The sequence below is a fragment of the Cucumis melo genome, chromosome 7 (assembly GCF_025177605.1).
Source record: "Cucumis melo cultivar AY chromosome 7, USDA_Cmelo_AY_1.0, whole genome shotgun sequence".
Taxonomy (NCBI): Eukaryota; Viridiplantae; Streptophyta; class Magnoliopsida; order Cucurbitales; family Cucurbitaceae; genus Cucumis; species Cucumis melo.
In genome coordinates, this window is record NC_066863.1 from 24,008,834 (window position 1) to 24,065,389 (window position 56,556).

The following is a 56,556-nucleotide window of genomic DNA, read 5'->3' on the forward strand; positions in this document are numbered from 1 at the left end:
TACTCTTAGAAGCTGTTTAGGGTTCTAAGTTGAGATAGTATGTTTGAGTTCATATTTGGAGTGCAAACTTGTTTTCTTTGAGTTTGTATATTTGTGTTTGATGTGTGGGGTTGAGAGATCATATTTTAGGGGTATATGGTGCAATTTTAAAAATTTTAAATAATAGGTTTCTTTTACCTATTTTTGTTTTTTCTTTTTAATATTTCTACCTATATCTTTGCTAGCTTGAATAAAATATGGGAAATTGCACCACATGACAAAATATTTAGAAAAAAATCAGTCAATGACTTTGCAAATATGACAAATATAACAAGTAATTAGATATATGGGTTATTAGAAGCCATCAGCTTTTAAATTTGCAAATTTTGTAATTTAGAAAATATAGTGACATGGACCTATTATCATAAATTGTTTTGCTATTTTTGCAAATGCCCCTAAAATATGAATTACAGTTTTCATTTGTTTTTATAAGTTTTTTTTAGCAATGAACAACAATTAATCCACTGTATTTTCTCTTTGCTCTAAACATGAATATATTAAAATACAAAACAAAAGAGAAACCAAAACTTTTTGATTCCTAATCTATCAATTTCGTCATTTTGTTTTGATTTTTATTTTTCTTCCTATTTGTCGCTTTGTATTCTTCCTGTCTAATGATTTCTTTTATTTGAATCTCCTAGCCATCTTACCAAGTAAATGAAATGCTATCACATTTTCTTCAACAATTCTACATTCAATTTCTCCAAACTTAAAGAATCATCAAATAATATATCTTAAATTTCGCAAAATTTTGCTAGAAAATGTTCTCTAAAGAAACAAATATAAGCTCTCCATTTTGTGAGTATTTTCTTTATTATTTGTTACTTTTATTTTTGTTATTTTTTGTTCCATCATTCAATACATACTTTTCCAAATTCTTATTCACGATGTTCTACCATGTCTTCGATTTGTTGCCTGACTGCCATTGCAACTAAAAAGTAGGTAGATAAATTTCTTCCAATTACATGACCCTGATACTTTTTCTCTTTAATTTCAATGCTATTGTTCTTTGTTTTTATTGTTGGACTGAAAACATCCCTTACAGAGCTACCGCATAGTGCATCCCAATGGTTTGTTTTGTTATTGAACTCCGTTGCTCTATTTGTGGCCAACTGTTAGCTTGAAGGTTCATCTTTCTTACCATTATTTATTTGGATGGATTTTGTTAAATCTAACATAAAAGCTTCTCTCTGTTTGTTGTAAATTTATTATTATTATTTTTTTGGTTAGGAGATTCGAACCTCTTATCTTTTTATCGAAGATATGCCTTAACTAGTCGAGTGAAGCTTGTATTTTTCTTGTATATTGTGTATATTTCAAATCATTTGTTTATATACTTATTGCTTAGTTCAAAATGCAAAGTACATAAAGATCCTACATTTTGTTTCTATTTCAAAGACATATTCTATTATCAAATTTCTTAGACTTATAAGTTAAAGTTTTTAGTTTCAATACCATTCTCATTTTTTGTTTGTAGATCTCAATGAATTGAGGATAGCAATCGGTGAGACTTTAAGTTTGGAGTTATCTAAGAGCGTTGTGGTGCTTGGAGGAGGGTGATGTCTTTGTTTCTTATTATTACATATACTTTGTGTTTTAAGGTTAAGAACGATGCATGATCATAACTCATTTTGTAATATGAATAAGAACAATGTTTCTATGTTGTAAGCACGTAATATGACCAACTATATGTATGTCAATGATATATATGCAATTTGCTAGTCTTTTAATTGAAAGTTTGGGTTGATTCAAAAAACTTAAATAGTTCAATTGATCATGTTGTATAACATTGTTGGACCTCAAAATAGGTGCAATATAATTATATGGGTATTTTAAATTGTACAACTTTTCATTGAAAATAGAAAAATAAAGAAAAAAGCCTTAACAAGCAAAACGTGTCAAGAATTAAATATTATTATTCTTGACACTAGATTACTTGATAGGTAATAAGTATCAAGATTAAATATTCTTGACGAATAATACATGTCAAGAATAAATAAATTCTTGGCACATAAAAAATGTCAACTGATCTAATATACTTGACGTTTATAAAGTGTGAAATATATTTCATCTTTACGCTTAAAAACTATCAAAGAAAAAGTTCTTATTCTTGACACTGAATTACTTGATGGATTAAAAAGCGTCAAATAAACAAATACTTGACAAGTAAAAAGCATCAAGTAAGGCTATTTTTGTAGTAGTGTTAACACTCATTTGATATGTGAATTATATATGTATATATACAATCAACATAAAATCAATTTCATGCATACAAAAAATATTGTTCTTTAAAATAGTTAATTAGTCCTACCAAAGTAAGTACAAATAATATACATCTTCATTGACTATAGTGAGGTTGTTAAGAAGTAATCGATCTTCTGAATGCTTATGATCACAAGTAGTTCTATAAGAATTCCTAAACATCCTTAGACAATTTCTCAATCTCAAATTAATGTAAAGATGACTATTAAGCATTATAAACTAGTAATTTCAATTTTTTACTTAAAAGCACTTTTGCCAACCAAGTTTATTTTTCTAGTACTTAAAAGGACTTGTCATTGTAGTTGATTATTAAAAGTGACTTTTTGTTGAAGTTTATCGTAGACATGTAGTTGTTGGAGTCCGAAGTTGAAGGTGGTTGTCAAAGTTAATTATCAAATGTGATTTTTGCAAAAGTTGGTAGTCGTATGTGGTTGTCAAGGACAGAAGCAATTGATTGTACAAAATTGATCTTGAAAATGATCACTAGAGTTTGTTGTCGGAGCTTGAAATTCATCACCTGAAAGTGGTCATGAAGTTGATTTTCATCGGAGTTTGTTATTAGAGCCCAAAATTGGTTGTCGAAGTTGGTTTACCCAAAGGTGGTGTTTTAGAGGTGGTTGCCGGAGCTAGAAATCGATCGTTAGAGGTGGTTATCAGAGCCGAAAATCGATCGTTGGAGTTGGATGTGTGAAAATGGTAATTGGCAATGATAGTTGATGGATAAACCCATTGGAAACATTGGGAAGAAGGGAGAGTTGAGGTGAGTTGGTATAATATACCAACTCAACTCGACCAACATGTGTAAAGTTGGTGAGCCAAAAAATGAGTCAATATATTATACAAACTCAACTGATCTCATCTCATGTCTGGTATGACAAACACCTCCTTATTGGTTACCAACAAAAACTTAATCAACATATAAGTATATGAGTAACCATGAAGTTATAGTTCAAATCCCCTAAACAAAATTGTCGTACTAAATAAAAAAAAAAACTCTTAAACAAGATTGTTGTATTAAAAAAAAATATTCTTAATTTACTTCTAAAAATAAATGCAATATATATCGAGACTTTTCGTAATTATTAGTTGTCATATACATATAATTCTCTCTCAATTGTTAATAATGCGATATATATAATTTCTTTTACAAATTAAAGATTATCAACCATTTTTGTTTTGACCTAATTTGCTACATAAAACATTGATAGTCCATAATTCAACTATATCTCCAACCTAGAAAAGTTATAACTTGTAATTTATTTTTTGTCAATTCATAATTTGAACAATTGATTAGTTGTTTTTGAAAGAAATTAAAATGAGATGTTATCTCCACAATAGTTTAGTTTGTAGGTAAATAGAAAACAATTATTGGTACTACTTAATTTGAAATTGATTGGTTATGTGCATGTTTTGGACTAATTGGTTTTGGTTTGGTGTAATTAATGGGTTTTAGATAAGGACATGAATCATTGATAGAAATTTGGTTGTTTGGTAGGTGAGAAAATATATAGAGAAATTATATGGAATAATAATTGACAAATTTGATGCTTAAATATTAAAACAGACACAAAATCAGTTGCCCCTAGCTAACTCTTCCTTTTTCTTTTTTTCTTTTCTAAAAAAACAAATTAATTTTATTTTATATCTTCTAAAATTTTAATTTATCGTGCTTGTCAACAATTTTATTTGATATTAAACTTTACAATATACACATATAAAATTTAGGAGGAATAGAACGATGTATCTCTTTCAACGATCATCTCGAATTTGATCTTCGGTCAAAAAAATAAAATTGGTTTCATCAATCGCTTCTTCGACTTCAATAATTCGAATCGCAAGTTAGTTTTTATAGTTATTATCAAAGATTTTATTTAAGTAAAAAACTTTGATCAGGTGCCAATTAAATTAATATAGTTAAAATCTTTCTCAAATCCCTCACATGATCTACTTTATCAATCTTTCTTTTCTGTGTGGTTAAATATTGCATTCAACAAATGCTCTTAATGTATACTTTAAAGTCTCCAAAAGTCCAAAATATCAAATAAATAAATAAATAAATAAATAAATAAATAATGCAAGAATAAAACATAAAAGAGAGAGAGAGAGAGAGAGAAAAAAAAGGTTCATAAAAGCAGAAATCTTCTTCCTAGTAACTTTAACAAGACAAGTATATTGATGAAATCTTGTATTTTACTCCTCTTCTATACTTTTCTAGAAATTATATGTATGTTTGATCATATAGCTGTACTTGTATTTAGTACTTAAAGTTTCACAATTTGAATTATTGGAAATGTAAATCATTTTATAGTGTTTTTTTTCTTTAATTTAAGTAAACTATATATCAAACAAAGTCTAAATAATTTGTAGCAAATCATGTATTTTTCAATTTACTATTGCTACTAGCATTAACATGCTATAATTAAGCTATTAAATAGAATAAAACGATAAAGGTGGTTTGATAATAGTAGATTAACGTTAAAGAACATTTGAATTTGACGAAAGGAATGAAAAAAAGTGAATTGTTTAGTGTTTGTAATAATACTTAGAAGATTTTATTAAGAGATTACTCAATATATTCAATACTTTTACTTTTACTATAGGTAACATTATTTAAAAAGAATTATAAAAGATGATTTAAACAACGTATCCCTCGATAATTGACGTATATTCGTTAGAACTTTAATTTTAAGCAAACGAGAAATTAATTATATTCTTCAAAATCAAGTTAGGAAAATTACGTAAAAACCAACTTCATCCAAGAAATTAAATTCGACTATAAATTATAAAATAAATAAACCAACAAATTAAATATTAAATTTAAAGTAACGAAATTAATTAGTTGAACTACATATTCAACTTTTTGACATTCTATTCGAAGATATATAAACTCTAATATGCGGAACTACCAATAAAAATAAACTCACAAACAAAGGAAAAACCATTTGAAAGAAAAATCGTGAAAAAATGAAAAAATAATTTGAAAATGATTATATAAAGTATGTTTGGAGAAAATTAATAGTGTAAGTTAGTATTAATGAGGGAAAAATAAATATGGAATGGAAGTAGAAGTAGAAGTAGAAGTAGAAGTAGAAGTAGAAGTAGAAGTAGAAGTAGAAGTAGAAGTAGAGAGTTATATGTTATTTAAGATTTAAGAAATGAATTATTAAACCTCACACAATAACAATAATAACAATAACAGTAATAATTTCTTTAACTAAAAAGAATTGAAATTATGACAACGTAAAAAAAAGATAATAATAATAATAAAAAAAGGGCTTGAAATTACGATTTGACCCTCGTAAGGCAACGTAGTCTCCGTTGTTACTGAAGCGGAGCGGAGCGGAGCGGAGCGGAGGAGAGAAGACCGACAGCTTAGAGTTTGACAGCGAGGACAGTCATTGACATCTCATCTACTCTGCTCCTTCAACTTCAAACCCTCTTACTCAAGCTTCTTCATTTTCTCCCTATTTCCCCTTCTCCAATCTTTCTTCTTCATTTGGTTCAGCAAGGTGAGCTGTTTCATTCCCTTCATCCCTAATACTAACCCTCATTTCCTCAATTCACCCTTAAACCCTCTTCAAATCCACTTCCCATTTTCGTTTCCCCTGTTTTTCCCCTGCTTCCGCCGCCATGCCTGGTTTGGTCTCCGTCAAAACCCCCCCGGACGCCCCGCCTCTCCGGATCTCTGTCCCCGAGACACCCCCCGCCACTAATCACCGACCCCCATCTCCTCTATCCAAGAAACAACCCTCTCCTTCTCCTTCCCGATCCAAGCCTTCGCCTAACGGGAAGAAGAAGCTTCAACCGGAGAGTCCCACGTCGGCCCAATTTCCCCCGGATTCTTCTCTTGACAACCCCGATCTTGGGCCTTTTCTTCTGAAGCTTGCTCGTGACACTATTGCCTCCGGTGATGGCCCGAATAAAGCTCTAGATTACGCTATCCGAGCATCGAAGTCGTTTGAGCGATGCGCTGTGGATGGTGAACCGAGCTTGGATTTGGCTATGAGTCTTCATGTTCTGGCTGCTATTTATTGTAGCTTGGGCCGGTTTGAGGAGGCGGTGCCGGTTCTTGAACAGGCGATTCAAGTTCCTGAGATTGGAAGAGGGCCGGATCATGCTCTTGCTGCTTTTTCTGGACATATGCAACTGGGTGATACGTATTCGATGCTGGGTCAGATCGAGCGGTCGATTGGTTGTTATGAAGAGGGCTTGAAGATTCAGATCGAGGCCTTGGGAGAGACGGATCCCAGAGTTGGGGAGACTTGCAGGTTTGGTTTTTACTGTTTTTTGTATTAGATGAAGCTCAATCTTTGAGAAATGTAGGAATTTGTGGCAGTTTTGTTGGATTTTTGTGGGTTGGAGGTAGATTTTGAGATTGTGCTTTATCTGCAGATGTTGGGACTACTTCATTATTAAAGAATCAACTTTTTGCTGCAATTTTTTCCTCTTGGATTTCTGTGTCAAGTGGTTCTAGTTTAGTGTTAAATATGTGTATTTTTTGTTGACAGCTTAGTGTTTCTGTTTGCTTGATTTGTTCTCTGTTGTCTGGGAGAAATGGATCTCTTTTTTGTGCTTGTATTGTCTTGTAGTTGAGTTGTTAGACTTTTTGTATTTGCATTTTGATTGCTAGAGGTTCTGTCAGTTGAGTGAAATTTGTTGTGAAAGACTTTAATATTTGTTTGAAGGAAATGGTTAGTTTATGGATGGAGTTAGTGTGCGTGAGTATTATTAGTTGATAATCAACGAAGCTGCCCTGTTAAGTGAGTCTGTTATTCATTTTGGATAGTATCACATTATATGCAGGTATTTATCTGAGGCGCACGTTCAAGCAATGCAGTTTGATAGAGCAGAACAATTGTGCAAGAAAACTCTTGAGATTCACCATGCACATAGTGAGCCTGCGTCACTCGAAGAAGCAGCTGACCGTCGTCTGATGGCGCTCATTTGCGAAGCTAAAGGTGACTATGAATCGGCACTTGAGCACCTTGTGCTGGCTAGTATGGCGATGATCGCTAATGGGCAAGATAGTGAGGTTGCTGCTATTGATGTGAGTATTGGAAATATTTACATGTCTCTATGTCGTTTCGACGAGGCAGTTTTCTCGTACCAAAAGGCTCTCACTGTATTCAAAGCATCTAAGGGTGACAACCATCCTTTGGTTGCTTCTGTCTTCATACGACTTGCCGACTTGTATCACCGGACTGGAAAGCTCCGGGAGTCCAAATCTTATTGCGAAAATGCAATGAGGATATTCTCAAAGCCTGTGCCTGGAACTTCGCCTGAAGAAATAGCTGGTGGGTTGACAGAAATATCAGCAATTTACGAGTCTGTTGACGAGCCCGAGGAGGCGTTGAAGCTCTTGCAGAAGGCAATGAAGATGTTAGAAGATAAACCTGGACAGCAAAGCACGATTGCTGGGATAGAAGCACGGATGGGAGTGATGTTTTACATGGTTGGAAGGTACGAAGACGCAAGAAATGCTTTCGAGAGTGCGATATCGAAACTCAGAGCCACCGGGGAGAGAAAATCAGCGTTCTTTGGTGTTGTGTTGAATCAAATGGGATTGGCCTGTGTGCAGTTGTTCAAGATAGATGAAGCTGCAGAGTTGTTTGAAGAAGCAAGAGGAATTTTAGAGCAAGAGTGTGGCAACTGTCATCAAGATACCATTGGAGTATATAGCAACCTCGCCGCAACCTATGATGCTATGGGAAGGTATTTCACATTACTTAATCTGTTTCCTTACAATCATATCATCCATATTTTGTTGCATCTGCATATCTTGCTTGGGAACTCGACCACATTACTCTCTCATGGATTCCTCAGTTACTTTAACTGAAAGGCAATTATGGCTTTGCCCAAGTCAAAGGTCAAGTTAAAAATTGGAATATCTTTGAAAGTCATAGGTTAAGTCTAGCAATTTTCATGGTAACTATGGTGTCAAAACGTTATTTTTGTCCATAATTTCTATCAAATTCAATGGAGAAATGTGGGTAATGTAGCTCAGCTGATAGAATGCCTTTATCTATGAAAACTATTGCAGAGTCGATGATGCTATCGAAATATTGGAATCTGTTCTTAAGTTGAGAGAAGAGAAGCTTGGAATTGCGAATCCAGATTTTGAGGACGAAAAGAGGAGACTGGCTGAACTGCTGAAGGAAGCAGGCCGAACCCGAAACCGGAAAGCAAAGTCTCTGGAAAATCTCATTGATCCGAACTCTAGGAAAACAAAGAAAGAGACGACGAAGAAGTGGTCGGGCTTGGGATTTAGAATTTGAATGGAAAAATCTCCTTGAATATTGAATCTGCTTTACTGATCCAACATTGCACATTCTGTAACATATAAGATCATGTATAGAGTTGATTTAATTTTTTTCTTTTCCAATTGGAGCAAGCCCATCTTCTTTTTCTTTATGAACTGAACTCATTTATTGTTCTTCCTCTCTTTGTGCTGTTAATTGTTTCATTGAATGTCTGTGCCTGTAAGGCTGTTAATGGAGAAAGAAAACATTTGATCTTTGATTGAATAAGATTATGAAAGAATGTTTTCTCATTTTCATCATTTTTGTAAACACTTATAAGGTTAACTCAAATAGACTCGTAATTTACATTTGGTAATCTAATTGGTTTATGAGTTTATGATCTTGTGAGTGAGATAATTTAATTAAGTTTCATGTTGTGTATGGGATTGAAAAAATTCCTTATCTACCTGATTTGATCTCTCATCTCGTCGAAATGAAAAGCAAACCTACAAGAAATATAAAAGAAAAAGTACTTTTTTAGGCTAAGCAAAATATAAAATGTTCATACTTGCAAGGGAAAAAAAGTAGATTCTTTTCTTCTTTTCTTCTTTTTTCTTTTCCAAGTCACGGTGAATGAAAGAAAGCCACAGGTTGATTTGGATATCAATGTCATCTATCTTTCCAAAGTAAGATAATTAAACTTCCAAGAGTTGAAGAGTTAAATGAATAGAGATCAAAATAGAATAAACAATAACTTGAATGAAAAAAATAATTTGAATGTTTAAAATGTTCATATCTCACTTATAGTAATTATAAGTTAAAATTTATTATTTCTACTTTTAATGTATGAGTTGTGGATATAAATCGTGGATGCACGAGTATGACATAAGCGAGAACAATATAATTTGCAGAAGCATAAACCAAGCTTAATGAAAAACGATAAAAATAGTGACATGCAAAAAAAAAATTATACATCAAACATCACCAATAAAGAGACTCTTGAAATGAATAAATTAAAGTAACAATGACAAATTATTTTATATGACAAATGGTTTATTACGAGATATATTACAAATGTAGTAAAATAAACTAAAATATTTATAAACGGTAGTAAAATTTCAAATTCCATCACTGATGGATATTAGTCTTAATATCAATGTTTATTGATGCATTGATAGAATCTAAAACTTTTGATATATTTTATAAATATTTTTAATACTTTTATCATTTACAATAATCTACCTTATATTATTAATCATTAATAAAATAAAAAATGCTAAAGTAGGGTAATTGATAAATGGTTTTTGTGTTTCTTGTTATTGGGTAGTTGGCCTAAAAAAGTAATTTTAAAATCATTTCAAATTAATCACCAGATATTTATTTCAAAAATAAAAGTGAATAGGTAGTAAAAGAAATGAGATTTAAAAGCGTGAATATTGAAACCTAACGACTAAATTAAAACAAAAATCAATCCTAAGATCATTAGGGTAAAATTTTAAAATAAAAAAATTAAATGAAAACTAATCCAAAATATAAAGAACAAGAAGCTATTTTCTCAATACTTAAAAGCTAAAATTACACTACAAAAAATTCATTTATATGTCAATATTATTGTTCAACAATTCAGTGAAGACATGTGGGTTTCAAGGTTAATTTGTAACCTAAAGAGTCTGTTGAGCAATAAATTTTTGCCAATTAAATTCTGCCACGCCATCAAACATTGTGATAATTATAATTCATAATTAAGTTTTCTCATACCCAATCTAATTAAGCACTAAATATAAATTAGGCCAAGAAATAATGGACCGAGCCCGTCAAACAAGTGGGCCCGAGCTCGAACCCACCAAGCAAATAGGCCCAAGCCCAAGCCACCATGAAATGGGCACAAGCCCAAGCCCAACAAGCAAAGGGGCCAAGCCCAAGTCCAACAGACAGATGGGCCCAAGCCTAAGCCCAATAAGAAAATAGGCCCAAGCCCACCTAAAACCCATAAAATTTCTCTATAAATAGAGACATCTACCATTCATTTTAAGAATCTTTGGTTGAAGGAAGAATCGAAGCTATGAAGAATTGAAGACAAAAACTTCTGAAGGCTCTCAAGACGTGCAAGTTATTATCGACCTCGAGATTGTCCTTCTGAAAGATTCTCCGACTTTTCCCTCTATATGGAGGCCTTGAATTCCAGAAGATTGAAGGTTGAATTGACTTGCAACTAAAACTTCTTGGAGATCGAAAACCACGAAGTTCTGAATTTTATTTTTGTATTCGAGAGAAAGAATCAAAGGAGTAAATATTATAGATTGTATCCACAACACCATATCCATCAATATACAAAGTTCAATTCCACAAATTAAATTTGTCCTAAAATCTTGTGTGAACAAAGACGAAGACGAAAAAAGACGCTCAACGTTGAAAGAGAGGCAAGAAAAAGTTTACCCTTTTCCAGACTCTGACTTACCTGACATTGTAGACCAACTATTGGAAAAGCAACTCATTCAACTTCCCGAATGTAAACAACCTGCAGAAATAGGGAGAGTAAATGATCCAAATTACTGCAAATATAATCGAATCGTCAGCCATCTCGTTGAAAAATGTTTTGTGTTGAAGGATTTGATTCTAAAGTTAGCTCTGGACAAAAAGATTGAGCTAGATCTTGATGATGTGGCACAAACAAATCATGCCACAGTAATCATACAGCCAGATAGTCGATTTCCTGCTATAGGAAGTCTAAATGATGAACCAATGACCCCAACTAAGTCAAGGGCACCAGAGACTGAAAAGATAGCAATCTTACAAAAGGAAGTCTCAAATCCCCTTATTTTACGTTATATTCCTTTGTCCCAACATAAGAAGGGAGAATCACCATTTGCAGAATGTTCGAAAAACCTGACGGTCGGAAGCACCTAGATATTAAAGGAAAATTTCACCGTGCCGCTTACCAATATAGAAAAAGGAGAAGCAAAAAAAAATTGAGAAAAGGGGCTTAGAGGCATACCTTCCAGAAAGACGAACAGTGAAGGGATTCAATCCAAGGCATATAACTTGATGGCAAAGGCGGGTTACGTAAGCGTGAAAATATTTGACGAAAGGCCTGGGCTGTCCCCTACTTAAAAGAAGCTTCAGAAACAAAAAATATTCTATACCTAATTCCAGAGCTGGAGTTGGATATCAGTCTTCTAAACGAGTTCAAATAGCTGGTAAAGGAAAAGTAAAAGCTGCTAATACATGTCACATTACAATTGAAGAAAGCAAAGATTCTAAAGAGGGCGAAAAAGATAGAAGTCAAAGAAGTTCAGTTTTTTATCGCATTACTTTTTCTGCTACACGTCCTTCAGTCTTCCAGAGGGTGAGTACATCGACAACGGAAGACAAAAATCAAGCTTCAACCTACGGGTCCACTCGACTTTCTACCTTTCAAAGGCTAAACACAACTGCAAGGAAGGTACAATCTATAAGCCCAACTCCGACCACAAGAAAATATGCCTTCAAAAGATTAAGCGTGTCGGTAACAAGAGGCCAAAAGAAAGCCTTCATATTCGTCTCAAGAAAATCTGGCCTAGTGACAAGGGACGAGGAAATTCGCAGTGTAGTTCCATGAAGAATGAAAAAAAAGATGTTCATCTTAGTGAATACAGAGGGTTCATTGAAAGTAAAGCGACATGATGTTGTTTTTACTTGACTTGAAGATAATGAATCAGAAGATGAAGTAGATGTGGCAGGTTGTTGCCATGTTATAATAGAAGAGACATTTGATCATGATATATTTGAAGAGGATGTTGAAGCTGCTCCATTATCACTTGAGGATGGGTGTTAATCAACGATTGATGAGTTAAAAGAAGTCAATCTTGGTATGAAAGAAGAACCTCGTCCAACCTTCATAAGTGTCTAACTTTCTAACGATGATGAAAATGAGTATGTGAACTTACTCAAAGCATATAAAGATGTCTTTGCATGGTCATATAAGGAAATGCTCGGACTCGATCCAAAGGTGGTCGTTCATCGCTTAACGATCAAACCAGAGCATCGGCCAGTTAAGCAAGCCCAACGACGATTTCAACCAGAACTTATTTCTTAAATCGCGGAAGAGGTAAATAAGCTCATTGAGGCTGGATTTATTTGTGTAGTCAAGTACCCAACATGGATAGCTAATATTGTTCCAGTAAGGAAGAAGAATGGCCAACTACGTGTTTGTGTCGATTTTCACGACCTAAATAACGCATGTCCAAAAGATAATTTTTCTTTGTCGATCACGGAAATCATGATAGATGCAACTGCAGGGCATGAAGCTTCATCTTTCATGGATGAGTCGTTAGGATATAACCAGATTAGAATGGCTCTAGATGACGAGGAGAAAGAATATTTTGAACTCTAAAAGGTATATACTGTTATAAGGTAATGCCTTTCGGATTGAAAAATGCAGGTGCTACATACCAGTGCGCTATGCAAAGGATCTTTGATGATGTGCTACATAAACACGTTGAATGTTATGTTGACAATCTCATAGTCAAGTCCAAAAAGAAATGTGATCACTTGAAAGACCTGAAGCTTGTACTTGATCACTTCAGGAAATATGAACTAAGAATGAACCCTCTTAAGTGTGCATTCGATGTAACTTCAAGGAAGTTTTTGGGATTTATAGTGAGACATCGTGGCATCAAAGTTGATCACTCTAAAATTGATGCTATCCAAAAGATGCCAAGTCCGAAGAACCTACACGAATTGAGACGATTGCAAGGTCGTTTGGCTTACATTAGAAGGTTTATATCTAATCTTGCAGGTCGATGTCAACCATTCCAAAAATTAATGAGGAAGGATGCAGTCTTTGATTGGGACCAATCATGCCAAAATGCATTTGATAGTATAAAGAAGTATCTGCTCAACCCTCCGGTCTTAAATGCGCCTGCAGCTGGAAAACCATTAATATTGTATATTGCGACTAAGAGACTTCGCTCGGGGCATTACTTGCACAAGAAAATGATAAGGGTGAGGAATGTGCACTCTATTATCTAAGTAGAACTCTGACGGGAGCTGAATTAAATTATTCTCCAATTGAGAAAATATGTCTCGCCCTTTTCTTTGCAATAGATAAATTGAGACATTATATCCAAGCTTTCACTATACATTTGGTGGTAAAAGCTGATCTTCTGAAATATATCTTATCAAGGTCAGTCATCTCGAAACGCCTCGCGAAGTGGGCTATTATACTCCTACAATATGATATTGTATATATCCCCCAAAAAGCAGTAAAGGGCCAAGCATTGGCAGATTTCCTGGCTGATCATCCAGTTCCATCAAATTGGAAATTATGTGACGACTTACCTGATGAGGAAGTATTGTTTGTTGAAAGCATGGAGCCTTGGATCATGTTCTTTGATGGTGCGACACGAAGAAGTGGAGCTGGTGTCGGCATTGTCTTCATCTCTCCTGAGAAACATATGTTATCATACAGCTTCACACTCGGTGAGTTGTGTTCAAATAATGTTGTTGAGTATCAAGCCCTAATCATTGGCCTGCAAATGACTTCAGAATTAGGGATAAAGTACATAGAAATATTCGGCGATTCGAAGTTAATCATAAATCAGCTCTCCTATCAGTACGAGGTAAAGCATCAAGACTTGAAGCCCTACTTTATTTATGTTAGAAGATTGATGGACATATTCGACAGCATAATATTGGAGCATATACCAAGATCAGAAAATAAGAAAGCTGATGTGCTTGCAAACTTGGCCACTGCTTTAACAGTTTCAGAAGACGTACCAATAAACATTTCCCTTTACTAAAAATGGATTGTGTCATCGATTGAAAGTCAATACGAAGAAGCTGATGTGATATCTGTGTATGCAATTGATGAAGAAGATTGGCGTTAGCCCATTATAGACTATTTGGAGCATGGAAAACTTCCCACCGATCCTTGACATCGAGCTGAAATACGTAGAAGAGCTGCGCGATTTATTTTTTACAAAGACACACTTTATCGACGCTCATATGAAGGACTTCTTCTGCGATGCCTAGGAAAAGAGGAATCGACAAAGGCCTTCGAAGAAGCTCATTCAGGTATTTGTGGTGCCCACCAGTCTGGTTCAAAGCTCCAATATTAGTTGAAAAGAATGGGTTACTACTGGTCTACCATGATCCATGACTCGATGCATTTTTCAAATTATTGTGAGGCTTATCAATTCCATGCAAATTTTATACATCAGCCACTAGAGCCGCTTCATCCAACAATAGCTTCATGGCCTTTTGAAGCTTGGGGACTCGACCTGGTTGGACCTATCATGCCTAAATCATCGACAGGTCATTCTTACATCCTTACAGGAACTGATTATTTTTCTAAATGGGCTGAAGTCATGCCATTAAGAGAAGCAAAGAAGGATAACATTGTAAATTTTGTTCGGACACACATCATTTACAGATATGGTATTCCTCATCGTATTGTAACTGATAATGGAAGACAATTCAATAACACTTTCATGGACAAGCTATGTGAGAAATTTAACTTCAAACAGTACAAGTCTTCTATGTACAATGCCGCAACAAATGGATTGGCACAAGCATTCAACAAAACTTTGTGCAGTCTACTGAAAAAGGTGGTCTCCAAGACAAAAAGAGATTGACAAGAAAAGATTGGGGAAGTATTGTGGGCCTACAGAACTACCCATTGTACTCCTATAGGTGTTACACCTTATTCTTTGGTTTATGGCGTTGAAGCAGTACTCCCACTAGAAAGAGAAATTCCTTCCTTAAGAATGGCAATTCAAGAAGGGCTAACTATTGAAGACAATGCTAAACTACGCCTTCAAGAGTTAGAAGCACTTGACGAAAAGAGATTGGAAGCTCAACAAGCACTTGAATGTTGTCAAGCACGAATGTCAAAAGCCTTTGACAAACATGTAAGGCCCCGATCATTTCAAGTTGGTGATTTAGTGCTCGCAGTAAGAAGACTTATCATCATGACAAGGCATACGGGAAATAAGTTCATACCTAAATGGGACAGACCTTACATTGTCAAAGAAGTTTTCACGAATGAAGCATACCAAATCATCGATCAAGACGGATTATGAATTGGCCCAATCAACGGCAAATTTCTCAAGAAGTTTTATGCCTAATCCAGTTATGTAAAAAAATAAATAAATAAAATAAATAAATAAAATTTTGAACTATGTTATGACTTGATCCCTATATTATAAAAAGGGTACGTAGGCAGCTTAAGGTAACTATTAAGTCTTGGGATATATTCAAAAGGAGTTCGCATTATCTTATCTTGAATATCCTCCTACAAACATAAGGCTATTTTCTAGAAGAAGTTTGAACCACCTTTTTACCAACCCACTGAGAAGGCTCAGGGTTTCTCGTAGTCTGTTTATTAGAAGTGCCTAATGGAAATTCATAAAACTTAAGGGGAGCATGTGTCGAGCTGAATTTTTGTAAGGGTGCTTTAGAATAGACACCTCCTTTGGATGAATGGCTCTCAAGGTCTTTTCCTCCCACTGTCATCTTGCCTCGACGAATCTCCTTGAGAAGAGCAGATGGACGTAAAGACTGTTTGGCTAGTTTATTGACGGGCGTTTTTGAGGTACCAACTTCCTCAAAGGCCGAATCAACTACGTGAGGTCCCGTAAAAAATTCATCACTACCTAGCTCTATAAGTCCTTCAAGATGATTGTTCAAGGGTGACTGTAGAAGTAAATAATTAATAAGTCACTTGTGAAGAAGATGAACAAAAAAAAAGGGAAAATGTGTAAACCAGTGGTGGAACATCAGGGACTCCCAAAGCACTTAAACCCCTTCCATCGGGATTATCACATGATACCTTCGCTTTCTTCAAAGGTCTCTTCCAATGACGATCACTTTTGCTGCTATCGCTTTCATCTTTATGCTCCTTTACCTCCTCCTCAAGAGTAGGAGTCATCACCTCAACCAAGCGAATTTTTTTACCACCCAGGTTGCTCCCTCGGTTCTTGGGTAGTTTGGGTTGTGAAGGAGGAGGAATGGCACTACTCATCAAATGGTGTCTGTTATCCTCAAAATAGGTCCCGTGCCTCGTGGTCCACCAGTTTGTAAATTGTTGTGTCACATGCTTGCAAGGCTCTAATGAACGGGCGGCCAAGTATAACTTAGATAAAGTGTTACGCCTCGTACATATTCTCCAATGATATAATATATTATTCAGTGTGATCGCAGGTGGCATGCCCTCTATATCATTAGGAATATCCTTGTAAAAGCCAAATTATCGTCCAAATCGGTACGAACTGTATGATGTTATGATCCAGGTATTTCCACAACGAGAGGACAAATAGCAGGAAACATGCTTACGAAATATGAAGTTTGCAGAAACGATGAATCATGGGTATCAACCATGCGTTCATGTTTATTCCTGTTTTGGAGGTTAGCGTGCCACTGAATTCTTGCACCATTATGGATCAGTTCTCGTGCCTCATATTCGCCAAAATAAATAGACCCACCTTCGTCTGAAAACTTAGTCATCTTGGGGCCTCAAACTTCTGTAGGAAGTGGATAATGCGTGCCAAAATAATGGGCTAACCAGCCATGGACGTAATGCATGGAAAAGTGAAAGTCCATGCGTCCTATCGGATTGGAGGCTTTGGTTATCAAACCTAGCCCATAGTATATGTCCGTCAAAACTGGAACTGCAAGACTATAAATAGTGTCAGCGATCATTAGGATTGCAACCCTAAATACTCCAGGACGAAGAAATGATCCTTTCTAGGGAAATACGAAAAGGCACAACCAGCAAGATAAGAAGACAGCTAAATACGTTTCATCCTTCAAATCATCCCTGATTCCAAGTTTTGCAAATAACATGCTCTCCCTAGAAGACCATTCACGAGCTAGGATTATAAAGATTCGAAGTGCAAGAAAGATGTCGAAATAAGTGACAGCAGGAGAAAGAGCTTCTCTCGACGTCGTAGAAACTCTGTCGGGAAAGGTTGGCAATCCCAATGTGATATAAGGCCACGTCGGTATAAGGTAATTTAATAAAAAAAATTACCAACTTCTTCCGACGACGTTATGCATGGTGTCGGGAGAAGTTTATAATTTTTTTAATATATTTAACTTCTCCCGATGTCATGTATAATGGCATCGGGGTTGGTGTGGGAAATCCCAATACACCTTGATCGACATTAGGAGTTTTCCTTTAAAACCTAATTTTCAGATCTATAAAAAGATTTGAAACCAGTCGAAAACGAGGGAGACACCCCAATCAAAAAATGAGAGAGAGGAAGAGATTCGGAATCTTGTCGTCGTCCACCATTTGGTCTTTGTTGTTTAGTCTTCACCTTCGTCCACCGTCGATTTTCACTTTCGTCTGCCATCCCTCGCAGCCGATTAAGCCATTGTTCTTTTTTTTAAAAAAAATCATTTATTGCTTTAGGGATTAGAAATATTATTAAATTTGTGATTGTTTTTGTGAGTTTTTTTTTATTATTATTGTCCAAGGGCTTCTCGGTGTGTTTGAATTTCCTAAAATTACTTTGTTATGAAGACTTTTTGTTTGATGAAATCCTTAAAATATTTTGAGATTTGTTTGAATTCTCTATAAATTGTATGTTTTAGATTAATCGTGGATGGTAGACGTTGCTCTAAATAATATCTATGTTTCTTATGTTTAGTAATTTTAGGATTCATTTTATCGATGAATGTGGTTGGTGAATTTTATAGTTACATACATTTTAGTTAAGGTTTGGTTGAAAAGTGTTACTTTGATAATTTTGTGTTAGTTTGTGGTTGAATTAGATTTATATTTGATTTTTGTAGGAGTGGACTAATGCATTGTAATGAATTAGTGTGTATTTCCTATAAACACACTTTTAGATTTGTATTTGTGGAATGTTGTTGTATCAATCTCTATGGATCAACTTGCTACTAAGACTACTAGTTAGTTGAAGTACTTGATCAGTATCTATAAATGTTATTTGTGGGATGTTGTTGTATCAATCTATGTGGATCAAAGAATGTTATAAACTTACGACACTATTAGTTTTGTTTAGTAATAAACTTCCCAAGTTATAAGTTTTTTAGTTGTTTTTCGTTTATGCATATCATTTATCTTTCGAGCTTCATATCTCCATCAATACTAACTCATTTTAGAATATGACCACTTGATTTGATGCATTTTTCCACGATCTTTACATCTATTGTCATAAAGTTAGCATTTTATTAACGTATCTTGACATTGAATTCCCTTCAAAATTTCTTCAACTTAAATTCATGAATATTTTCTTTAGCTCCTTCAATTCCTAGTCTCTCTATGCTAATTTGGATGCTTTAAAGTAGAGTGTAAGATGTTTTAATTGTTTGAACAATCATTTTTCATGCTGAAATGGTAGCTTGGATTGTATTCTTACAGAATATATACCTTCCATTATTAAATGGAAGATACTTTAAAAAAAAAATAGAGGATCTCTCTCGACAAATTTCTCCCAACCTCGATTCCAACGGTCATTTATGCATCGGAGGATCCTTTTTCAATGCTTTTTCATATAACTCCCAACTTTTTTGCGTGTCGGGAGATCCCTTTTCTTGTAGTGTTAACTAATATTTAGTTTGACTTATTTCTCACTCCAAGCCCTAGGAGGTTTGAAAGCAAACTATAATTTCATAAGAGGAAAAAAATATCTGTCTTAAAGAATTCATTATCGATACTAAAATATTCATGAATATCTCCAATATCTTTTATAAATACCTAGCTTATAAAACATATTAAATGTCATATATTCATTCTTACAAACAGTATTCATAGCTTAGAGCGTGTTTCGATTATCTATGTAAAAAAATATTTTTCAAAAGTATATTTTTTTAAACACTTTCTTTATATGCGTTTAAAATTTAAACACTTACATGTTTGATTAGAATTTTTATAAGTGTTTCTATACTTAATTTTCTCAAATTTTGGTTTTGTGTGCTTTCTTTAAAATGGGTTATTTTTTAATCTCATTTTTTAAAAATGCATTTTGAAAAGTTACCAAACATCTCAAATTTTTTGAAAATGATTTTTTTTCATATTTAAACACTTTAAAAGGTAATTCAAACACATTAGTTTATATGTTTTAGAACAAGAAACAGAAATGTATTTGATAACTGTTTATGTTTCTTGTTTCTTTAAAAAAAGAAAAAAAAAACAAAAACAGAAAATGTGATAATTTTTATTTTCTGATTTTTTTCTGATTTTCTTCGAGATTTTTTATTTTATTTTATTCACACCTAATTCAATTAAACACTAAACAAAAATATATGTCATCCATTAAACATAAAAAAAAAATCAAAAGTTTATTCATTTAATACAAAGAAGTACCGGTGCACAAATAAAAATAATAACATAAACATAAAATTGTATCTATCCTTCAAATGTTGCTAAATCTGATTGGCAATATAATCTTTCACTCGGGTCATTTCTCTTAGATGATATTGACTCACTTCTTAATTCATCAATTTCAACAACCTCATCGATATTTTGTGACATTTAGAACATAATATTAATTTTATAGTAAGTTATTATGTCCTCAATATTCATAATTAAAAGAAACAAAACAAAATTTAACCTTTAACTCTGCTACTTATGATGCTTTAGAGAAAAACGCACAACAAAAACCTAGATCTGTGCAAAGAGGAAGACGACTATGGATCCATTGAAGAGGAAGAGTCCAATGAAGAGGAAAAGTTCAAGTTGTAGAGGAAGATGATGAGAGCCGAAGAGTAAGACGACGTGTAAAGGAAGACGATGAGAGCAAGTGGAAGAAGATGATTATTTGGAGAAGACGATGGGGATAAGAGGAAAAGGAAAAGGAAACAAATAAAAATAATTGAGAAAAAAAGAAAAGAAAACAAATAAAAATAATTGAGAAAAAAGAAAAAGAAACTAATAAAATTAATTGAGAAAAAGGAAAAAAGAAACCAATAAAAATAGTTGAGAGATAAGAAAAGAAAAAATAAAAATAATTGAAAAAAAAAAAGAAACCGGTAAAAATAATTGAAAAAAGGAAAGAAAACAAATTGAGAAAAGGGAAACCAACCGAAATAATCGAGGAAAAAAGGAAAGAAAACCAATAAAATAATTGAAAAATGGAACGGAACCACTTTTTTTTTTTTATTTCCAATAATTGCTTATAAAATGATAAATGTTTCAGTTTTTTTTAGAACGAGAAACAAGTAACGTTACCAAACACCTCCAACGTAAACAGAAATAAAAAAAAAAAAGAACAAGAACATTACAAAACGGAACCTTAGAAGTAAAAACAATTTAATTATTAATCATCAACAATTTTTTTTAATTAATTTCAAGATTTATGAATATATTTGCCTACATGGATATATTAAAATTAATAAAAATGTTGATGTGGATATGGATATAGAGAATTAGTAGGAGGTGTAGTTAGAGAGAGAGAGAGAGAGAGAGAGTTTAAAAAAACAATTAATTGAGAAGAAGAGATGTTTGGTTTCAACAAAGAATCAAATTAATTAAAAAAAAAAAGAAAAAAAGAAAAGAGAAGATATGAATTTTATAGGGGAAAAGGGGATTGAATTGTAGTTTTAAAGGGGCGGTTCCAAAAAGAGAGGGTGGATGGAGCTTCTAAAAATCTTACCAAAATTAAAGCTTTTACAAATATAAAGATTTTATTCAATTTAGATTTAATTAGATAGGAATTTTGGCATTTACCACTACACCTCTCTTTCCTCCTCATAAAAACTACCCTTTTTCTTTTTTCTTTTCTCTTTTTATTATTATTTCTAATTTATGAAAATACCAATAATGCTTTAACGATTGAGTCAACAACAAAATTATATTATATTGATTCAAAAAATAATATTAGTGAAAACTAGAAACAAAATTGTTTTTCAAAATTAATATCGACCACCGAATGGATTCATAAAACACTCAATTCAATTTAGTCATATTTTGAATGTTTTTCATAATTCAATTGAACCATGCTCTATGATACATTTGATTACAAATCAAAATATTGAAATCTTCTATTTTGAAGAAAGTAAATGTAAAGTGGGAGACAATCTAGTACTCTTCCTAAGAGCATCTATTTTCGTTGTTGATGGGAGAGATAGCGTACAAGGAAGACATCAGAAGACAGCCTTTCAATTTCAACTATATATAGAAAGCATTATAATTACAAAAGTACTCAAATATTTTTGCAAAACGCGAATGTTAGATCGAAAAAAATAAGTGGAAGCTAAGAAGTGAGACTTAAACTTGGATCTATAACCAAGAAGTTGGATAACCGTTTATCTATCTATCTATCTATATATATATATATATATATATGCTCACCTAGATTTATACTAAATCTACCGGTAATTGTTTATCTATAGAGATAACAAGAAAATGTTTTAAAAGTCAACCATCTAGAAAAAAAAAGTATTATTGAAACCCAAAAGAAAAAGAAAAAGAAAAAACTACATCTAAAATTAGGGTTAGGTATTGAGTATTAAGAAAACTCATTTTTGTAACTTTTGATTTAAAGTTCCTCCAACCCATTCTAGAAGATTAATCACAGAATCAATGAACTTCGAAAATATACTTAAACATAAATAAATTAAAAGTATAAAATTAAAGACATGAAAATATTCTTAAAAAATGTATATATTAATTAATTTTAGGGAATTCAATCAAGTTCATGCATGCATAATAACCACGTTATAAAATAAAATATAAAATGAATCTCGTGATGTTTCATTCAATCGTAGTAGTGGGAAAGGTGATTAATTCCCAATGTTAGCCTAATTTCATTAATTAATTACTTTCTTTTTACGGGTTAATTGAACTTAGCATATTAGTTATCAAATAAAGTATATTATATGTGTGTGTTCATTTGAGTTTCATATTATTACGTGTATTAAAAAGATTTTAAGGATTTTTTTAGTATATTTTAAGGAATTTTATTTTTACCATCTATATTGCCTACATTTTTAATAATCCCTCTAAATACCAAAGTGTGCCATAACAATGGGAAAAATTATTTGTCCATGATGTACTTTAAATTTGGGTTCAAATATAATTTTGCTTTCTATATTTTAGAATTTGTTCTTTCTCTATTAGTTCATATTATTTAGTTTTATACTTCATCTAGAAAAAACAGTGGGGTTTTTCTAACTGATAACTAAAAAATGAGATAAAAATGGCAAATGATCAAATTTTCCAGAAAAAAAATAATGCCAAATGACTCTTTGCTAACATCAAACTTTGGTGAAATTATCAAAATATATTACACGCACGGAAAAAAACCATATTGGTCTCGCTCTCCCTCTCTATATCTCGTCTCACTCTCAGTTTCTCTCTCTATACCTCTCCATATCTCTGGCTCGGTCCCGCTCTCTTGCAGTTCATACTTGGTTCTTGAATGCGACCAAAATAAGAAAAGAGGGGGAAAAGAAGGTTGAAGGTCAAGCCCAAGAAGAAGGAAAGAAAAAAAGAAAAGAAAAGAAAAAGAAGAGGAAAAGTCGGGAAAAAAAAAGGTGAAGATTCGTTGGAGAAGAAATAGAGGAAGAAAAATACAGAAAAATGATTGATACTCGCAAGTAAGAGGAAGAAATAAATAAAGAAAAAAAATAGATAAATTTAGGATCTAATAAGTCCAAATTTTTCTAAATAGTCTCTCATAAATAGAAAAAAAGATTTATTAATTATTTTTCTTTTACCATTTTCTCTCGATAATTAAAATTTTCCTAAACAAACATAAAACATATCTACTGTGTGTCTTTTCTTGCATGTCAAAGATTATTATATTATTAAATTACAAAAGTAACAAATTTAAAAACAGATAGCTTCCTAATAACTTTTTTATTATCATACGACAGTCGTACGATATATCTAATTATAAATATAAACTTACTACGATAACATAGATTTAGCATGTGCTATGTTAAAATTAATTTTAGAAAATTTTAAATACGTTTGTGGACTATTTTTTGAACCGTAAGTTGAAATATGCTTTATTTTGTTTAGTGGGTGACCGACGAGGAATCACCCCTACAAAATTTGTCCCATTTTTTTCTGTTATTTTAACCTTTTAATACTTAAATTTGAACCACACTTTATGTCTTATTATTTTTTCAAAATAAAAAAAGGGTATAAGTTGGTAATTCTAAAATTACTTTTACAACCAAACATAATAATTTACCAACATTTTAAATATTTAATATATTATATATTATATTATATTATATTATAAAGTTCATAAATTTCTTTCTTTAGCTAATAATTTTTAAGTTGATTAATTGATAATTGTTTATTCTCGTTTTTGTTGATCATTTGATCTTTTAAAACTAAGTTTGTAGATTACTACTTTAACCAATAACTTCATTTGTTTTAATATCCAAAATTTTCAAAATAAAAAAAAATAGTATAAAACTTTATGATTTTGGAATTTTCTTTTTGAATTCAAATACGATTTTTGTTTGTTTGATTGTTTAGTTTGTCAAGAGTATTTTCAAATTCCAATTCAAGTCTTTATAATCCTACTGTTCAAGTAAATGGTGAGAAATTCAGAATTCGTTTATGATTAGCTAAATATAAATATTCTCTTAGAAAATATACAAAATTGAAAATATTTAAAATTAAAAAATAAACGTTTGTCTAGTATGAAAATTTATGATTCAGTATTTAAACTTTAGTTGGAAATTTTAGTTAATACAACTCCAAAGTTTAATGATGCATAAATTAATACAAATTCTAAAGTTGATTAACTTTTTCATGGTTCTTTTTGTAGTTTAACATTACACGTTAATAATAGAAAAAATGGTAAGCAATGGTGATCATAATTGAACCTATCAATAACATTTGGAATAGTTTCATTTCTACATTAATTCAACTTTCTCATGGTTTTGTCGTTTGTGTTCCAATTAATAAATAAAAATCCAATAAGCTTGATTTTTTTTTTCTCTTTTAAATGAAAAAAAGAAAGAGAATAATTCCTCTACACTAATGTAAAAGGTCTTTAAATTTATATATATATATATAATTATAATTATAATTATGCACACATTTCTTTCATGAAGACTGTAGAGATTATATATTCCCAATAAAATTCATCACTAAGAAAATAAAATAATAAAATAAAGATAATTAAGAATATGATTGACAAATGGAATATATTCATAATAATGGAGAAAAAAAAGATTGACGATCGAACCTTTCAATTCCACTAAATCATGATTTATATTCCTCTCTTACCATGGAATTATGCTTTAGAATATGAAACTTTAATGTAACACATGTATTTGTTACTTAGTGACAGGCAAAATATAATATTATACCATTTTAATTAATATATCAAAAATAATATCAAAATGACAAAACATGCATGTTATGTTAAACCTAAAGTGAGTATGGCTCAATACTAATTAGTAATTAGAATCCAGTCTTCTTTTAAAATTTGGAGATTCAAATCATTATACCTACTTTTTGATTTACTTATCGTTAAATAAGCATATAACTCATGAAAAAAAATTGATTTTCATGTGATGTAATATTTTGAAAGAAAATTAGTAAGTATCATAGTTAATTATATGCAAATATTTTATAATGGATAATAATATTATATAGTTTTATTAAAAAATTACAAATATAATAAAGACTATCAATAATAGAAATCTACCACTAGTAGACTATAAGAGTCTATCGTTGATAGACTTTGTTATATTTGTGATACTCTTTTAAAAAAAAAGTATTGCTATACACTTAATTATTAGTTTTAAAATTATGATCCACTACAACAAACTTAAATTAAAGGTAAATTAAAAATTATATTATAAGTATTTTCTTTTGTCATATGGATGCTATCTTGAAAATTTGACATTGATTTGATATAAAGTAGTGATTCTTTTGATCATAACGACCCAATTGCTATTTGTTTAAAAGGAAGAAAGCTTTTTGAAATAAGAAATTATGAATTGTTCCAAAAATAATGAATAGATTAATGCCAATTTGGTTTTTCTTTATATATATATTTTTCATGAGTACATTTTATTTCAATTTGGGATTAGTGCTATTTAGTTAATTTGTTTTAATATATAAAAAGTGGTATTTGAAACTTGAAAGTTGTGTGCTTTTACATAAAACATTATTATATAACCTCATTAAAGAAAAAATATTTCAATTTTTATTAAAACGCACAATCGCTTAGCCACAACCATTTTTTTTTTTTTTTTTTAATTTGGAGGTTAAAATCTTCATAAAAATGTAATAACCAATTTTATATTTTAATAATTTTTTTTTCAATAGAAAAATTTTGTAATAGAGTACTCTTGTATTTCTAATATTTGTTTAATAGATATTTTAAGATCACTGTTTTATACTAATAGATTGGATCCATCTCATGATCATCTTCATGATAACAAGAAATAAAATTAAAAAGAAATACAAACTTAAAAATGAATGGAATAAACTTGTAGTTAAACAAAAATATATATACACACACATAGTCATTTTTTAAAAAAGAAAAAGGAATTGAAGGTTGAAATTATTGTACATAAATAGTTATAAAGAAAAAGAATATAAAAATAAACCATAGAGTACTAGATATGATATCCGACTTGATTAAATTAGTATAATTTGAAATTGATAATAATAATAATAATAATAATAATATTTCTTCCTTATATGAACTACAAATCTAACCTTATTTAGAGAAACAAATATCATAAAACTAATAAGTAAAATAATAATTATTAAAATATTATAAAATCAGAATAAATAATCAAAATTAACATACAATTTAATACGATATCTATACGAATTGTTTATAAATTTTTTCAAAAAGCAATGTCAATGTGTCTCAAACTTGAACGTAGTGTCGTATTAAAAAAATTGACATTTTATTTCTAATTCATATTAAACTAAAAAATTAATAAAATATCTAAAATTTATCTAATAATTTTGATTTTAAAAAGTAAAAACCTCATTGTATCAATTGTATAATAGATATAACTTCTACTTTTAGTATATCAATAAACCAAAATACCATATTTGGGATAGACAAAAACATATCAATGATATAATTCAAAATAATACACTTTTTAAAGTGTAACATTGATGTTTAAATTTTAGATCGATACTAATTAATTCAAAATATATTTTTAAGCCTATTATTAGTTTATTCAAAATTCATTTAAAATATAACATAAGTGCATTATTAATTTAGTGTCAATATATACGTTAAAATATTTCATAGATTCTCGTACTTAAATTTAAAGGTTGTTTAATTTTAGTCTGTGATTAGAAAAAAAGAATTAATAAAAATATATGAAAAATGTTAATTTTTTTAATAGAAATTAAAATGATGTTGGAATTAACATAACAAAGAAAAAAATGAAAAAAAAAATAATGTTTGGTTGAAAGAATTAATTGTTTTTTATTAATTCGAATGAAATGGTTTCTACGGTTAATTTGAATCTTCATGGTGTTAGCTTTTGGAAGAAGTGAGATCCTTTTGTCTTTTCTTCCGCCTTCAAATATTTTCTTCACATACTTATTTTCCGAACATGTTTTCATTGATTAAATTAACTAATTCATTATACGTTTTGTTAACTTTGAGAAGTAACTAACATATATTCGTCACGATACAACAACTATCAACATTTGATTATTGTAGCGAAAATGTTGAAGTTCTATTTTTTTTTATTCCAAATTATTGTCAAACCATTTCAAACCCCAAAAATTTTTCCAACGCTCTAAAATTTCTTTACTTGAGTGTCTTCAAAAAAAAAAAAAATAATCAAGGATAATATTGTTACTCTTCTACAAAGAAGGTTCAAAATATTTTGGAATTTTAAGGACGTTTTTAAATATAAAAAAATAAATCAAAATATTTACAATCGTAGAAAAATATCATAAAATTGTTAGGTTTTGTTTTGTAAAACTAAGTATATTTTAAACATTTTTTTTCTTGGTGCATCTCACACCAAATTGACGAACGAGATTTTCTTAAAATATTAAAAATTTTCAACTTATCCCTTAATTGAATTTCCGATCCATGTCTACCATTATTCAAATCTTCCCTAATCTTAACTAATCTTTTTTATCTTTTCAAAAAAATTATAGATCTCGGTTCATCAAATTGTATCGAGAATTGCCAAAATAATTGATAATTTTGGATACAATTTTATCCGAGATCAACCAAATCTTTTACATAACTTTCATCAAATTTTCTATTATAATATTGTCAAATTATATATAAAATTGTTTGTTGTAAATCAGAGTAATCTTCTCGGCATAATTATGAAACACTTAACTTACAAAGATTTGAGAAATTGTATAATAAAAATTAGATACAGAGAAAATTAGTTAAGATTCAGTATTATAGTAAAAAAAAATTAGTTAAATCCAAATTTGAAAAAGTGGCATAAATTTATGTTTTCAAAATTCAAAATTTGGAGATAAAAAAGATTAGTCAAAACGTGGGAAGATTTGAAAATTTGTTAATGTTGCTAATCTCAATCTAAATATTGAGCAAGATGCATCGAAAATCCCAAAACAATAAGTTTCGCATCGAAAAATTCCAAAACAATTGATATGTTGAAAAACTTTTAATATTTTAAGACAATATTTGTGGTCTTGTTGATTTAGTCCAACCAAGAAAAGATGTTTAAACGATTTTTCAAGGAGGACGCTAGTTCTAAGAGTCAAAATCTATTTATAACAATTTCTTCAAAATATAACAATCTATCTATGACAAATATAGATAATAATCTATTGTTAATGTAATACATGGCAAATCTTAATTTTTAAGATTAGAACTAGTTTATAAAATGTATTTGGTCGAGCCAACATTTTGGATTAAGGTCCTTCCAAAGTGACTAAAGAATTGGTACCTTAGATCATTTGATTGAACTTCTCTTTGAATTGTACTTCCTTCTATTTTTATCTTTATTAATTTTTTCAAAATTTATTTAAATTGGATGTTGGATAGATTGGAATTATTTTTTGAGTGGGACAATGGAACATTGACATCTAATCTATGCTAAGACAAGATTGATGGGATTTTCAAATTCTCCCCCTCTCTCTCTCTATAAATCTCTCTCTATCTTACCCTATAAGCATCCAATTAGGTAAGAAAAGATTTATGAGATTATCAAACAAAACACTACCTTCACTTTTTCTCATTCTAATAACTATTTGGGAATTTTATTTTCAATATTATGAATTTTCTTTTACATATATTTATTTCCATTTTTCTATTATTTAATCTTTAAATTTTTAAATTCATATCTTTTACGTTTTCTTTAATATTGATATAAATTGAAGTTTGTGTTAATTTAGGTCGTTGAGTTTTAAAGTTGCTTAATAAAATTTTAAACATTTGATTTTATTTCTAATAGGTATTTAAATTGATCTTTTAGATATAAATTTTAATTTAATATCTAATAAAACCCTAAGCTTTTTATATCGATGATTCTCTAAAAATTCAAAATAAAATCTCAAAACCTAGAAATTAAATTTAGTTTAGCCCTTCTAAAAATATTGAATAAATCAACGACGGAAAAAGAATTAAAAGTTGAAAGTTTAGAAATGAACCATATAGATAGGATAAAAAATCCAAACGTTCTACCACGAGTAAACTTATAATTTAAAGTATACTTTAATAATGGTGACATGACTAAGCATGAATAAAATTAAGATTCATATAAACTATAATTGCCATGAAAAGTTTTGTAGGACCCATCAAATGCCCATGCAATGAAGATTTGAGTTTATAAAAAGCTCAAGTTTGTAAGGTAGCATTTGCAGTCAAACTATTCAATCAAACAATTTCTCTAACAATTCTCTCTTTGTTTTAGAGATATATATCTCTTCTTCTTCTTCTTTTTACAATATGGTTTCTTTGGTGCTTGCTAGAACAGTTATTGGTATCATCGGTAAGTAAATTATTAAGAAAAAAGAAATTATATAAATCCCATTTTCTAATTTCAAAATCACTTCTATATATCTTTACACCAATTGTTTTGGTCTGTGTAGGAAATATCATTGCACTTTTCTTGTTCTTGTCTCCATTGTGAGTACCCTTTTTCTGTTCTTCACACTTTCTCTTTTCTATATATCTTTTATTATTCTCCAAATGATTGCTAATTTAGAGGTTGTTTGATTGTATCAGTAGTTAGAAACATATTCTTAACACTATGTTTAAGTTTTAGGGTTGATTTTCTAACCATAGTTATATTTTTAGGTAGCTATAATAAAGTGAATACATTATTCAAATAGTTCTTTTAATTTAATAAATTAGCTTTCAAACTCACTTTCAACTAAAGTGAGAGCACAACATTACAAGAATTATAACATCGTCATAACTTGCTAAAACGTTAAGAACCCTAATTCTCGTATTTATTTTATTAATTACAATAGATTTATTTTTCAGGCCAACCTTTGCTACAATATGGAAGAAGGGATCGGTCGAGCAGTACTCACCGATCCCGTACCTTGCAACGCTTGTGAACTGCCTAGTTTGGGTGTTGTACGGGCTGCCAGTGGTGCATCCAGGAAGCATTCTAGTGATCACCATTAACGCGACTGGAACCTTAATCGAGTTGGTTTACATAATCCTCTTCTTCGTGTTCTCCGATCGGAAGAAGCGAGTGAAAGTTCTCCTCGTGCTACTCATCGAGATCGTCTTCATCACGCTTCTGACACTTCTAGTTCTGTTCATCTTCCATACTCATAGCAAGAGATCCATGGTGGTTGGAACCATTTGCATTCTCTTCAACATTGGCATGTATGCTTCTCCATTGGCAGTCATGGTTGGTTTCTCTTTCTCTTTAACTCTCTTTGTATATTAGAATATTACATAATAGTTCTCTTTAGAGTAATTTTATAAGCTATTGATCTTTTTTTGTGGCAGAATCTTTACTGTTTTCATTTCTGTTTTTAGTGTCATTTATGTGGTCTCAATAAATCAAAGAGGAATGTTCTTCTTCTTTAAGGCCTTTTTCTTTTTCTTTTCAAATGGATACATAAAAAAATCATTTTACAAATGATCTTGGGCATGATTGTTTTTTGGATTCTATATGTAGATATATCTTTTTCCATTTACTTTAATAGTAAATGTTTATGAGACAAATATTTGAAATCACACATAAAATAGATTAAGTGTTGAAATATATACTTAGATTTTTGTGTGAATGGTTAGTGAGAACATATCCTATTATTAATGAAGGATAAACTATGGTTCTTATATAAATAAAGACTAAAATAAAATGCTAACGGATTGATTTTTGGTTTTTATGTTTTTTTAATTAAGTATACAGACACACTTTTATCTATAAATTTTTTTAAATTAGTTTTTCTACTATAATTAATATTTTTTAAAAACTAAATCAAGTGTTTCAAACTAAAATTCAAAATTGATTTTTGTGATAGAATTTAACTGGGAAAATAAATGTTATATATATATATATATATCATCAATATAATTTTGAATTAATTAAAGGTTTGTTTTTTATATGTTGCAGAAATTAGTGATTAAAACAAAGAGTGTGGAGTATATGCCTCTCTCCCTCTCTGTTGCTTCCTTTGCCAATGGTGTGGCTTGGACTATTTATGCTCTCCTCCCTTTTGACCCTTATATTTTGGTAATTTCCTTCTCATATTTTTCTACTCAAACTCAATATAGTACCAATTCAAGTTGGTTTAAATTAATATCAGTATGCATCGTTCTAAGCTTAGCTTGGTGATATAATTCCCTTTCTCTTCTAGACTCTAAGTTAGAGATCTAATCCAAACAACAAGATCATTGAAGATCGTTGAACTTAATATCGATTATTGTGGATTCTATCCTTTTAAAAAATATTCTCTCTGCACCTTTTTTTTTTTCATTTTATTCTCACAAACACAAAGAGAGAGGCAACATACAAAGAAAAAGGTTTGAAATGCTTTAGACTTAAAATATGAAATTTTGGGGAAAAAGAAAGGAATAATTATCCTAATGTTTCTTTTAGGTTGATTAAGAATAACAATAATGGAGATGTTCTCTCTATATGCATATGTAATGTAATGTTAAATCATGAATTATATCTATTGCAAATGGATATATATATATGATGCTGCATGCTACATCAATATATATTTCTTTTCTACAAAAGTGTAAGGTCTAGCTTATAGATACAAGCATCTTACACACAAACAAACAACAACAACAATAATAATAATATAATAAATTGTTAAATTACAAAACTAATCCAATTGTGTCCACTACATCTTTGAACTTTAAACAATAGAATTAATAGTCTTAAGAGAGTATAGATAGTCCACAATACATGATTATATGATTCAAAATGTTTCATAAAGGTTTGGTTTGTGATTATATTTAATAATTTGATTGAATAATTTTCAGATTCCAAATGGGCTGGGCACACTATTTGGGCTGGCCCAATTGATACTGTATGCAAGCTTTTACAAATCAACAAAGCTCCAAATAGAAGAGAGGGAAGGTAAAGGGAAGGTGATTTTATCAGATCAGTTGGTCACTAATGGAAAAGAAGAGTGTTGGAAGAATGACAACATTGAATGTGGGAATCCTAGAGCTGAGGTCCATGGAGCTTGATAGGACTCGCAACATCTCCACCGTCCATCTATCACTTTTGTAATCTATAGATAAAATATCACCCCAAAAACAAAAAAGAAAAAGAAAAAGAAAAGGCCTTTCTATTTATAAGTGTTAGCAAATTCCTCATGTTTTAATTTGGGGGGTAATAACAGACGATCACTGCATAGACCAGTGCCAAACAATTGGCAAACCCTGTAATGCCATTTGAGTCTTTTCTCTTCTTTTTTGTTTCTTTCTTTCTTTCTTTCTTTACTTCCTCTTTTTGTCCTAGCTTTGTTTTTTTTCTTATCAATCTATGTATTTGGAGAAGCTTTAATGTTTGAATATATCAATGGCTTTTTCTGATTCTCATGTTTTGTTTAATGATTGAAATATAAGTTATTAACAAGTTGGTAATTAACTAGTGGAAGGCATGGTTTATCTAGGCCACTAGTTAATGCCCTCCACACTTACATGAAAGGTCCCTTGAATTTGATAAGTGTGGGGGGCATGGTTGCTAGGCCACAAGGCTTGCATCAATTTCAAATTGGAAATCTTGCCAGAGTTTTTCCTCTGAAAATAAGATAGATGAATGCATCTTCCACAATGGTGCAACTCATTCAAAACTTGCACGAATAATATCGATACACAATCAAATAAATGATCTTCTAAAGATCAACGTTGAGAGCAAGTCGAAGAACAATTCTAGTCTACAATTGTAACAAGAGTTTAGATGTTTATATCGCCTTCCCAATACCTTCAAAATGTTTCATAAACTTGAAATTCTGTCAAGTTCCTAGTTTTGAACTCAACCCACAACCGCTGAAGATAATATTTGACAAGAAGCAAGATGGTGAACTGAAAATGAGGAGAGAATCACTACAATTCACATGAAAGATTTTATACAGTTTGAGCAAAATAATATCAATACCTAGAACTAAATCTGCACTTCCTAGTACTAATACAATATATAGAGAGGAGACGTCGACAAATTTTCAATATCCACAACCCAAATTCTCACTCCCCAGTACTCTCACAAGAACTCCCAAGATTGACATTTAAATCATGAACTGACAATCTTATGATATTGCTTCCTGACGACTTCGAGATATCTACACACTCTTGTAGATCTGCATCACACGCAATAAGAACCCATTCACGATCGTCATCAATATATTTGATATCGAACGTACCAACCTCCAATTTCAGTCTCTTTGCCACTTCTTCTCTCAACTCCACAATACCAGAACTCAAAGGAATTCGAAATCGAATAATATCTTCCTTATAAGTGGCCTTGATAGTTATCCTCCTTGGTTCTTGCCTTGGTGATATATGAGGGACTGTGTGACAAATTGAGTCCATAGGTTGTCTCAGAGCTATATCATGATGGTTGGACCAACAAAATTCGGGTACTGGCTCATCAAGAACAGCATCGGCAACAGAAGCACAAAGATTTTTTAAGTCCTTAGAACTTCCTGCATCCTCGATCAGCATTCCTCCAAATGGTTCCTCAGGCTCAACCATCACAAGCGTATCTGGGATTGAACAAGCAGGCGCCGATACATTCAGTTTATCGATTGGATGGAATGCTACTTCAGGAGATTCTCTTCTTACACATTGTTCATGCTGAGGAATAGAAATGGGATTATTTGCTAGTGCACTGTCGTTTGCAGGACTACCTTGGCATGAACCATGAGAAGTAGGCGTCCCGGCACTCTCTTCCCGTGATCCGCTCCCTGTTCGAAAATTGTTCAAACCATTTCCAAACTTTGGCAGGAATCCATTTTGTTCGTGAATTGGTTCTTCTGGACTCAACACTCCTCTATGTAATTGATCTTCCAACCTAGCCTGTGTGTCGTTTGTCTGTGCTTCTGAGGTGTTTGTTTCCTTATATTGAGAATCAGATGGTTGAGAAGCAACAAAGTTTTGCTGGTTAGACCCTTCTGGAGTTAAAGGATGAGAACTCGAGCTAACAGTAACAGGAAGTGGACTGGTAGCCAGAGAAGATATTCCGAATGCTCCTTCAGCCCCTTGAACAGATTCAATGACACGCTTTAGCTTTGAAAGTGAACGATTGACCTTGTTGATCTTCCGAGATGGCCACCGTGAGATCCCATGTTGCCTACAGATACGCTTCATTGTTGTGGGACAAACTGTAAAGTGGAAAAGTGATATATCAAACATTAGTTGATTCCTGTTTAGATAGATGAGCAAGCATAGCTTTTAATTTTATAGTCTTACGCTACAAAATCAACAACATACCACCAAGGCTTTTAGCAGCATCCTTAAGACTGCCAGCAAAATATTGTTGAAGAACCTCCAGACTAATTGATTTCTCTGCCTTTCCACGCTTCCTTTCGGACGTCTTTTTCACTTCCTTATTCTGTGGACAAGGAACGGGCTTGTGGCTTTCCCCATCCCAAGCACCATTGTTTTCATCCTTCGGAGCATCATGAACCATTAAAGATTGTTGTTGCAATGTTTCTAATGCAGCTACCTCTACTGCTTTTGGCATGGCATCAGATGCAGGTGGCAATTCCACAGGTTGCGGAATTTGAATATATTCAAGTCTTGAGTCAAATCCTCCATTTCTAGATGCTTGAATGATCTCAACAAGTCCTTCCTTGTCCTCAAGGTTGATTCCAGAAGCAACTTTGAGAGTGTAGAAATGCTTCTTCATTGTTGCCATTAATGCACCCAACAAATTCTTTTGTTCCTGATAATCAACAATGCTCGGTGGCAGAAAAAATTCTAGAATGTACTCATCATCTCCAGTAAACGTGCTTCGTAAGCAGATCGAAAAACAACTCTTCAATCCAAACATAAGTGCATAGTGTACCAAAGGGTACTCAGTCTTACAGAATTGGGTGATGTCTCCACAAAAACATGAGCTGTGAGATAAAAACGCTCTACCCGAAACCCCTTGACCCTTTTGTAAATGGTGTTCTAAACATGCATCACGAAAACCCCACATGTGAGCATCAACAACATAGGATGCTACTTCAGTTGCGGACATACAGATCCGTCCCATGCAACTACCATCAAAGCTAGTACAGCTTTTCTTCAAACCTCCACCGTAGGCGAGCACGTTTCGGTGCCTGCATGGAACCCAGGTTTGAGCCAATGGTAAGTTATGAGTTTCGCATACAACTGTGAGTACCTCCAAAATTTCAGCCAGTGCATTCTGACGACCTTCATTGCAAATCTGGTTTGACAAGCATTGCCAAGATTGTATCTGTGAGAACGAGCGAGAAAAAACAAACTAGACAATATTCATCATCCGGGATGCAATAAAGCACCAGTTTCATACATACAACTTTTCGCCACTGACCTGATTATTCGGATGGTCCAAAATCTCCGAACTTTTTAGATTGACAGCCTGCAGATGAAGAGAATCATAAAATTAGCAAAACGTTATATCCTCTGTCCAATACAACCAAGAACAAGTAGCATTAACATGAGTGCACAGCACTTGTTAAGACATAACAAAAAGTGAAATTCAACAAAGGGCAAGGAAACTCAAACCTCAAGAGCTTTGCAGACTTTGTCCACCTCAGGTGCATAATTGATCTTTGGTGAGGTCATGATTAGCTCAAGAACACCAAGACAAGAGTGGCCGGAAGGGTCAAAAACAGGCAAAGCCAAAGTTCCCTGAACATTGTAGTTAAGAGCGTGACTAAGTCGGGGATACTCCTTGCTTGAGTAGTACTGCACATTTGGAGTCCACTCTGGCAACTTTTGTTGGAAAACACGACCTGGGAGCCCAAGATATCCATCCTGGTCGGCATCCAAGGAAAACATAAACGTCAAAGAGGCCATCCTATATTGATGAAGTCCATTGCTCTGTGAATCAAGGAAAAACGGTTGCCCGGAAGTTGAAAGTACAAACTTGCCACCACTTTTTACAGGCGCCCAAACTTGAGCTAGAACATGCTGGTCAGATGATTCTTTAATGTACCGAAGAGCTTGTGCCATTTTTTCTTTGATTAAGCAATACCCATCTGGATTCTCTGATGGCAGTATTCCCCATGATGAAGACGGAACTGGAAGAATCTTAAACTTTTGGTTCTCCGTCGGCTTTTGCGGTACAGAATGTGAATTGGAAGTACCTGCTCTCAGCTGTAAAGTTAAGCCATTTTAAATGGAAAAGAATCCGCCTAACTAAATCCAAGAAGAAAATATCAACTACTGCTCAAAATGACAAGATAAGATTGAAACAAGCCCATAAAGAATCACATATCTGAATAAGCAGACATTTTTCAAAAGTAAAGCCTTAAAGTATTTTCAATCTCATAGTAATCTTTGTTCCTACTCTTCAATTTGTTTATACCCAATCTGTGAAGTACCAACAATGGCATTAGTAGATATCAAAAGTACAAACACCAAGTTATTCAAAGCCCCATTGAATCATTAAAAAAGTTTTTTAAAAAACAAATGAGAAGTCCCAAATAGTCAAAGAAGCAAGAAAATGGAATCCCACCCATCAGAAAGCAGATAGTTCATATACTCAAATCAAACCACTATTGAATCTGAAAACCATTGAACTAAATTCCAGCTCGTTCTCCCTAAAACAGAAAATCCCAAATCCCCTGTAGAAATTCGTTCTCCCTCACAAGCATCAGCTCAACTGAACTGAACACCATTAAACTAAAACCAAACCAAAAAAGAGAACAGGAAAAAGACAAAAAGGGGTTAAAAAGAAAGCAAAAATGAAATGGAAAACTGACCAAGAACAGAGCAAGCATAGGCAGCAAATTTAGAATCATCATCATCATCAGCTTCAGAGAAGGGCCAGAGAGGGGAAGCAAGATGATCGGAGGTGGAAAGGAGAAAAGGGGACATGGGATTAGAACCAAAAGAAGGGATTTGATCCAAAGGCCAAGGAATGTCCAAGTCGAGATCGAAATCCATAAGTGGGGTCCGGTCGTCGGAAGAAGAACGGTGGTTAGATTTGGGGAAAAGGGGAGATGGGTGATCGGAATCCGGCTCGGTCATGACGAGGGGATTGTTGTATTAGATTTTTACAGTGGATTTTGTGTCTCAAAAGATTGATGGGGAAGAAGAAGAAGAAGAAGAAGAAGAAGAAGAAGAAGAAGAAGAAGAAGAAGAGAGGGTGAAGAATAGGTGGTGGTTGATTGGGGAGTGTGATTCCATCGAATCCAACAACGAGTTGTACAACTTGGTTTTTGTGGGAAAAAATTTTTTTGGATAAAATAAACAGATTTGATTCCGTGTTGCAACCCACTACCACAATCGATACTCCGCAGACTTTTTGTCTCCATTCTCCATTCTCCATTCTCCATTCTCCATTCTCCATTCTCCATTCTCTACATTCTATTTCTCTCCATTGCAGTTAATTACATTAACATATGCTCTTTGTGTTTATAGTCAATAATGGAGAATATAATCATAGTGAGTAAAAACTCACTTTATAAATTCTTATATTTCTACTTTTTTAAAAAAAAAAATTAATATACATTTGGTCAACTACCTATTAGGGTATATAAAAATGTAAAAAGTAATTTAGAAAAGTGGGAGAATATTGAAAAACAAATACATAAATATATTTGAGCTGAGAATTAGATATCCTGTTTTATTTGAAAATATTTAAGCAAGACAATTTGTGTTGTATTTCTTTGTAATTTATATCAACTTCGGTGCTGTATATAGTTTGTCTCTGAAATAATCCAATTAAAAGCGTTTGTGTGGTGCCATACAAATTAATTGAGTTTAAGAGAATCATAACCTTACTTCTTTGGTCTTCATATGTATTAGAGATTGATGAAGTGTGCAACGTGTTTTCACTATTTATTACGGTTCTAATTGTCACTTTTTTCTTTTGAAAATGATATTCGTTGGACACCAAGTTAATCAACACCAACACACTCTTCAATTATAGGAAAGGAGATTTACCAACACAAATCATTGCCTCAAGGTAAGAGGACCCGTTTTCATAATGCTTTTGTTCAGTACTTTGTGAGCCATATAATTAATTAACACGACAACTAATGTAGTAATTGGTATGTATTTTTAGTAAAACAAATAGGTGTTGGGAGAATTCAAACATACAACTCTAAGAGATGCATTACATGTTAATTATCACTTAGTTTTGCTTTCTTTGACAATGAAATAATTAATAAGTAGGCATAAAGTATTATGAATGTTATTATCTATGTATTGAAACAATCGTAGCAAGATCCTTTCTTCTGGATCAAATCAATAATCACAAGTCTATGTTGAGGTTCTTTGCGATTAGACTAAGAATCACTTAACTAGTTTTTATGTCGTCTATAGTTTGAAAATAAAAATAAATAAAAATCAAGAAGAGTATAGTTTATATCATGGATTATACACATCCATATTCCTAATCAAATAGATCGAAGACATAATTATTTACAAATGTTGATACAATAGGACTTCTATGATATAACAAAAAATGAAAATGAACAAAATGATAAAAGCATTTATGATCATTCCAAAATAATATATACAGCGAAAGACAAACAAACTTGGTACGTAAATCAGTCTTTTTTTATTGACTAATAAAATAATAAATAATTTATAAATATATAATCATGAGCCAAATGGAGTAAATTTAAAACAAAAAAAAAAATCGAGGGTCAAAAGAAAATAAATAATGTGAATATACAATGAAAATAGTTATTATCACTTTATATGCTCTCACATAATCATTTTTTATCCAATCAATATAAGACTGAATCACATTTTTAAGATCAAATTATAGGGCAAAGTTATTAAATGTGAACTTAACTATAATGGAACAAAATTAACTAACACATTACATTATCCAAAGGTCAACAAACTTCAATTCCCAAAACTGAATAGTTTTTCTGTCCTTAATTAATTTGTAAAGTTTTATTTATTAATTTATAAAATAAACTTTTCTACTTCCATTTTCTCTAATAATAATAATAAAAAAAATATGGATAATTCCAATAATTAAGCATGTGGGTTAGTGAAGTAGTCTACTTAAAAATTAAAATAAAATACAATGGTAGAATGTGGATCCAATGTCATACAGCATTTACATAAAAGCTTTTTAAACTTTCCAATTTCTTCTTCTTTTAGCTAATTGGACTTATATCTTACATCATCATTTTTTTCATTTTTTTTTTTTTTTTTTACTTTTTGTTATTATATATACAAGTAAAAGCCAAGGCAAAAACAACAATAATTAGTTGGTTTATGTTAATTTCTTTTTTAATTTCTATGGAGAAATTTTGTTTTATTGGAAAAGTTGTTAGCATTAGCAATAATAAAGATAAGCTTGAGATTTAATTTGTAGATTTTAATTATTTTTCTTAATTGACTTTTAATAATTCTAAGTCTAATTAAACCAATTTTGATTGGGGCACTACCCATTATTTATTTATTGCCAAAGATGGTGCTTTGTGTTAAATAATATTTTCCTCTTTTTTTCTTTCTCTTAATGAAGACAAGGGTGTTTGATTATCAAATAATAAAGCTGCCTACCCCATTATTTTCTTCTTATTTTTATTTTAAAGTTAATAATAAATATACTTTACTCTTCTTCTTTTTAAAGCAAAAAAAAAAAAAAAAAAAAAAAAAAAGACATATGTTACTATTGGAATAAAGGTAAATGTTTAGTTTATTAATTAGTGACATTGGCATATTGAATAAGTAATAATATAATGAGAGCATAAAATTTTAAGAAATCTCTGGAAGAAGTGAAAATTTTGATCTCTCCAAAGATTTTTATGCTGCTTAGATAGTGACTGATTTAATACTTTATTCAAGGCTTTTCTTTTTTTTTCTTTTCTTGGTATGAAAATATTTAGATCCAAATTTCATGCATACTTATAAAATATTTTAAATAAATAATTTAAAATATTTTTTTTAAATATTACGTAATAATTTATAATTATACAATTTGGTGATCCAACCACCTCGAATGCATCCAAGTTTTTACTTCACAAATTCTCTTTTAAAATCGTTTGAAATTACCATTAAGTAGATTGTTTATGTATTTTTAAATCAACAAAGAACTATAATAATATACATTTATTTATATGCTCATAATATATTATTATTATTATCAAGGTTTCATTCCACGATGATTTGATTATTAGAATTTATTACTGGTTGAAATTTTAGTTTATAAATATTATTTGCATACCTATAATTATTACTTAAATTTTAAAAAACCAAAGGAAAAATTGAAAGAGAAAAAAAAAGACTTTGATTGTTTTTTCTATTTTTTTTTTCTAGAATTTGACTAAAATAATTTAAGTGTTTTTCTTTTTTAAGAAATGAGAACCTATCCAAAAAATAAATAATAAAATGGTTACCAAATCAACCCTAAATATAAAAGAAAAAAAAAAGAGTTATTTTACAAATTTGTAGTTGTATAATAATAAAAATAAATAAATAAAAAAACTTTCCAAAATTTTAGAATCTTCTACACTTAGAAAAATTGTTTTTAAACATCCATGACTTCCAAACAAGTCTTATTTTGTTCTTAGTTTTTAAAATAAGACAAAGATATCGTTGAAGGTTCTATAAATAGAGCATATTTTTAAGCAAAAGCCAAAAAAATATTAAAAACCAAATATTGTTATATATAATTGTTTTTAGGTAAAATTTAAATAACAGACTTCTTGATCGAACAAGGATATTTAAATTAGATGAATTAAAATAGTTCCTTTTCACTATTTATATATTAAAAAATATTTAAAAAATTAGAAACAAAAAGTAAAATTTACCTTATAACAAATTATAATCCAACAATTTGATAAAGAAAAGAAAATGGTTGTGGATATATATATATATATATATAAATATTTTTCATGTGGAAGTGTTTGAAAGATATATTGGTTTTTCTTAATTGCTATCTTTGTCTCATTTAAGAGTGAGAAAGGGATTCTGTCTTTCATAGGCTATTGCCCACTTGTTTCTTCAACTTGGAATGGTACTTTTCTTAGTTGCCATCATTTATATATATATATATAATGTGTGTTTTGACTCTCAATTTCTTAATTATATGTTTTTCTTTTTTAATTTCCTATGCTTTTGGAAGGCTCCACGGAGGGGTGTGGCTGTCAATTGTTCTAAGCGTTCATCCATATCCTCAATGGAAAAACTATTGTCTCCTTTTGTTTGTGTTTGAGAAAATTGTAAACACAGACAAAGAGTACTGATGTAAGATTTATTAAATTAAATTTCTTTTACAACATGAGTTTGTATATTTAAAGACATAAATATCTAATAAGTATAAGACTATGTCCTCTAAAGATTAATTATATTGTTGAGTGACTATATTATATATAAAGTAGAAAGTTAAAAAAGGAAAAGAAAATATGTTTTATTGTTTTCCTAAAGAGATTAGCTTTTACAATGTTTTTAAAATGTTAGAATTATTGGAAGCAATGAGAAGTTTTAATATTTGCCAATTAGCGTTAAAAAGAAAGATCACTTCCACCAATTAAGTTTTAAAAAAGTATAATAATATAAAGTTATAATAGTCGGTTCAAAAATGAAATCCAATTCTAAGTTTGAATACTTTTTTTTCATTTATTAAAAATAAAAATAATAGCAATTAAATACTATTTATTTTAATATAACCTTTCTAAGATTTGAATATATAAATAAATTTAGAGACATTTTTAAATATAGTAAAATAAACTAAAACATTTATAATGTAGCAAAATTTTAAATTCAACTAAATGATAAATAATGATAGGCTTCTATTATTGTCTATCAATATGAATGAAAAACTATCTATCATTTATAGAATCTAAAATATTTTATCAAATTTATCATTTTTAACGACTTTGTCTTAGATTTTAACACCATTATTTTTTTTAAATCTTAGAGTCTAATACCATTATGGTTTTAGTTAATTATATTCCTATTTTTCAAATTAAAATTAAACCAAATCAAAATAGTAAGACATCGTATAAATTTGAACATAAACGGGTCAAACACCACACATAATCTCCACAAACAAAAGTTGATAAATTTGAATTTACATACTACAACCTATGTTAGAACTAGAAAAAAGAAGGTTATTGAATTGTTAATAAAATTTGAATAGCTTTAATATAATGATAATAATATGGTTGTTGGAGGTTAGAGATGTAAAATATAATTGTTATATATTCTCTCCATGAATTCTATTATATATATAAATCAAATGATTGGGAGAAGAATTTGAATGAAGGAGGATGGAGGATGGAAATTTTTCCAAAGGAATAAATTTGACAAAAAGAAAAGAAGTATTTAAAGCTAATTAAGCAAATACATTTGGTGTGTGATTAGACATTGCTTAAAGGCTATGACTTTCTTTTCTTTTCTTTTTTAATTTTCTTTGTGAAATAAAAGGTTAAGACTTTTTCTCCCCACAAAAAAAAAAAAAAAAAAAAAGGAATCCAATATGTATGGAAAAGATTCTTGCTATGTAAGTAGAAGGAATATTCTAATATTATGGCATAGAATCTATATCTATGTATATATGTATGTATATATATATATATATATTTGGAGAACCAATTCTATATAAATAATATAATGATATTGATAATGTAATTGTAAAAATAGCAATAATAATAATATATAAATATATTGTAGTAATGACGTCAACAATGATTTTTACTATGATTAAAAGTATTTTTGAATTTTTAGCTAAAATTAGAAATAAAAAGTTAAAGCTATTATTTTACTTTTGACTTGAATTTAAAAAAAATATATATCTTTAGAACTTTCCTATAAAACAGAAGAGAAATAGCAATCTAAGAGCTCTTTTTTACTAAAGCCAAAAAGTTTCTTAAAAAAAATGGTTACTTTGTTTACAATATTTGGTAGTACTTAATATATTTGTTTGTTGTCATTTAATCTATGGTAAATAATCCCTCAAAGGTAAATTGATAATTGATAAGGAATATATATGATCTTTATTCAAGTACTCTAAAATTGAGAAGATGAACGAAAGTTATGATCATAATATCAGCTAACTTTTTTCCAAATGATAATCAACTTCTATATATTATTTATCAATTATACATAATTGAATTAGTTGTCATATGAATAATGTTGATATCACAAAAAGATAATTGAGAGAAAAATCGAAGCATAGACAACTTGTTTCTTAAAGAAAATTGGTTGCATCCAGATCATCTAATTGGTTTGTTGCGTCGAGCATATAACATTAAAAAAAAATTGAACTAAAAAAAATAATGATCAAATTTAGGAAAAACTTAACAAAATTGAATAGTTGACATATATCAATAGGTCAAACATTGAGAAAGGTAACCAATTTGTGTAATAGAACTTGAGAAAAAGAAATATACATCTATTTTACTATTTGATAATTTAAAAATTATTAATCAATAAAATTAGTCAAATATTGCAACATGTAATATTAGCAAGAAATTAATAGAAATTGTGATGGAAAAAGGCATATATATTATATATATTATCAACTCCCTCTACTGGTTTATTAAATATTAACACATCAACCCTCTTTGATTTCATATTATTTTTAGAAGTTCTTCATATCAACCAATCTTTTCATTAATGATTTTGTTTGATTAATTAAAAGAAAATGACATATAATTTTGTCAACGAAACCTAACATCATTTTCAGTATTTCCATTAGGAACCAGCCTAAGTAAGGTGAGGTAGGGTTCAAGTGTTGTGTTGGTGATAAATACAAAATTAAATACTCAATTCATTGACCATTTCAAAATATAATACAATTTTATATACGGATTTCTCAAAAATATAACAAAGAAACAAAATAGAACAATTCTAAAAATAAAAAAAAAAAAATTCATAAGCCCATCATGGAAAATACCAAAAATGTCCCGTCAACAATGCGCGTAATATATTTGGTACACGATCGTTTAGATTTTGTTATTGTTTGGTACACGATCGTTTAGATTTGGTTATTGTTTGGTACACGATTGTTTAGATTTATTTTTTCAATTCTATTGTTTAATTTGGTTACACGATCGTTTAGATTTGAGGTAGCCAAATCTAAACGATTTTTTTTTTTCACGATTGTTTAGATTTGCGGCTACCCTAATCTAAACAACGTAAAAAAAGAAAAGAAGAAAGATGATGCAAGCACCGAACGAAAAAAAAGGAAAAAGAAGAAAGAAGAAAGACATGCACACAACGAAAAAAAGAAAAACAGTGAAAGACGATAGAAAGAAATCACATTTTGTTATTCAAATCTAAACGACGTATAAAAACAGATAAGAAAAAGAAAGAAAGATAGAAAGAAATCGCAACTAAAAAAGAAGAGTAAGGAAAGAAGACGATAGAAAATTGATGAAGAAAGATGGAATGACAAATCTATAATATCTAAAAAATGGTAACTCCACCAGCTTTGCTATTTGTACCGTAAATATTTTAGTAGTTTTTATATTTACGAAAGTTCTTCTTTATATTCAATAATTAAGATATAAAATTATAAATAAATAAAAAGTTACAATTAGAAGCGTCATATAGATAATTAAAGAATAGAAAAGTAAAGTTTGAGGTCGGCAAGAATAATCACACAAATATATTTGTTTGGAATATAATATAAGTTTTCAATAAAAACATATGTTGGTTTTTCTTAAAAGGCTTAATTAAATAGATTTAATGAGTAGTAAAAAAAAATACACTTTTTTAATTAGTTCTTGAAATTCAAAGTAAATGTAAACTAACAAAATATTAAAATTTCAATGAATGCTTTTGGATAATTTAATTTATTGAGTAATCACAATATTTTAATTCGGTTTGACAAACATCATAATAAATAAAAAGAAACATATTTTAATCTGTGAATTAAAATACTAATTTTAAGGTTTTTTTTTTTTTTTTTTTTTTTTGAAGAAACACTATAGTGATAAATCATTCAAAAATATAATGGTTTTAAAGGTATTAAATATTTTTATCGAAAATATTAATGATAGAAATGTGCTTAAATACTGAAGTGGAAGAACAACTCTAAATTTAAATGGTGATAAAAAGCATCCTCATTCATATTTGGAAAAAGAAGGGTTACTTATTGAATTCTCAGCCTCATTAGAATCGAAGTTCTATAGTAATAATATAAGCTACCGGAAGAAAAAAAGAGGTAAAAAAAGAACAAAGCTACGTCAACTATTTATAAATCTATCACCAAAATCATCCAACCATTCATCAACAAATATTTCTTCTTTTAAAATCTTACCAATAATGTATATGTTTAAATATTTATCTAATTAAGTTTAACTCAGAATAATAAATGTATTGTTTTTCTTTTAGATTTCTTTCCAAGTTCATGGACAAAAAAAGAAAGTTGAGACCTATAATGGTAGACAACCTATGGATAAAATTTTGAGAAAAAAAAATAAGTATTGAAATATGTTGAAGCTAAGCTATGTGATCCAAATTTGCATACATCATGGTTTAAACAAATCTTGGGATAAATTAGATTAAAGTACCAAATAATATGGGTTCACTTTTTCACTTTTTTTTTTTTCAATTAAATTTGATGTTATTGCAACCATGGGAAGTGGGGGTGGGGGTGGATGCTGCATTTTTTAAAGGATGACATCAATTTTACCTACTAACTTTATATATCTATATAATATATATATATATATATATATATATATATATATATTAACATTATTATATAGAATTAAAGAAGAGGGCAATTTTTCCTATTTAATTTGTTATGATTTGAAATAAATATAGGTTATCGTAGATTTTGAAGTCAAATATTTGATTTTCTTTTAGTATACCTTTTTTATGATAAAAAAATCAACTCTTTTTTTGTTTTCTTCAATTTTCCTTCTCAAACGCTTCAAATGACCAAGTAGTACAGATCCATATGTCGATCTCTTTTGCTTTACGTTTTTTTTTTTTTTTTTTTTTTTTTTTTTTTTTTTGTTTATATTTGAATGTCAATTCTTAAGACCTCAACTTTGCAAATTTTTTTTAATAGTTATGCATACCTCCTTAGGTAAGCTTATCTCTCAAGTACCTAATCGTGTTGGCTAGATTGTTTAACATGGTTTTTAACGTTTATATTTGTAACCGTATATTCATCTCTTTTATTTTGAGGGATTCTTGTAGATAATTTTAAAAGCGTTTTAGGTTCGATTTTGATCGATTTTGGCTGAAACGCATAAGGTTTCCATGTATTTGGCGGCTAGTATTCAAGAATTCCTGGTGTTAGAGAGTTAAGTTTTAATGATCAGGTAGGCTCAAGATGTTGATTTTGATGTGCTGTACGACTTATAAGTTATTGATTTTTGTGAGATTTTAATTGATTGTTTAGGATTTTCTTTTTCATATATTTTTTTTCTTCTTGCTTCTCAACTTTCAAAATGAAGCAAACATTAAAGTAGGTTCAAATTGGCATTTTAATGGTGTGTTTGTATGTTTGTTCATTCATATTGTGTATACTTATGATTGCATGTTTAATTTTAGATCTAAGTGATATAGATTGATTTTATTGCTACGTCAGAATAAATGACATAACTACGTTTTTCATAATGAACCTAAGTAATAGAAAAAGCAATAAAATTGGAACCTAGCTAGCAAGTTTATTTAGGCGTCCTAATCATTCTTCGGGCTTGATGCGGCTAGCTGAAGAACTTGTTGGTTAACTTAGGATTATTTGGATTATTCATGTTTCAACATTTGCGAATCAACCGATTAGGTTGTAAATTTAGATAATCTTTCTTAATCGTTCGATAAATCAATGAACCAATCCGTAAATAGTCCAATAATCCCTTAATCATCTTGGTAATCTTCTGCTATCCTTCTCTCTCATCGTCATCTTACTTTCACACACACTTTAATTTTGCATGTTTAGTAAAAATAACACAACCCCTTCCTCCTCTTTACTACTTAGAAATTTAACACGAGACTTTTTATTGGAGTAGTTTCTAGATCGGTGGTTTATAAATGTATTTGATTTTGAAAATTCTCGGCAAGTTGTTCCTATCAACGTTCAGATTCAAATTTTTCTATACCAAGTTAAAGTTTAATCAAAATGAGATTAAGATATTAAACACAAGAGGTAAGAATAACATATATATTGCAATATAGAAAGTTTTGTTAATGAAATTGAGAATAATTAAACACATCCAAGCAATATAATAAAATATTCAAGATAGTTAAACATTAATTAATCTAAATTTATAAGTAAACGAATAAGGTTGGCTAACATACACTAACTAATCGATAATTTCTCGTCATCACATAACTTCAAAACGCTACCATTTCAACCAAAGTGACTCGTCTATTATTACATAAACAAACCAAATTGTAACTAAAACTTAAAATGTAAAAAGGAAAAACTAGCATAGAAAGTCCATCGTCGTCGTTGTTATTATTATTATGAGAAGAATAAAAGATGGAATTGAAAAAAATAAAGAGATTATTTGATTGATAAAAATTAATTAAAAAGGGGACCATAGCAAATGGAGATTTTTATTTCTATTTTTTTAGTGGGCAAAAAATTGAAAGAGAAAAAAAAGCATATAAAAGATCCAAATGCCAAAAGGAAAAAGGAAATGTAAACCACAAAGTAGAGAGAAGGTTTTGAAATATTCGAGGTTGAAAATGAAGGCCACAAGTTGTACGGATTGAGACATCTTGTGAACCTTCCAGAGTCATGGGGGCCGCCGCGACTCAGCGCACCGCCGTCACTTCCGCCGCCGTCGCCCTTACCGCCTACCAACAATTTTTGCACTTCATTTATTCTTCTTCTTTTCATCAATAAAATATTCGTTTTTAAATCTTATCTAACTTTTTTTTTTCTTTTTAAGACTCACCTCTTTGATTTGACAATGATTTTGTTTTGTTTTGTTTAATTTTAATCAATCTTGGTTTGGATGTTTTTATAATATCTCGTTTGACTTTTTTTTTTCTTTTCCTTTTAATGAAATCCCAATTTCATTAATTTGAATAAAAGATTACAAATGGATAATAGAATAGTAAAGGAGAAAAGTACAGTAGATGAGGAATGTGGTACTTTTGAACAACTTGAGGAAACCGTGTCTTTAAATCATTTCAAGTGTTCATTCGTTATCTTTTCAAAAAAAAAAAAAAAGAAAAAAGAAGAAGAAGAAGAAGAAGAAGAAAAGTGATTTGTTCACCACTTTATTAATAGTATTAATGATGGAAATTCTATAAATATATATAATATGTTTTGAAAACAAAATTTACAATTATATTTTTAGTATAATAAAAAATGAGAGAATTAAAATCAACTTTAGGTCGCTAAATTATTTTTAGTTTGATTTATTGAGTATGATTGAGAAATATATCAGCAAGAAGTAGAACACTTTCCCACTTAATTATTTTTAGTTTCATTTATTACAATCTATCTTTCTTTTCTTTTTTTTTTTAACTTAATAAAATTCTACTTGCTTACTCATAATTTCTTAATAAAAAATTTCATACATCACAGCCAACTTCCAGTAGATTTAATGAAACGTTAGACAGTGAAAAGGTGACTAATCTTGGAAGGAAAAAAATGGTACCATAGGCTGAAAACAGTATATTTTCTTCTATTTTCAAAATTTGACTTGTATTCTAAAAACACTACCGATGTATAACATAACATAGAAACTAATAGGTAGAAGTGTATAATAAGTAATTCTAAAAAACCCAAAACCAAATAATTATCAAAAGAACGGTTAATATCTTTCCCACAAGTTTATCAAGGCTATGTACACTGAAGAAGTGGGTAGTATAGGAAAGTGAATTAACAAACTCATTTAATAAACTAGAGTTTCAAAGTACAGTTTGAAACCATTTTTTTAATCCAGATCCCAAATCGTAGGAATAATCAAACAACGCCTTCCTTGTCATTTGGATATTAATAGATGGCGAAGATGTGTAATTGTAAACAAACACGTACAAGACAGATGCAACAACAATCATCTCATGATAATGAAAACACCAAGATAACTTCACAAAATCTGACCCGATGTCACAAGAAATAATAATTTTGTATGGAAGAATGTCATAATGATCATAAGATGGGGGAGGGGAATAACCAGAAACCTTGGCATGTGTAAAATCAGCAGATGAGAATCATGAGAAACTGCTAGCTTGGTGGTTCATACAATTCGCTCCAACTCTCTTGCGTAACTGAGTGTTTGGTTGATAAGTTGAAGAGATGGTATTTCCTTGCATGGTGCAGATTCTTTCGCCTTCTGGAAATATACGACGCCATTCGTTATCTCCCACTCAGGATGCTCCTGCATTGGAACAACAGATTTTCATCAACATGCGCAATAAACATGGAGTAACTGGTGCAAACTCTCTTTTGGAAACTTGCTCCTAATCCTACCCTCATAAAGGTATATGTTTTCCAATTCAGTGAATAGTAAAATCAAATGCAACATTGTTTTTCTGAACGATTATGAAAATGTTACGAAGTGATTTTTGAACATCACAAGGATAATTTTAACTATTTCAATACCTCCTTGACGTAGTCCAAAAGTTCCTGGTCAGAGGAAAACAACAGCATTTGGCGTGCATCATTTATTGAAAGATAATCATATGCCTTCTCACTGCAACCGGCTATTTCATCTCTGGAAATGGCAGAAAAGGCATTAAGTATGAATGAAAACTAAGAGCAAAATATAACTGCCACTCGTCAGTGACCCCAAGTAAGAGAGAGAGTTTGCCCACACTTAGAATGCGGTGGGATTTATCAACTATCATTACTTCAGTTAGAGGCCATATTTAACAAGTTACCTTACAGTCTTTGCAAGGAGGTCCATGAAATAACCATAAGTTTCATGTGGCACAGTCTGTCGAGCACTCAACACACGGTTGTAAGCCCCTTCCATGAAGGATTGCTCCAGCTCCACAGCATGTTTAATGCATGGGTTCTCCAAAGCAGAGGTGGAAAGAAGTTCAAGTTCCGTATGGAATTCAGCAATTCTGTTCTGGACAAGAAGCCTCAAAAGGTTGAGACCCAAGATGGGATACTCCTGAGGGGATGGAGGAAGGCGGTTACTGCTCCAAGAAAACAAACTTTCATGAGAAAAAATTGTACCCAAAAGTTTAAAACTCATGTGTAAGTAATCTCAATGTGGCAATTCTGGTAAAATGCAAGATAGCCACAAGAAGCTCAGCCTAAAATTATATACATCAGTTTTTATCCTCAAGAGAACTCATAGAATACGTTTTCCTGATAAGTTAGGCTCCATTTGTTACTCTGCTGCAATTTGTAGACATTCAACCGTCTCACAAAGGCAGTTCAATTGAATTAAATTAACTCATTAACACGAAAGAAGAAAGATATTGAAATAGTGCCGAATACTGAATAACTAAAAGAATTGTAATGGCAAATAATATCAATATATAGCTTTTTTCATTAACGATATTTCACTTGAAGTCTATACTATTTTCCTCTTTATCTTACTACACCAATCCACAGATTCTTTTTCTTTCACAAAAGACAATACATGATTTAAGCAAAAGGGGCAACCAGACCGTAAAGAAACATTCTTGACCGTTTCTTCATTCTTGAGCATGAAAATTTATGGAACTTTTTTCAAAACAAAGGCAAAGACACTAATGGACCAAAGTATTTTCTCCCAAGCTTTAATGGGCCTTCGATGAGTTGAAGAAAAACAAAACAAAGGAACTAACTTAAGAATATAAAATACTACAAATTTTCATAACCAACCTCCCCACCCACCCACACACACACACACAACTTTTAAAAAATAAAAAACTTAAATCAAGAAAGCAATATATTAGCAATATATTATAATTATAACTTTAATAATTTAGATAGACTAGGAATTCAAATTTCAGTTTCATTCAGAAAAAGAAACATACCGAGCATCAGTATAGTAAGGCTTCAATTGGAAGAAATCTCTTTCAAATGCATCTTGATCTTCAACCTTCACACTAAGCAACACAGCATGCTCATATATATCCCCTGAAGACCGCAAGTAAACAAAAAAAATAAACGTATAAGATTTAGATTTAGAAAATGTCCATACAGAAAGGGGATAAAAAAACAAAAGTCCCATGCAGATGAAAGCTCTTTTGTACAGAAGATTCTGCATCAGAATATACAAATGTTTTTCCCATGATAGTGGTGCAATAGTAAGTAACCTAGTACAAGAGGAACCATAAATTCGCAAAAAAAATACTTATTTTTGCTTTTATTAGAAGGAAACAAGCATAAATTCCAAAGACGTGAAACTAAAAATGATACACTTTTCTTTAACTAAAAATGATACACTTTTCTTTAACTAAAAATGATGTCCTTATCAAATAGGGCCAAAATTATTTACTCATAACCAAGTAGAGTAGTGTATTTCTTGTGTTTCTCCAACTTTTATTTTTTAAAGACAAGGTTTCTCCAACTTTTATCAGATAGTTAATCAATTTCGTGAAATTCATATACCATATTTTGCACTGGTTATTCCTGAGTAAAATTGGTTCAATAGCTCAATAAAATGTTGACCAAGTGTTCATCAAGTATGATATTTGGCATCTCATTTCTACGTTGGGGAAATGGTACCACAGCTCCATTATAATCTAATCAGTGTAGATGAAAGATTTTCTTTTTTTAAAAAAAAAAGTTCAATTTAACTCAATCTAATAGCTTAAAGTTTTATAGTTCCTATGGTAGCTTATCACTCACAAATCATGAAACTGAATAACAATTAGCAAGTTCCACACAAGTATAATTATATGAGCATTAACCTGTTACTATGAACTATGAAGATACATAAACCATATTACGACATTCTCTTCAGCTGAGAAATTTCAAGATCCAGGAGACAGCAAATTTATAGACCAGAAAATAAAAGCTATAAAATTATGGCATAGAGTATGGAGTGACATTCTTACTAGCTATCGTCAATTCATGGACAGCATTGGGCGTATCTTCAAACAATGGTGGAAGACTTCTGAATCCAGTCAAATAAACCTATAAAAGGAAAATGAAAAAAAAAATCAGAAAACCCTAACTCCTCAAGAAAAGAAGAAAACGGGGTGAAACTAGAGTGAGGTAGTGAAGAGAGGAATAATTCGGAAAAAGATTAGGGTTCTGAAACAAAATAGGATTACCTTGAGCTGAGAGAGGAGATTGTTACAAGAATCGTAATCGTGTCTAACAAGAGCAGCTTTGAAGCGCTCGAAGTGCTGAGAGACCTCAGTTAGCTTCGGATCCATGACGATCTTCTTCTTCAATTTCCTCCTCTGAATCTGTTTGCTGAAATTGGAAATGGTCACCTTTGTTGCACTCTTTACTTGTTCTTCAAGAAGGAATTTCACTTTCTTTAGGGCTCCATTTTGGGCCGGATCCGACCCAATTCCCATACCCGCCTCGGCCCATTATTGTTTTATTATTAAAAAGATTTAAACAAAAATATCTAATTTGGCTACAAAAGTTTACAAATATCCTAAAATAACATTTTTTTTTTACTTAAATAAGAATTTACATATTTTTAAGACAATTTTATCCTTATAATTAACCTTAATTATATAGATAATTCGTAATTAATAAGTATTTTTTATTTTATTTACATTATATTTATCATTATTTTCTAAAATATAACTTCCTTAATTATGTTTTTAATTAATGTAAAATATTTACTATTCCATCGAAAAATGTTACCTTATATAATTGATTTTAAACTAGAATCAAATCATATATTTAATTATTTTATAATATATCTTTGAATATGTAAATATTTTTCAAAAATCTATTTCTTAATCAAATCATTTCCGCTTAATTTCTCATCTTCCGTCCGTCGCTTGCATCACCGCCTGCACATTATCCAATTTCTCTACCAATTTCGTTACATCCTCCGCCAAAAATCAATTGAATTTCTTCACCTATTCAATCTAGTTTCGTTATTTTGTTCATTTGCCTGCACATTATCTCAACATTTTCACCAATTCCATCCGTCGAAAATTAATTGAATTTCTTCACCAAATCCATCTGCCTGCACATTATCTCAATTTTTTTCGTCCTTTTATTCGCCTCATATATCTGATTAGTTGTCTTCCTCAATTCGTCATATTTTTCTATACTCCATTAAATCATAGTATTCCTAAAATGTTTAACATTTTATTCCCAAAGAATTGTTTTAGACATATACCACTAGATATAACAATTCATATATAACATTGTAGATTTCCTAGAACGTTTTAAACTTCTATTCCGTAATATTGCATTTAGATATATAACACTTGATATATATAATTTATATAAATATATGTTGACATACAGTTTCCAAAAAATATGATATATCGGTTCTATTATTTAGTGTATATATACCCTTCATATATACAATAATACATATAAATTGACTTACATTTGCCGAAAAATAGGATATGTTAAATTGATTTATGAATAATATATATGAAATAATACATTGTATATTTTACGAATGAAATGTTGTGTTTTCAATTTGTTAAATTGATTTATGTATTTTATTTCAAATATTTATATTATATGTAAAAAAATAATAAGATATGTTTGAAACAATAGTGATTATGTATGAAGGACAGAATATTAAATATAATAAATTGAAAAAATTTGATTAGTCCGCTAAAAGTGTATGGAAAAATATGGAAATAAAATAATTAAACTAAAAACTGAAATATGAATATTTCAAATAAAATTCTGAAACTTGTATCTTTTTCAGTTATGGTTGATACGTCTACGACGTCTACATTTAACGCGTCTTTTGAACTCTATTTTAGAAGAAATTCTAATCTTTTTTTGTCTACCAACTCTGTTTTACATTCGGTGGAAGGATGACAACTTTAATTTCTGTATTATTGAATATATGCAGTAGTATATTTGTAACAAATCACAGAACATAAACGTATTGTGTAGTAGTATATATGTACGAAATCAAAGAAAATACTAATCGAATCGAAAAAAAATAAAGAAAACAATAGGAAATATGAAGGAAAAAGAACTAAATTATATGTGTCACTAAATATATGTTATTGTATATATACAGATGTATATACTGATAACATCATTTGTGTATGTAGTAATATATAATGAAATTCAACTACAATTTACGTGTTATTGAATATATGCAGTAGTATATATGTAACAAATCATAGAACATAAATATGAATAAGATGTATATATATGATAAAACACATAATAGAAGTAGATTAAACAGTGGTATATAAATGTATATATTGTTTACGAAAACTTTACACTACAAGAGATGAGGGTACTCCCGACGCCAAAAACCGTTGGTGAAAATGAAAAGTACGTCGGAAAAGGATATCCCGACGTACCAAACGGCGTCGGAAAGAACGTCGGGAGAAAGGCGTCGGGAAAGCCTCTCCCGACGCCGAAATATGCGTCGGCATAGGCTGCGTCGGGAATACCTCATTCCCTATGCAGCCTATGCCGACGCGTATTTCGGCGTCGGGAAAAACCTCTTTTCCGACGTTTCTTTACGTCGGAAATTCCTTTTTTTTATATATATATTTTTAAATATTTTATTTCTACTTTTTTTCTTATAATATTTTACTCAAACATTCACAATAATGTTCGGATTGCTCAAAAAAATTTCCGACGTTTTGGATTAAATTAAAATAAATTAAGAAATATACAAACACATATTAAAAAAATATAATTAAAATGAATAATACGAATAAGTTCACTACAACAAAATATAGTTCTCAAAATAGAAAAAACATAAACATTAAGAAAAAGTCTCCCAACGAGATGCGTATGCCCGTTATTCTACACCTTCGGTCCTAAAAATGGTATAAAAATAACTAAGTTTAGTACATAATCATATATTGCAAAAGAATAATAGAGACATATACATACCGTAGAGCTAGGGATCATGTGGTGGTCCCTGTTGTGCATGAGTCAGTTCTTCTATCATCTTTTTCATACTTTCCATTTGTGAAGCTAATACTTGGTGATTTCTATCTTGTACTTTAATCTGTCCCAAAGCTTCATGAAGTTTAGCTCGTAATTCATTCTCTTTCAACTGCAGGATACCATAACTGCAGGATAGCCAAAACAAATCTTAACACACATATTACATTCAAAACATAAACTATAAATCCCCACCGCCCCCCCAATTCAATTTAACTATTAACCCCCTCCCCCTCCTCTCCAATTTCAATTTTCAATTCAACTATAAATCTCCCCCTCTCCCCAATTGAATTTTCAATTTAACTGTAAATCTCTCTCTCTCTCTCCCCCCCCCCCCCAAATTCAATTTAACTATTAACCCCCCTCCCCCCAATTTCAATTTTCAATTCAAATATAAACCCACCTCTCAATTCAATTTTCAATTTAACAATAAATCCCCTCCCCCAATTCAACCCCCATTCAATTTTCGTTTAACTATAAACTCTCCCCTCAATTCAATTTTCTAAATAACCCTAAACCCTAAACCATTCAAATTTCAATTCAACCACAAATTACACACATTCTATACAAAAATACATTTAACAAACAAAAATCTATTCCAAAAGAAAATCCTAAAATTATTTTCCTAAAAAAAAACCCTAAAACATAAATTTAAACTAAATAAATTTTAATTTTCCACTTACCTAAAGTGGCAGACGGCGACGAGGGACGGCGGCAGAACAACGGCGGAAGGGCGACGAAAACAGCGACGACTCTCGGCTTCTCCTCTCTTTTCCCCTCTCGTTTTGGTTCTGTAAAATACAGAACTGAAACAATTAAAAAGGGGATTTTCCGACGCATGCGGCGTCGGGAAATCCCCAAAAAAGCGTCGGGAAAAGGGGAATTCCCGACGCTCATTAAACGATTTTCCTGACGCTTAAGGCTGCGTCGGAAAAACCCCTATTCCCGATGCCGCTCCCGACGCACTGTGCACGGCGTTGGAAATAGTTCGTTTTTTAAAATTAATTTACCCTTTTCCTGACGAATACTTGCCGACGCCTTCGTGATGCGTCGGGAAAGAGTGTTTTCCCGACGCTTCTCTCGACGCGGTGTTGATGGCGTCGGGAAAGCCCTTATTTCCGACGTTCTTTATGCCGATGTCCTTTTCGGTGTCGGGAATGCTCCATTTTCTTGTAGTGTTACTAAACAAAAATATGAATAAGATGATCGGAACATGCGGTTATTGAATATATGCAGTAGTTTATAAATTAAGTAAGAAAAAATTATAGAACATGAGAAAAAAATCTGTGTATGTATTATTGAATATATGCAATAGTATATATGTAACAAATCACAAAACATAAATGTATTATTCAGTAGCATATGCGAAAAATCAAAATAGGAGGAACTTTACCATAATATATATTACGAAACGGAGGAAGAAAGAACAAATTTTTTAAGAAAAAAAATATATGTTACGAAATGGAAGAAGAAATAAAAAAATTTTTAAGGAAAAAAATATACTACGAAATGGAAGAATAAATAATATACGAAAAAAAAACTAAATGTATCACAAGAAGAAAATCGGAAGGGAAGAAGAAAGAACAAAATTTTTTTG

The 56,556-nt window shown here is 30.7% G+C and overlaps 5 protein-coding genes across 9 annotated transcripts; 3 read left to right on the forward strand and 2 right to left on the reverse strand.

The window, feature by feature from the left end:
• The first annotated feature begins 5,612 nt into the window (after positions 1–5,612).
• Positions 5,613–8,857, forward strand: LOC103493067 (protein KINESIN LIGHT CHAIN-RELATED 1-like). The gene is made up of 3 exons (XM_008453692.3): positions 5,613–6,569; positions 7,105–8,013; positions 8,342–8,857. The coding sequence occupies exons 1-3, from the start codon at positions 5,932–5,934 to the stop codon at positions 8,574–8,576; spliced, it is 1,782 nt and encodes a 593-aa protein (XP_008451914.3). The 5' UTR covers positions 5,613–5,931; the 3' UTR covers positions 8,577–8,857.
• A 4,078-nt stretch (positions 8,858–12,935) lies between these two features.
• Positions 12,936–15,601, forward strand: LOC103493258 (uncharacterized). The gene is made up of 4 exons (XM_051088120.1): positions 12,936–13,297; positions 13,705–14,293; positions 14,741–15,113; positions 15,213–15,601. The coding sequence occupies exons 1-4, from the start codon at positions 12,936–12,938 to the stop codon at positions 15,599–15,601; spliced, it is 1,713 nt and encodes a 570-aa protein (XP_050944077.1).
• A 13,097-nt stretch (positions 15,602–28,698) lies between these two features.
• On the forward strand, positions 28,699–32,453 carry LOC103493068 (bidirectional sugar transporter SWEET4-like). Its single transcript, XM_008453693.3, has 5 exons — positions 28,699–29,423; positions 29,524–29,560; positions 29,921–30,299; positions 31,011–31,130; positions 31,892–32,453. The coding sequence occupies exons 1-5, from the start codon at positions 29,381–29,383 to the stop codon at positions 32,099–32,101; spliced, it is 789 nt and encodes a 262-aa protein (XP_008451915.2). The 5' UTR covers positions 28,699–29,380; the 3' UTR covers positions 32,102–32,453.
• Positions 32,454–32,937: 484 nt separating this feature from the next.
• On the reverse strand, positions 32,938–37,415 carry LOC103493069 (protein NLP7-like). 4 transcript variants are annotated; one of them, XM_051087103.1, is made up of 5 exons: positions 36,811–37,415; positions 35,609–36,192; positions 35,415–35,462; positions 34,346–35,318; positions 32,938–34,236 (listed from the first exon to the last, which is right to left on the reverse strand). In XM_051087103.1, exons 1-5 carry the CDS (start codon positions 37,076–37,078, stop codon positions 33,101–33,103), a joined length of 3,009 nt encoding a protein of 1,002 aa, XP_050943060.1. In that variant the 5' UTR covers positions 37,079–37,415; the 3' UTR covers positions 32,938–33,100. The 4 variants fall into 4 exon arrangements, with proteins under 4 accessions (XP_050943060.1, XP_008451916.2, XP_050943061.1 ...); XM_008453694.3 differs by having other exon boundaries at positions 34,346–35,288; positions 36,811–37,366; XM_051087104.1 differs by having other exon boundaries at positions 35,609–36,202; positions 36,811–37,362.
• An 11,484-nt stretch (positions 37,416–48,899) lies between these two features.
• LOC103493070 (26S proteasome non-ATPase regulatory subunit 8 homolog A) lies at positions 48,900–52,338 on the reverse strand. 2 transcript variants are annotated; one of them, XM_008453695.3, is made up of 6 exons: positions 52,160–52,338; positions 51,941–52,019; positions 50,915–51,017; positions 49,820–50,083; positions 49,542–49,653; positions 48,900–49,317 (listed from the first exon to the last, which is right to left on the reverse strand). In XM_008453695.3, exons 1-6 carry the CDS (start codon positions 52,262–52,264, stop codon positions 49,177–49,179), a joined length of 804 nt encoding a protein of 267 aa, XP_008451917.2. In that variant the 5' UTR covers positions 52,265–52,338; the 3' UTR covers positions 48,900–49,176. The 2 variants fall into 2 exon arrangements, with proteins under 2 accessions (XP_008451917.2, XP_050943063.1); XM_051087106.1 differs by having other exon boundaries at positions 48,900–49,314; positions 52,160–52,329.
• Positions 52,339–56,556: the final 4,218 nt, after the last annotated feature.

Coding starts and splice junctions, on each gene's coding strand:
- LOC103493069 (XM_051087103.1), bottom strand. CDS start 37,078: ATGACCGAGCCGGATTCCGATCACCCATCTCCCCTTTTCCCCAAATCT. Junction 35,463..35,608: donor AAGTCTGCAAAGCTCTTGAG/GTTTGAGTTTCC, acceptor CTTCATCTGCAG/GCTGTCAATCTAAAAAGTTC. Junction 34,237..34,345: donor TGCTGCTAAAAGCCTTGGTG/GTATGTTGTTGA, acceptor TCCACTTTACAG/TTTGTCCCACAACAATGAAG.
- LOC103493068 (XM_008453693.3), top strand. CDS start 29,381: ATGGTTTCTTTGGTGCTTGCTAGAACAGTTATTGGTATCATCG. Junction 29,561..29,920: donor TTCTTGTTCTTGTCTCCATT/GTGAGTACCCTT, acceptor TTTATTTTTCAG/GCCAACCTTTGCTACAATAT. Junction 30,300..31,010: donor CTTCTCCATTGGCAGTCATG/GTTGGTTTCTCT, acceptor TATATGTTGCAG/AAATTAGTGATTAAAACAAA.
- LOC103493258 (XM_051088120.1), top strand. CDS start 12,936: ATGCCTTTCGGATTGAAAAATGCAGGTGCTACATACCAGTGCGCTATG. Junction 13,298..13,704: donor CGTTTGGCTTACATTAGAAG/GTTTATATCTAA, acceptor TATCTTATCAAG/GTCAGTCATCTCGAAACGCC. Junction 14,294..14,740: donor CTTTAACAGTTTCAGAAGAC/GTACCAATAAAC, acceptor TTTATACATCAG/CCACTAGAGCCGCTTCATCC.
- LOC103493070 (XM_008453695.3), bottom strand. CDS start 52,264: ATGGATCCGAAGCTAACTGAGGTCTCTCAGCACTTCGAGCGCTTCAAA. Junction 49,654..49,819: donor CTCCTTGCAAAGACTGTAAG/GTAACTTGTTAA, acceptor TGCCATTTCCAG/AGATGAAATAGCCGGTTGCA. Junction 49,318..49,541: donor TTTTGGACTACGTCAAGGAG/GTATTGAAATAG, acceptor GTTCCAATGCAG/GAGCATCCTGAGTGGGAGAT.
- LOC103493067 (XM_008453692.3), top strand. CDS start 5,932: ATGCCTGGTTTGGTCTCCGTCAAAACCCCCCCGGACGCCCCGCCTCTC. Junction 6,570..7,104: donor AGAGTTGGGGAGACTTGCAG/GTTTGGTTTTTA, acceptor CATTATATGCAG/GTATTTATCTGAGGCGCACG. Junction 8,014..8,341: donor ACCTATGATGCTATGGGAAG/GTATTTCACATT, acceptor AAACTATTGCAG/AGTCGATGATGCTATCGAAA.